We start from the raw sequence: 71,144 nt of genomic DNA on the forward strand, positions 1-71,144 counted from the left end.
TCCTTATCATTTCAACATAGATGAACGTTTTCATTTCCTGAGAATCAAATAAACAAAAAATTGAAAAACCAGCAGACGACACGCACCGTTTTGGGGACGGGCTACCAAGACCCTTGCTTGATGCCGTTGAGCATGCCCTAGGAGGCTAGAGCGCGGAAGACGATTCGAGACATACGGAGATAAAAACCTTGAGAAGAGTTTTCTATGCAAGTTGCTATTGATTCGAAGATGAAAACCTGCATTTTCAAGATCGTTTTAAATATTCGCTACTGAATTTTCATGAAATGGAAGCAAAACCTATGAACGAGATTCAAAATCTGACCAAACTTACCGATTTTTTTGCTGGAAATTAAGATGGGGAGTATGTTGACTATTTCTTGGGTTAGTCTTCGTCGAATTCGACTTCTGCTACTGATCGATTTGATACGGTTTTGTAATAGTAGGGTTTCAGATTTGGGAACGATATTGTTTTAGGGTTTCTGATTTGATAACTACCGTGTATTGGGTATTTTATTCACTCAATGGCATGAGCGTAAATTTTTTATCAAATTGAGCATTTTGGTCATTTTACATTGAAATTGGGAGCTAGACTTGCTTCATTTGGTTTTTTAGGTTTGGGCTCGTGTCCTTATTTGTATAAATCTATTTGAAGGTGAGTTTTTTATTTTTATATCTTTAGTTTGGTGCTACTGTGTAATTTTCTATAGCATAATGTCACTGCAAAACACCACCTATACTATGGTGTGAAACCATGTTATAATTTCCACAGCGTACATGACCTGCCGTGCAAATAATAGAGACGACCTCGTGAAACGTGTGTTGGTCAATTATAGTGCAATCAGATCAGTCAAAATATTAGAAAAGAGGATGGCGTGCACCGTGCACGTAAGTACCTTTTCAAAGAAAACTTTCATAAAATGATGGGAAACCATGTTATAATTTCCACAGCGTACATGACCTGCCGTGCAAATAATAGAGACGACCTCGTCAAACGTGTGGTGGTCAATTATAGTGCAATCAGATCAGTCAAAATATTAGAAAAGAGGATGGCGTGCACGTAAGGACCTTTTCAAAGAAAACTTTCATAAAATGATGGAATAATCAATAATAATGAAGCCAACCGTATGCATTCATCTCTTCATTCAGTGAAGTGTGAGCCCTATTCTATTTGCATTCAAAATGTACAATAAGAACCATTTGTCCAGCACCTTTATTTTCATACTTGTTTAATTCTAAACAAGTTGAGACTCGAGAATTAGTCGTCAAATTACTCATCCACAAAATGGAGCAAAATGGAGCAAATTATTCCCTTCCTTGTATAAATAGGTAGGGAATAAGAGGAAGAAATCTTCTTCCTAAGGAGCAATTGAGGAGAAGCAAAATGGAGGTCCAGTTGCTCCTACTTGATATTAGTCTCATGACCTTGTGGTCTTTGAGCTGTAGTGCAATACTTAGCGTATCATCATCACCCTTGTTAGCAAAGCCTAATTGTCAATCCCATTGTGGAGACGTAGAAATCCCATATCCTTTTGGAATTGGACCGAATTGTAGTCACGGACCGTGGTTCCAAATATTGTGTGACAACTCGACCAACCTTCCCAAACCTTTTTTGAACCTTACCGACGGTCGACCGGAGGTTCTGGAGATATCTCTTGCGGGCACATTAAAAATAAAAAATCCTATCACCTTCTCCGATTGCCCTAACAAGCCAAACCACCGCCAGACACCCAACCTGTTTCCAACCCCTTTTTGGTTCTCCGATAGGAACAAGTTCACTTCAGTGAGTTGCGGGAGGCTTGCATGGCTGGTGTCCCAGTCAACTGCAGGGACAATGACGTCCAAGTCAGCATTAGGGACAGAACCTGCTGTCTGTTTGTCCGTTTGCGATTATCCCAGTAGCATATTAGTAAATAATAGCTGCGGTGGTATCGACTGTTGTCAGACATCCCTTCGTTCATCCATTGGTACAACCTTCAGTATTAGTTTTGGACCGTTGATACTAAATGATACCAGTGAAAGAACTTGCAAGTACGCATTTCTGGTAGACCCAGAATGGTTTACGTCAAATTCAACAAATACTTCTGCCATTGCTGAGATGGACGACGTCCCCATGGTGCTAGATTGGACGACTGCGGGATCTATTGATAATTCTACGGAGGAGAACAGGAATTGCACATCTTCAGTAGGTCCATGTTCCTGCTTAGAGGGCTATCAAGGAAACCCCTATTTGCGTGGTGGATGTCAAGGTAAGCTTCTACAACCCTTATTTGTGGATACACTAAATAAGTTCATTTTTAAACATTGTCGATATAGCTATAATTTTTTTAATTGATATTCAGTCCAGCTTTCTATTTGGTAATTGATCGTTATCAATTCAATTTTAGATATCAATGAATGCGAGGATCCACAACGCTGTGGTTCTGATATTTGTTCCAATTTTAATGGTTCTTTTTATTGCTACAAGCCACTGTCCCCACAACCTCGGCCATTGCAGCCGATTAAATTGGGCATTATAGGTATGCCTCTACATTCTCTAAATCCTAAATTCATACACCTTTGATTACTAACAGGCATTACACCTTTCATACACCTTTGATCAAGTTACTACATTATTCTAATTTTATTGAGCAATTCAGTTCTCTGCAGTGTCTTTGGACTGTTGTTTCATATCATTGGCGCATGGTGGTTGCACAAAGTCATAAAGAAAAGGAAAAACATTAAGCGAAAGCAAAAGTTTTTTAGCCTGAATGGTGGTTTGTTGTTGGAGCAACAGTTATCTTCTGGCGAAGTCAATGTTGAGAAGATTAAGCTGTTCAATGCAAAGGAGTTAGAGAAAGCCACAGACCGGTTTAATGTAAACAGAGTTCTCGGGCAAGGAGGCCAAGGTACTGTTTATAAAGGAATGTTGACAGATGGAAAAATTGTTGCTGTCAAGAAGTCAAAAGTAGTAGATGGAGGAGAAGTGAATCAATTCATTAATGAGATTGTCATTCTTTCACAAATTAACCACAGGAATGTGGTTAAACTCTTGGGATGTTGTTTAGAGAGCGAAGTTCCCCTATTGGTCTATGAATTTTTACCCAACGGAACCCTTTCTCAATACATTCACAGCCGTGATGAGGATTTTCCTCTGACTTGGGAAATGCGATTACGAGTTGGTACCGAAGTTGCTGGAGCCCTTTCCTACTTACATTCATCTGCTTCAATGCCCATTTACCATCGAGATATTAAGTCTTCAAACATACTCCTGGATGATAAATATAGAGCAAAAGTTGCAGACTTTGGGACATCAAGAACTGTTTCCATTGACAAAACACATCTTACCATGACACATGTAAACGGAACATTTGGTTATTTGGACCCTGAGTACTTCCAGTCTAGTCAATTTACAGACAAGAGCGACGTTTATAGCTTCGGAGTAGTCCTTGCCGAACTCTTGACTGGACAAAAACCAGTTTCTGTAACAAGATCGCAGGAAGGGAAACAAGATGGGAGAAGCCTAGCAACACATTTTATTGTGTCCATGGAGGAGAGTTGTTTGTTTGATATTCTTGATGCCGAAGTTATGAAGGGTGGTAAGAAAGAAGAGATAGTGGCGGTTGCTAATCTTGCAAAACGTTGCTTGAATATGAAAGGAAAGAAGCGTCCAACTATGAAAGAAATAGCAGCTGAGTTGGAGGGAATTCTAATGTCAAGTAAATCTTCTGATGTCGAACACATTGCAGAGGTTGAACGTGTCCAGACGGAAATAGCCGAGGTTTGGGATGTTTCTACATCAACAGGCTCTCATATGGACACCGGTTCTTCATTATATGTACAACCACTACTGTCTTTCAGGACTCGCTGAAAATTGTTTGTGAAATTCCGTTGTCTGTTTTTGGTAACAGTTGGTGTTTTTGTCAAATTGTTTGTGATATTTCGTTGTCTGTTTCTGGAACAATTAGTGTTTCTGTAAACTATCACCTTATATGTGTGTAAATTGTGATGCAGTTCACTTCATAGCTTGTTTCTGTTGTAATTGTTAAATTGTTCAGTTTCTGTATGGTTCTAGTCCAACTAATTCATGTTGAGCTGATATATATAGAGCCGGTTAAGTAAGTATACGACTCGAGCTACCTGGTGGTTGCATGATGCACTTGTTTGGCTCCAAAACCAGTTGGCGTGCAAACTGTCTCTTTTGAGCGTGTGCGCGGGCGTGCCAGCACCATGGGGTGCAGTCGTCAGGGGAGTCCCTTGATCTGACTTCTTCTTCAAGCGTTGTGGGCGAGGAGAGCACCAACCTCGCCACAAGGTTCTTCTCTAGCCTTCCGAGAAAGGACTTCTTGCCTTACTGATAAGGACTTTGAATGTGATCTCTTCGCGTCACCGAATCGATACTCAACGTTGTAGGCTGAGCAGAGCAATCACTAGGAAGTTTGGAGAAAGCACAGGCTTTACTAAAGTGTGACTTTAGATTCGCTGGGTTGCGAGGGCGTTACCCTTGCTTCGCTGGTTGAGAGAGTCTCGGTGGTAGTGGTACTGGCAGTCGGCACTTGGAGAGACTAGGATTGGAAGTACGGTCGCCGGGTTTCAAAGAGGTTGAAGGTTTGCTCCGGGGAGGCTTTGTAATCGCTGGGATTGATTGATTTTTGAGAGAGAGGTCCTTTCTTCGTCCTTTAAACCCGGTATTTATACCTAGGGTTTCGACTTTTCTTTGCTATAGAAGGATTATTGATTGGAGTTTCCTATTCAATCTCTGCTACTTGACTCCAATAAGGTTTCATTTTCCTTATGGGTCACGGAATGGGCGAAGCTGTAACCCAAACCCCAGTAGCCTTATTTTTGGGCCGCAGGTATCGGCCCGTTGTGCTAAATCCACTAAAGGATCTTGCCAAAATTACTTTTGGGCTCAAACATTGCCCCCCAGGCCCCAAAATCAGGCCAGCGAAGATGTAACTGATTGAAGGGGGCTAAAACGACACGCCGATTGCTTGAAACGATATCATTAATGAGGGTTTCGTCCTTTCACTTGCGAAAATGCCTTTCTGTCGTATCGTTTCCCTTACAAAATTTCTTATTTAAACCCGCAGCCACTTCAGACCTGTCACATCAGAAACTCTTTTAGTCTCCTAAACTTAGAAACCCTCTTACTGCCAACATCTTCCTCACATAAACCCAGAAATGGCTCCCCCAAAGAAGATAGTCATCGATCAAGAAGAAGAACTAAATGAACAGGTTGCCCACTCTTGGGGAACCAGCATCGGTTCCCGTATTCGTCTCCATACCACTATCCAGAGACCCCTACTCCTCCAGTTCCCAAACCACCATGTCGGACTGGGCCTAGCGCGGCGAGGCTCTATCCCGACCGACGCCATCGCCTTCTATGGCCTGCCTGTTCGTCGGCCCATTCTAGTCCTCCGAAGGACTCCTAGGGATTTCAACAGTTGGGGTGCCTAGAATCATCGAGCAAAAATAGGGCACTAGCCATCCTCTATCAGCGTGGCGGAGCTTTCCTGGTATCGTAAAGCACGAACACGAGATCTGGCTCGCTGGAAAGCGGCAGGTATCGCTCACACTAGCGATCTCTGTTTTTGTCTTTCGCGCGGTGGCAATCGTTCACCGCTCACTGCCTTTCTCTGTTTTTGGAACACCGCCACAAACACCTTTGATTTTCGATTTGGCCAAATGAGTATCACTTTGGTGGATATTCTCACTATCACTGGCCTACCCATTGATGGCGAGCCTTACCTACATGGCCAATTCGACTATGTCACTTTCACTTCAACCATGGCCCAAAACGGTCGCAGCGGTCGCAGCGGCACCTATCCACGGTGGCTGTCTTATTACCGCAGGGAGCACAATGCGACTGGCAGAATTGCTTTCTTAGAGTACTGGCTCTGTAAGTTCATCTTATGTACTTCATCTTGTAAGCCCACTGGTGCTTGGACTCTTCTGGCAACGGCCCTCTACAATGGCCGCCGTGTCGGGCGCGGACAACCTATGTTGGGCGCCCTCTATCGCACTTTGTACCAGGCCACTATGCATCCTTTCGAGACTAGCATCTCTGGCCCTTTTTGGATCCTTGACTTCTGGATTCAAACTTATTTTCCATATTTTCGTCGCGATGACATCCCGCTGCTTCCACTGGCTGACCAACTCTTGGGTTAATGGCTCAACCGCGATGAAAGGTACTCATCTCCTCCTTACTCCGAGTGCTTCACATATATGTACCTTTTGCATGAGATGCCCTACTGCAACTTAGTACTGGGTAGAAGATTCCCAGCTCCGCTTGAAAACTGATTCCTGCCTGGCGCTCCTCGCTACAGTGATCGCGCGCGCTTGGTTTTTCGCCGCGCGATCTCTTGTTCAGACATTTGGATTGCTGCCGAAGAACTTAGTTATGAGCTTTAAGCTCCTAACCATTTCGCTCGCCAATTCGGCCTCGTCCAATTAGTGCCATTCCCATTGTAGGCGTAGAACTACAACACCTATTGGCGTAGATTTGGGCCCCCTTCTGGGCCTTCGCCAGTACAAAGCATGCTTGCATTGGTTAATCTTCCCGATTGGGCTAAGGACATCGATGCCGTGGATGGGACTGAAGAAGCATACGAGGAATGGTGGGCAGAAGTTTCTGTCAATTGCTGGAGACAACGGTATGACAAACTCTTTGCGACCATCTTTGGGGAACTGAGATATCCCTATGCTGCTGACATTGAGCTACTTGCTCACTTTCCTGAAGACGTTGCACAATCTCCGCCTCCTCTTGAGCCGGTTCAGCAACCGGCACGAACCCCTCCCCAGGCCCAGGCTGGTATTGTAATTCATAAGCCCCTCGAGAGGTAAGTATCTTGGTTTATATTTTATTCCTTCTTTCACTCTTCCCTTTTAACTCAACCTTTGCTGCACTAGGGAAATGTGCCACCTTCTGGCAGTCGCGCAGTTAATGCTTCCCCAGCCACTGGCCAGTCTGGGAAGCAAAAAACAGTAATAACGGAGCCTAAAGTCGAAGATTCCTCTTCCAACGATGATAACCCGCAAACGGTAAGAACTTTCTTGTTTTTTTTTTTTTAAAATGCTTTCTTTCCAAGTCAAGTCTAATCCTTTGACTCCGGCAGATCGCCACTATCTTGGCCCGCAAGCGCAGTCATTCTAACCCTGCAACTGATCCATGGGTGGAAGATGAACCAATTGCTGATCGATTGGTAAGAAACTAAAAGTGCATATTGGAATCTTCTTTTCATTCCGGGCGACCATATAACAATCTTTGCTTGCAGGTTCGTCATAGGTCCTCAAGACAAACTGGGGAAGGCCCCTCAGCTGCTGGTGAAGGCACATCTGCTTCACAGGCCCAAGCGCCCATTGGTTCCAATAATCCTCCACCTCCTGCCAGTGTTGCGAGCAATATATAATTGACCCCGATCCTAGTGGAGCAATAATCCTCCACCTCCTCCCAGTGCTCGTCTGAAGTTGAAGAGAGAATGTGTAATGCCCCGTACTTATTAATTACTTTTTACCGTGGTTGACCGAAAAGTGACTTTTCTTTAGTCCGGTAAATTAGGAAATTTCTTTGAGATTATCATAGGATACTAAAAATCGAGTTCGTGGATACGAAGTTTGTTTCGATTGGAGTTTTTACGGGGAAGTTGTGATTAAAGTGTTAAGGTACTTTTCTTTTTTTTAAAAATTATTGGTTTGGTTTAAGAAAAAAAAAAAAAAAGGGAAATAGGATTTTTTTTAAGAGAGAGAGAGAGAGAGTTTAGAATCGGGAGAACCCGATACCGACCTCCCCCCCCCCCCTTTCTCTCTCTTTTTCTTTTTTTTCCCTTCCTGCACACCGGAGCCGAATTCCGGCCGATTTCCCCACCTCCGGAAGTCGTTGAGCTCGCCTCCGGCCACCACAGCCTCCTCTCCTCATCCTCTGTCACCGAAGGTAAGAGTTTTTCGATGGGTAACTTTGTTTGGGGCTATTTCGGGTGGATGGCTGATCGGGGGTTTAGGGATTTCTCCGATGGGGTTTTTGATTTCCGGCTGTTTCGGCTGGAAATCTTCATGGTTTTAGTTCCTGGTGAAGAGTTAGATATGTTTTCAACCTCTTTTCAGCTTGTGGTAGGGAGATTGATGTTGAGGTATGGTGTTGAACAGTAAACACCGAAATTCAATATTTGGTTTTCGATTTCCGGCGGTCTCCGGCCGGAAATCTTGGTGCTTTTGGGGCGCTGGGAAGGATGGAACACCTTATCTGTCTCCTTGTAGTTTGTTTTGGCAGGAGGAGGTGTTGGGGATGATGAACAGTGGCGGTCGGATTTTATTTTCCGATTTGGGTTGAATTTTTGACCCTCTCTGCCTAGTTTCAGATGTTGTTGCAGGATTGAAGAATTGTTGAATTGTTTTTAAGCTAATTAACTGTTTGTGAGGGTTGTTTTTGGTTGGAAATTGTTGACTGTTGCAGGTTTAGAATTGGTTGGGTGTGTTGTGGTGTTGATTTTGGAATAGCTAGGTTGTTTGGTATCGATTTTAATCTCTGAGTTTTGTGTTAAATTTGAAATTGTTGGATATTGAGGTTTTGTTGGATTTGGATTGTTGAACATGGTTGATGGATTTGTCATGTTTGTAGTGTTGGGTGAAAACTCTTGGTATAAGGCTATTATGAATTGTTTGTTAGGAAGTAGAGAGAATTTGAGATTGTTGGAGTTGAATTTGTGAACTTGAAAAGGGGGAAAAATTAAGAAAGAGTGGAAATGTTGGAAAAGGATTTATATTATAAATTGGTGGAAAATTTTGTTAAGTATCGAACGGTCTTTGTGAAGGTTTAGATTAAGCGAGGTTTTGGAATGGTTAAGGAATCGATTGAGCGGTTTTGAGTTAGAGGGCATTGAGTTGTAAGGAATTATAGAATTTAATTTCGAATTGAAGTGTGGAATTTTATAATAATTTGTGATTAATAGACGCTTATTCCAAGGGGAATGGGTTGTTTTGAGAGTATTTCTTTTAATGGGTATTATATCCTGTTCTATTGTGACAGGACGTACTGAGCCCTCGAGCGAGGAGGACACAGGCAGGCAGCAGGGTTAGCTGCGGGATTCACTTGTGAGTGGACCTTTATTTTATTTAAATAATGCATGCAGCATGGTATAAATTTTGAAATGGATTGTTATTTGAGAAAATGTGACTCTATGGAAAGAAAAGATTTAAAAAGGAAACAGTTGACAAGGAGGCCAGTTGGCGCATGCGTATCTTACCTAGTTGGCAGTCCCTTCTAGGTAATAGTCTGGTCGGCAGTCCCGTCCAGACTACAGCTCGGTTGGCAGTCCCATCCGAAGTGTCATCTGGTTGGCAGTCCCTTCCAGATGACTTGATGTAGTTAGTCGGCAGTCCCGTCTACTACTTGTGGCTAGTTGGCAGTCCCAACTAATCACCGCCTCCTATCCGGTTGGCAGTCCCTTCCGATGCGTCCTCGGGTGGCAGTCCCTCCCCGATGGCATGAGATGCCTAGGAAGCAGTCCTTCCTAGTCATCAAATGAGTTTCATGGAAAAGGATTTGAGTTGGAACTTCATAGGATTTGGCTGCATGATGGTTTTGTTAAAAAGAAAAATGGGGAAGCATACCATAAATTTTTTTGATTCTAGTTTCGGTTTTGTCCACTCACTCTAATGGATTTTATATGTTTTCCCCTGGGCCCTTCGTTTCCAAATGCCCAGATTTCAGATTAGCAGAGATTGCGTCCAGGCTCAAGAACTTGGGAATCAGCGCTTCCGTTTTTGTCTGTAGGTTATTACTTAATCTACCTTGTATGATATCGGCTTAGTTTAGTGTTGCTCTGATAAACCTTTTCTTTGAAGTTTGATGGATGTTATTGTGTGAGTTGTTGTTGTTTACAGAGGATTACGTTGGGATTTGAGCTTTTCGGATGTATTTATGTGCATGGATTGTAAATTTGATATTGTAGGTTGAGTAGAAGATATAGTTGAAAACTTGTCCAGGTTTGTGAAATTTTGGGTAGCCCATTTTAGGGGAGGTTCTGCCGAATTTTCGGTAGGATTTCGCTTATAGTGGGCCCCGCAGGCTCGTATCCAGGTAAGTGGGGCGATTCCTGGGTCGGGTCCTGTCAGAATGCCTCTTCCAGATGCACCTCGTGAGGAACCAAACGCCACACCTGTCCTGGCACAGATAGCACCTGACCCAATTCCTAGCGAGGTGGTTCAAGAACCCGTGCCGATAGCAACCCTTCACGAGCCTCCGGCTGTAGAGGTACGTTTCTCTTTAACAAGCATGATGTCCTGACTCTTGTATTATTCTTTGGGCATTCTAATGATTCCTCTTTAAAACCAGAATCTTGGTCCTGTAGGGGAAGTAGCTGTCGCTGTGGAAGTACTTGGCGCCAATCCCGCTGACCCAGCTGGTGAAGATGTAGCTAACCAAGAGCCGGCCCCCCATGCTCCTGAAGCAGGAAAAAGGGTGAATGTCGAGCCGGTGCTGGAAACGGTTCCTGTTGTGGAGCCTCTTGAAGCTCCTGCTGCTGCTGCCCCAAATCCACTGCCTGTGCCTCCTTCCAGACTGGAAAGGCTAGCTCGTGTACTTGATGTGACTCCTCCTGGAGTTATAGATGAAGCTAGGGACGGACTTCACCATCTTTTGAGTCCCGATATCCTGCTGCCTGGCGCATTCGTTAGGGCTCTAGTGTATTTGAGGGTTCTTCGTCGCAAGCAAGCCATCACTGAGAACGAGTTCATTGAGATAGACGAACTGCTACAGAATCTCCCCAAGTGGCTTAATGAAAGAGTGGCCGCGACTGCGCAAGCCAGACAAGCCCAGGCCCACTATCAGGGCCTCGCTAAACAAATGGACTCCACTAGTGACTTTCTAGGAGATAGGGCTACCCTTGTTAGAGACTTGCGGCTCGTGCAAAATCATCTCCAGTCCCAAGTCCAAGTTCTTCAGGCCCAATTGACTGCTGTGACGGCCCGGCTTGAGCATGAGGAGCCCTTGCTGGAGCAACCCCTAGCAGCCTTTGAACTACTGTCTCAGAACCTAGCTCAAGCTCGCGAGGCGGTCAGACAGGCGGAGCGAGCCGCTGCCGATGCCAGTTTTCGCTTGGACGAATATTTACTTCATTTAACGCATGCAGGCCGAAAACTTTAGGCTTCTAGTGTTAGGGCCATTTTGTATGAACAATATTATTATTAATAATTTAATATTTAGCCCACTTTGTTTGGCCCAAATATATGCTCAAATTTTCAAGCAGTTCAGCGTTTAATTTGCCTTTATTGCTATTGAAACTGTTTGAAAAGATAATCTCTAAATGGAGCGGTTACCTCCTTGAAGACTGCCCCGCTTCCCACTCGTTTTCAATTACCTTCATTTCCAAGATCCCAGCATTCAATTCCATTGATACTCTTATTTATGGCGTTGAAAATATTTCAACTGTCCATCGCACGGTTGAGGCTACTGAGATTGGCCCTATAAATACCTGTACTTTGGAGAATTTCACAAAGCAAATATGGCTTTCCCAGAGATAATTTCACAAGCCTTACTTCTGTTCCTTCAATTTCTGAAATCTTCTCCACACGATCTCACCCTTAGCCTCAAATTCCTAGGCCTTATGGCTTAATCTCAAAACCTGGGTAGGTCTTATGGCCTAATCTCAAGACCAGCCGCAAGTCTTTGGTCTCTTAAAATCCGGATGGGATTCCCCGATTTCAGTTAGACTGAAGAACACGCGGCGCTCCTAACGAGGCGGAACCAGATTCTGAAGAATCCCTCTCCTCAGATTTTTCGCGTGGAGTAGGAGCGAGAAGGGCGGAAGGCCACTCGAGGCCTATCGTTCTTCTTCCACAGCCTACCTCCGGGGTCTGACTATTAGGCTTCCATTTTTTCCCCTGGAGGTAGATGTGGCTGTGAGTCGCGCTCTTTCTGAAGACCATCTCCATCCCGAAGGATAACCAACTGGAAGGGTTGCGATGGATTATTTCCTTCCCCCTTCCTCCGGTACAAATGATAGCAGCTGCGACTCATATAAGAGAAGGGATGTGGGTGAAGAGAGGAAGAGCATAAGTAATCATAGCACAGCCCCCTTGTCGCCACAAGATCCAGAAACTCTTAGAAGATCTGCAATCCTTATGATTTTTTAAGCCACTTTTGGCCTTATAATTGCGAATGTAACCATTTCGATTTGTACTGCTTTTGGCCGCAAAGCCACTTTATGAATGAATGTTTCTGAGTATTCCAAAAAAATTGTTATAAAATAAGGCCTCATGTATAGACCATCATGTATATTCTTAACACACATTGTCAAGGAAGTTACAACAAAAAACAAAAGTTGAAATTGTTATAAAATAAGGCTGAAACTAAGGCCTGGATGTATAGAGTGTTGCCCCCTAGTGTTCGTAGGTAAAGCAAATACATGAGACTAAGGCCACAGGAAAAGGCCTGAATATAGATAGATGATGCGAGCCGATGAAGACTATGGTTGCCCCCCTGACTGGGAAGAAGGTTGATCCGGTGGATCCTCGAACTCCCAAACACTAGGGTAATATTTCTTCAGGAACCCCCCGTTGATGGGATTGTGATGGATGTCGCAATCAAAATCTTTGAGGTGAAAAGCCCCGCGCTCCATAATACGGTGGGCAACAAAGGGTCCTTCCCATCGTGGAGTCCATTTACAGCGACCAGTCAATTTCTCGCCAAAGGGAAAAATAGCTTTCCAAACAAGGTCCCCCTCTTTGTAACTACGGCCACGCGTCCTCTTATCATAGGCGCAGGCGATACGCTGTTTTTCTATCACTAAATTCTCCAAAGCTGCTAAGTGTTGCTCACTTAGATCTTCGTGTTCTTTCCACATCGCCTGGACATAATCTTCACCGATCAAGTGATGCTGATTTTGTATGCGTAAGGATTGAACATTGAGTTCCAAGGGTAAAACTGCATCATGGCCAAACATTAGTGCATAGGGCGTTGGAGCGGTGGGATTCCTCTTGGAGGTGCGATAAGCCCATAGTGTCTCATACAACGTGCCGTGCCACTGGCGAGGGTTTTCAACCAGCATCTTCTTTAGCAGGGTAATAATAATCATGTTACTGGCCTCCTCTTGACCGTTGGACTGAGCATAATATGGAGTGTTGTGGATGAACTGGATGCCCAATTCATTGACAAGCTTCTCTACCTCACCTCCTATGAATGCTGCTCCCCTGTCTGAAACAAGCACTTCAGGGATACCAAACCTGCAGATGATGTTATGAAAAATGAATTGGCGAATGGTGGCACCTGAAGCCTCTTTCAAAGGCTCAGCTTCGACCCACTTGGTGAAGAAATCAGTAGCCACGATGATGAACTTGTGTTGGAGAGAGGAGTGGGGGTGAATCATCTCAATCAAGTCCAATGCCCAGCCTCGTGCAGGCCAAGGTTTAATAATAGGTTGCATGGGAATATTGGGGATATGCTGGACTAGACCATGTGCCTGACAGTCTTGGCATCCTTTGGCGAATGTGATACAGTCCTTCAAAATGCTAGGCCAATAATAACCATGTCTCCTGATGAGCCAACGCATCTTAGGTCCCGCTTGATGGGCTCTGCGGACTTCTGTGTGTGCTTCGCTCATTAATCGCTTTGCTTCGTGGCCATAGACACACCAGAAGTCTATGCCATCTTTCCCACATCGTCACCCCTAAGGAAGTAATTTAAGGCAAGAAAACGAATCTTCCTGTCTGCTGTAGAATCTGGTTGTTTGAGGTAATCGATCAATAGAATGCGCCAATTGACGTCAATAAGCTCTAAGACCGCGACGACCGGATCATCAGGCAGGTCAGGCCGCGCGATCCATGAAGGCAGTGTACAGCGCTCGACTTTCAGAATGCGCTCGCGAACCCCATACTTCAATGTAATGCCTGTAGCCAGTTGAGCGAGTTCATTGGCCGCGAAATTGTGCTCGCGAGGGATGTACTCCAAATCCGCGTCATCAAATTGATCCAGAAGCTCAATGGCGCGATTCAAATATGGTACGAGCAAACAGCTTACACACCTGTATTTCTTTGGAAGCTGATTTATCACGACCAGAGAGTCGCCACGTACTTGAACGTTTCTTACTCCCTGTAGATACCTCTACTAGCATGACTAGTTTGCTATCTCACCAAGCATAATTAACACCCTCTTTGGAACACCCACAAGCCATGGTGAGGCCCAACCGCTACTTGCATCTTGTAGCCCTATGTTCAAGCTACGCTACGGTATCCGGAAGTCGCAAATCCGTCGCCGGGAAGCCACCTTTCCGGCCTTGCAAAGTTGCCCTCACAAACATAGCTTTCTACATGTTAAATAGACTAGAATAGTAACTTTGCTTGTCCCACATCGAAGAACAAGTAAATGAGAAGCATTCCTTCATCTATAAGAGGAATGCCTCCTCCCACAACTCAACACATTCATTTCCATCTCAACTCCATTACACACTTTGTAATCATGTTAGGCCGCAAGGCTCGACATACACTAGTATAAGCATTCAAGTGGACGTAGTCTCCCGCTAAGGCGGGAGGTGAACCACTATACTTCGCTTGTGTCACTCACTCTCTCTCTCTCTCTCTCTCTCTCTCTCTCTCTAAAGCTAACTAGAGATCCCACGGATCACTAACGTTAACATTGGCGCCGTCTGTGGGAAGCCGACACACAAAGGCTTCGTTACCTACCACGAGCTTTGGCCTGTCAGCATCCGGTCAACGCCGAGCAAGGCTGATCAATGGTTGGTCAAGGCTGACCATGGTTGGTCAACGCCCAACTCAAAAGTCAACGCTGAACTTAAAAAATAAAAAAAAACTTTGGGGCGGCTATTTACTCTGGACACCCAGAAGGCTTCGCTGGGCACCCATGCCCATTCTTCGATCATCAACACCGGCGGCACACCACCGCTAGCTATGCCCAGCGGTCAGCAATCTCTGCTCCGCTCCGCCAGCCTCACCACCGCTGGTCTTCTCCTCCGCCGACCAAAGTTCCATCAGTGAGGTCCGCTCCGCCGAACTTCTTCTCCGCCGGACTGCACCACCGGGCAGCCTCCGCTGAACTTCACCACTCGAGAGGCTCCGCCGGACTATACACCGCTGACCCCAGGTTCCTCGGTGATGGCAGCTGCAAAATTCCAGTCCGGTCCTCCGCCGGCCTCCGCTGAGTTACAGGACCACCGCTAGACACCTCCGCCGGCAGGCCTCCGCTAGGCTACACCGCCAAACAAGCTCCGCCGAGCATCACCGCTGGCCATGCCCGCTGGACTTCATCACTGAACAGCCTCCAAGTCCCCGAGCTGAGCCTCACCGCTAGCTAGAACTCCGCTACGCTTTACTGCCGGATAGCTTCACATCCGGGCTCCACCGCCGAGAGATTCACCGCTGAGCTTCATCGTGAAGTTTCACCTCGTCAAAGCTCCGCTCCGCTAGACAACAATGCCTGCCTAGCCCAAAGTCATAGCAGTATCCGCCGAACTGTTCCCGCCGAACTGTGCACCACCAAACTATGGCCAGCGGCACCGCTCATCTACTAGCTCTTCAACGCTCCCACAACCGCTGACCAGGCCCCCGCGGCCTTCCAAAACTCTGATAGCCTTCTCAGCTGACGAAACCTACGACACCAGTGTCCGCTCTGCTACGCCAACCAGCAGCAGCAACTCCTCTAGACTTAAAGCTCCACTGACCAAACACCACCGCTAGTTTTCTCCAACGGCAAGTGTCAACGGGCAACCACCAACCGCCATCTACTTTGAGCCAGTCACAGTAGCTCCAACGGCACCGTTACCCTGCTCCAGCGGCAGATATCGGCGAGCACCACCATACCGTGCTCCCCCAAACACTCACCACCAGACCGTACTCCGCTAGGCCCTCCTCCTAATCTAATCGCATCGGCTATCCCTGGGTACCTGTTGAATCTGCCCGCCAGATTTTCAGCCACCAAGCAACGCAAGTCCAATTCTGAGAGCTTGCCCACTGCGGTGACGAGACTCCTGACGAGCCTGTGCTAAATGGGTACTTGGTCACCTCTTCCTCTCTTCAACCACCTTCTGGAGCTCTTTATTAGAGAGCCAATCCACAGCACTGGCAGCAGTCACTAAAAGCTAAGCTCTTGTCCCTTGCATTGTATCTTATTAATATACATGAAAATGAAGACACCACGTGCCTACTCAGTGCCTTTCATCAGTCTTGATACATGAACAGAACAATACACATGTTGTTTTTGTTCTCATATTATCGAGATAACTACTGACATGTGTAGCCTCAGGCCCTCATATGATATCTAGGATGTGTACGCACAAACTTGTCAGCATGGCATTACTTTTTATATGGCTAACTTAATTGACCTCACTGCATGCCATATGAGTGATCTGACAGACACATTGTGCATATATGCATATCTCTAAGGCTATATGACGGACACGTTCTCCATACTACGTATGGAGGCATATTATTATTTATGCCCATGGCATAGCCATGCATGACTATAACTGATTTATGTATTGAGTACGCATGGCCTATCTATGTCTTCTATATGCATGGCCCATAGCACACTCACAGCACACATTCTTAATTGATGAGTTAATCAATTGTACAAGCTAGCTAGCTCTTTTCCACACGTCCAAGAAATGCATACATAATTTCAATTAAACATCACATGTGGCATACTCTGCTTGCTACACATATAATTACAATTCAAAACTGCAATCATGTACATTTTATATATACTTGGCTTACATGTTAGTGGCTACACAATCACGCTATCCATGAGTATATGCCTACTACATGCGTATAATAATCAAAAGCCTACAAGATCATTTCCTATGCTTTAAATAGTCTCTGCCATGCTCTATTATAGTGCCACATATGTGCAACGTCACACACTTATCGGTCCATTAATTGAACTTTGCTTACAAACATATATATGGGCAGTAACGGGTACACACATGTATAGGATGCTATATGCATATATCAAAGTGATTATTTGTGCCATTTGACTAGTGCATTTACATATAAATGATGATGTCAGCGCTATATTCCATCATTGCACGTAATGGGTTTCATTCCCCACAAATTTGACACTCAAGGTTATATGCATGCAAGTCATTTGACATCCACTATTACATTGCTTATAAACTTTGCTTACAATTTTATCAAAGTACATATGCAAATTATGTGTTGACTTTACAAATCCACATATTAATCACCTATTTTTGCTTCAGGGAAATTCAACTATTTCTACCGAGCATTCAACTACTTACAAATATTGGAGCACTTTATCCACTAAAGCAATGGAACGTCATGCTTGAACAACTCCAACATGATTTGGGTACTTATTCCAATTCCAACTCCAACTCGCTCCAAATCGGCATAAGATAAGTACCTATATCTTATCTTTTCCGCTCTTGCAATTAGAGCCTTTGCCATGACTATACATGTCTCCATGACCCTTAAGCATGCCTACAAAATGTTATTAGCATCCACATTACAAGTACATGCTATACACATATGCCATGCTCCTATTTAATGGCAACCCAATTAAATAAGTATGGGTCACTCAAACAAAATTTTATTACTCGCTCTATTTGTTTGTCATGTTTCATACAAGTACAAACTTTACGAGTCTATGGTCACCACCAAGTGGTAAGGCAACGCCTCATAATGACAATGACCGCTACGCGGCATTGCAGTCAAGTTTCTCCTCTGAGAAATAGTAAAGGGACTAGTTAACACAGCCTACGGCAGCCATTGATCCGGCAGTTAACCCCGACGCTTGGGTACCAAAGATTGGGCTCGCTACCCAACACCCTCTGCTCCGCGCAGCTCCCCTCATCAAACAATTTTCCGACCATCCGGAGGTCTATAGCCAGGAGTGGGGGACTCCTCGCAGGGCCTGGCAGGGGCCCACCCGAAAGGGCAAAAGCGTTCGCTCCAACCAATTCTAGATGGACGACGCACTCGCACTAATTATGCTTGATATACGGCACAAAGCTACGCTTTGGTATCAACCCGCAAGAACACCCTCCTTGACTGGGGACTTCGGGGACTTGTACATACAGCCTAGCATAATTAGCAACGGTCACGCTCATGCCTCAGGGCATCACCCACGAGCTTCCGCCCATGCCTCCCCGGCACCACGAGTCACGAGCTTCCGCACACGAGCTTCCCGCTCATGCCTTCCCGGCACCCCGAGCTTCCGCTCATGCCTCCCCGGCACCCACGAGCTTTCCGCTCATGCCTCCCCGGCACCCACGAGCTTCCCGCTCATGCCTTCCCGGCACCCACGAGCTTCCGCTCACGAGCTTTCCGCTCATGCCTCCCCGGCAACCCTTGAGCTTTCCGCTCATGCCTCCCCGGCACCCACGAGCTTCCGCTCACGAGCTTCCCGCTCATGCCTTCCCGGCACCCCGAGCTTCCGCTCACGAGCTTCCCGCTCATACCTTCCCGGCACCCCGAGCTTCCGCTCATGCCTCCCCGGCACCCACGAGCTTCCCGCTCATGCCTTCCCGGCACCCCGAGCTTCCGCTCATGCCTCCCTGGCACCCACAAGCTTCCGCTCATGCCTCCCCGGCACCCACGAGATTCCGCTCACGAGCTTTCCGCTCATGCCTCCCCGGCAACCCTTGAGCTTTCCGCTCATGCCTCCCCGGCACCCACGAGCTTCCGCTCACGAGCTTTCCGCTCATGCCTTCCCGGCAACCCTTGAGCTTTCCGCTCATGCCTCCCCGGCACCCACGAGCTTCCGCTCACAAGCTTCCCGCTCATGCCTTCCCGGCACCCCGAGCTTCAGCTCACGAGCTTCCCGCTCATGCCTTCCCGGCACCCCGAGCTTCCGCTCATGCCTCCCCGGCACCCACGAGCTTCCGCTCACGAGCTTCCCGCTCATGCCTTCCCGGCACCCCGAGCTTCCGCTCATGCCTCCCCGGCACCCACGAGCTTCCGCTCACGAGCTTTCCTCTCATGCCTCCCCGGCAACCCTTGAGCCTTCCGCTCATGCCTTCCCGGCAACCCCGAGTTTCCCGCTCACGAGCTTTCCGCTCATGCCTTTCCGGCAATCCTCGAGCTTTACGCTCATGTCTACTCGACACACCACACGTTAATGGAACATTGAATTCTTCTACCATTTGTCACTTGCGACAAATTGAATTCTTTTCGCGTTCCATTAATACGAGCGAAAACCAAACAGACACAACCGTACGCGCGGTCATGGTTCATGAGTTACAAATGCATACCTCTGCGACGCTCATGCAACTTACATCTCACGAGCGTAACCCCGTCAAACTCGACCTCGTTCGTCTCCTTGCGCGCGTCACACATTTATCATATGCAATCCATATGCTCACACGACCATGTATCACGCACCTCATACATTCGTATATGCCAACGCATATCAATGCAACTCACATTTGTTGCCCAATGCAACGAGCATTCTACATATGCCTGTTTTTTGTCTTTGTTGTGCAGGTTAACGAGTCCCTTCTTGCTTACGGAGTTCGGGGACTTGTAGGGGCTCCGTACCGCCCGGTTGCTTATGCTTGGTGACATTATGTGTATAACTCCCCAACCAAGAAGCTCCTCTTGCTTGCGGACTTCAGGGACTTGTAGATACCTCTACTAGCATGACTAGTTTGCTATCTCACCAAGCATAATTAACACCCTCTTTGGAACACCCACAAGCCATGGTGAGGCCCAACCGCTACTTGCATCTTGTAGCCCTATGTTCAAGCTACGCTACGGTATCCGGAAGTCGCAAATCCGTCGCCGGGAAGCCACCTTTCCGGCCTTGCAAAGTTGCCCTCAAAAACATAACTTTCTACATGTTAAATAGACTAGAATAGTAACTTTGCTTGTCCCACATCGAAGAACAAGTAAATGAGAAGCATTCCTTCATCTATAAGAGGAATGCCTCCTCCCACAACTCAACACATTCATTTCCATCTCAACTCCATTACACACTTTGTAATCATGTTAGGCCGCAAGGCTCGACATACACTAGTATAAGCATTCAAGTGGACGTAGTCTCCCGCTAAGGCGGGAGGTGAACCACTATACTTCGCTTGTGTCACTCTCTCTCTCTCTCTCTCTCTAAAGCTAACTAGAGATCCCACTGATCACTAACGTTAACACTCCCAATTCCAGTAAGACTTCTAGGCCAATAATAAGGGCCTCATACTCTGCTTGGTTGTTCGTACACTTAAACTCCAATTGGAAAGAGTATGAGAAACGATCGCCCGCGGGGTTCTCCAGAACAATCCCTGTCCCTGCTACTGTTTCAGTTCTTGAGCCATCAAAAAATAATACCCATGGTTGCAAGGAGACTGTGGCTTGATACCATATGGCGTACTCTGGAATGCGCACCAAATCTGGTGGAGTTGTAGTTGTGGTCGCTATTTCTAACTCCTTCACTGTCGAGATATCCAACATAGGGTGATGTGCCAGAAAGTCTGTGATGGCCTGTCCATTTACTTCTTTCTGGGGAACGTATTGTAGTGAGAATTCGGACAGGGCTAGTACCCACTTGCCATTGCAGCCTCTCAGAATAGGTCGTGACAACATGTACTTGACCATATCGGTTTGAGCGATGATGCAAGTAGTAAAGGATAACATGTAGTGTCGCAACTTGCATGCTGAGAAATACAATGTAAGACATAGCTTTTCCATAGGAGTATACCTTGTTTCGCAATCCGTAAGTGTCCTACTGAGGTAGAAAATGGCATGCTTGACGCCTTCCTCATCATCCTGGGCAAGTAGGCTGCAAATGGAAGCCTCAGCTGCTGAAATATATAGCTTCAATGGAAATTCATCTCTCGGGAGATCAACCACTGGCGGGCTCGCTAGTTAAGCCTTGATTCTGTTGAAAGCCTCTTGATGTTTAGGCTCCCATACAAACTCATTCTGACCCTGCAGCCTCAGCAATGGAGAGAAGGGCTGGATTTTACCTTGTCTTCAGGGACCTCAATTCCTCTCTAATGGACAATGAATCCCAGAAAATCTCCTACTTGAACTCCAAAAACGCATTTAGCGGGATTCATCCTGAGCTTGTGTTGCCGCATGCGCTCGAATACCTTTCTGAGATCTGTGATGTGGTATCCTCTCTTCTGAGACTTCACAACTATGTCATCGATGTAAACCTCTAAAATCTTTCCCAGGATGTCATGGAAGATCAAGTTCATGGCTCTCTGATACGTTGCTCCAGCATTCTTCAGTCCGAAAGGCATGACCACATAATCAAAAATGCCCGCGAACCAGGGACACCGGAACGCTGTTTTATGTCTGTCTTCTTCTGCAACTGGAATCTGGTGATACCCTGCGGTGCCGTCCATGAAGGACAACAATTCATGTCTTGCTACGGCGTCTACTAACATATCCGCGACCGGCATGGGGTAGACATCTTTAGGTGTAGTGATATTAAGGTCTTTATGGTCTACGCAGACCCTCATCTTGCCATTCTTCTTGCGAACTGGCACTATATTAGATAGCCACTGATTGTATTTGGCTACCTTGATAATGCCTGATTTATGCATTTTTTCGACTTCCTCCTTGACGAGGACTTGGGTTTCTGAATTCATTCTTCGTGGCTCTTATTTAACAGGCCTCTTGTCAGGGAGTGTTGGCAGTTGATGGCAAACCAAGTCTGGTGACAGGTCGGGCATGTCTTCATATTTCTCTACGAAACAGTCTTTGAATTCTAGTAATAAGTCAATGAGCCTCTGTTTCTCGCTAGGTTCTAAGTAAGCGCTGATAGCCACTTCCGTAGGCTCATCTGCTGTTCCAAGATTGACCTTCTCGGTAGGGTCTCTGACCTTAGGAGGTGTATAGTCCAACGCTGCCGGAGCGAGCTGAATATCTACCTCATCTTCTTGTTCCTGATCAGAGAGTTCTTCATTGACGGCCTTTAAGGCCGTGACTCGATCATAGGCCTCTTTTTCCACTAAGTACGATGATAGTCTTTCGTACAGCGAGTGAAGGCCTCTATCCCTTCCTCTGGGAGGTCGTAATCCATTAATCTTTTAAGGGTTTAGGTACAACATGGCCAGGCCTGTCCAAGCCTTCTTTTATAAGCGTAAGCCCCCACTGTGCCAATTCAGAGGCCGTCACCCCTGTGGGGCGGCCTTTGTCATCGATGCCATTGACCTGCAATGGAATGATAGTCTCCAAATAGTACTTGACCTCTACATAATTCGCAGAAACTGGGAATGGACGAGGATCCGCTTTAATCACCTCGGCTTTATCTGTCTCCCTGTTCCACATAATTAGTTCCTAATGGAGAGTTGACGGAACACAGTAACTCCGGTGGATCCAGTCTCTACCTAGAATAGCACTGTAGGCCGCATAACAATCTATCACAAAGAAAGTGTAAACTCCCTCTGTAGGGCCAACCTTGATGCGTAAGAAAAGTAATCCTAGGGTCTTTGTCACAGTCCCCGCGAAGTTTTTGAGCGTGAGGGACGTAGACTGGATTTTCTCTTTCTTGATTCCGAGCAAGTGCATGGTCTTGGTAGTGATGACATTAACGGCAGCTCCGGTATCAACCATGATCTTGCTAACTTTGGTGCCGCCAACTTCTGCTGTGATATATAGAGGTCTCATGTGTTGGACCATAGCAGGTGTTGGCCTGGTGAAGCTCATGAAGAATTCTTTGCTGTGAGCATCCTTCGTTTCAAGAAAGATAGCCTCTTCCACAGGTGTTGTGACTGCCGATGTGATCTGCAAGGGCTGTGCACTACTTTCCTCAGCTTCTACGCAGTCCTGAGCTGTGACCGGTAGCACATACCTCTCGGGGAGCACGTAAACCATGTTGCAAGACGTGTCAGTCATATCTGTCTCCTCCATGTTATCTTCCAGGTTAAGCCTGGGTTCGTTGACAGGGGTGTCAGCGTTGAATTCTTAGCCAAACGGTCCACTAACGACTCTTCTGTAAGGCCTTTTACCTCACACTACTTGTGTTCCTGTATCAGGGGAGCCTGCTTAGGGGAGTCTGACTTCGGTTCCCTTGCTATGCTTACTTCTAGGGGAGCGACTACTACACTCTGGACCTTTTTTGGTCTCCACTGTAAAGTATCGGTAGTCTTGTCCTTGCCCTCCAATCTCTCAAAAACCGAAGATTTAGCTTATGGTTCTTAGCTAAACAACCTGCACCTGACATGTGGTCGCCTAAACCCTAAACCCTTCTTTAAAGACATAACTTCGGCAGCCTGGTCGTCCGAGAAGTTCATAGCAGCTGCCATCTGTCTCTCAATTTCCCTCTTCTTAAATCCCTGTATCTTCTTTAACCTGAAGAAGTCCTCCCTTTCCAGCTTATCCAACTCCCCCTTGATATAAGTTATTGTATTCTCGAACCTAAGCTTCACCTGTAGAATATTCTATAAATATTTACTTTCCTTGTAGGTGTAGATTACGTTTTCTGTATAATTGTAGGAGATGTTTTCCTATTAGGACTACTCTTATATCTCAGGAGGTATTTTAGAGATGAACAATACAATCAAAAACATTCAAAACACATTGAATTCTTATTTTCTACTTGATATCAGAGTCAGGTTCAATCCCTGCACTGTGTTCCTTTGAAACCTGAAACCCAAAACTTGAATCTCGAAGTATTTCACGAACCACCCGGTCAAATTTATTTTTCCATCTCCCAAAGCTATCTTAAAATTGCCATAGCCGACCTTGAAAAATTGCAGCATAGCAAATCATAAAAAAAAGTAGCAGCAGCATAGCATCATATCGTGGGACCATAGCATTGCATAATTGTTTAAGCCTAAAACCCTACTACAGTACATCACGTGGGATTCTTCTTTCCATCTGCTACAACACATTCACGTTGGTCATCCTGCACAATTGTTTAGGCCTAGCTCGGGTCCCACGCAAACAAGCTCTACTGCTCTAGTCTGCAATTCTGCTGCAGCCGACAAAGCCAAAACCCAAAAGTCGTTGCTTTCAGCTCAATGGATCCATTCTCGGGCTTCTCAACTCCTCCACCACGCTGTGCTCCAGGTGAAATAAATCCATATGCAAATACAAAGTGTCCACTCTGTGGAAATTTGGGTCATAGCAAGCAAGTTATGAAATAATTGGCTACCCTGATTGGTGGGATTTCACCAAGAAACCTCGAAAAAACCTTGGAAAAGCTGCCTTGGCTACTGCAGAGGAAATGCACCTAGACATACCTCCGCTAATATAGGGCAATCAGGTGTGAAGGGTAAAGTTTTTTTTAATAGTACATGGATAATTGATACAGGTGCATCTGACCATATGACCAATGACCCTAGTCTTGTGAAGAACTTTAGACATTCCCCTCAAAATATTGTCTCTACTGCTGATGGTACTCCAACTCCTGTCACTGGAGAAGGTTATATTTCCTTATCTGATACCTTAACCCTTGAATCTGTCTTAGTTGTTCCATCACTAGCTTATAATCTCCTGTTTGTTAGTCAAATTATTTTAGCTCTTGCATGTATTGTCACCTTCTATCCTTCTTTCTATGTGTTTCAGGACATTTTGACTTGACGAATTCTTGGTTATGGGGTTAGAAGGGGGATATTATACTACATGGACCTGACAGAGACTGGAGAGAAACAGAAGCATCTTTTGGGACAAGCTAATCAGATCAACGGGGTAGAAAATGCGAAGGAAGCTATATGGTTATGGCATCACCGTTTAGGTCATCTATCTTTTAGTTATCTTAAGAAGTTGCAACCTTATTTGTTTTTAGCTGTCAGTGATCTGGATTTCCATTGTAACATTTGTGAACTGGCCAAGAGCCACCGTATTTCATATTCATCAAGTCTTCATAAAAGTCATGTTCCTTTTATGAAAATTCACTTTGATGTCTGGGGTCCTGCGAAAATTCCTTCTTTTTCTGGAGCTCAATATTTTGTAACATTTATTGATGATTGCACTCGCATGACATGGGTGTCATTATTGAAGAATAAGAGTGATGTATTTGGGATGTTTACTGAATTTCACAAAATGGTGACAACTCAATATCAACAATCCATCAGAGTGTTTCAGTCTGACAATGGTGGAGAGTTTGTGAATGGCCCTGTGATTGAGTTTTTCCGGTCACATGGAATTCATCACCAAACCTTTTATTCTTATACTCCACAACAAAATGGTTTAGCAGAACGGAAGAACAGGCAGTTGATGGAAGTTGTTCGTGCTTCCTTGTTTGGCATGAATGTACCTCGGTCCTATTAGGGAGAAGCAGTGAAATCAGCAGCATATCTTGTCAACCGTACTCCTTCACGGGTGATTGAGTTTCACAATCCTCATCAGAAGCTTCATACACTTCTGACCACCCCTTCTATGCCAAATTTAGAGCCCCGAGTGTTTGGATGCACAACTTATGTTCATATTCCCGAACCTCAGCACAGCAAGCTTGATCCCCGTGCCCGCAAGTGTATATTTGTTGGTTATACTGAATTCAAAAAGGGTTATCGATGTTATGATCCTCTTATTGGCACTATGTATGTTTCTCTTGATGTTGCGTTTCGTGAATCTGAGCCTTATTATTCAAGGGGAGTTTCCGAGTCTTCCCTTCAGGGGGAGAGATATTGTGAAGGAAATTCTCAGGATTTATTAGCATTTGGCTAATTCGAAGAATTAGAAGCTGTTTGAGCCCAAAAGTAATTTTGGCAAGATCCTTTAGTGGATTTAGCACAGCAGGCCGATACTTGCGGCCCAAAAATAAGCCTACTTGGGTTTGGGATATAGCTTTACCCATTCGGTGATCCATAAGGAGAACGAAACCTTATTGGAGATCGAGTAACATAAATTGAATAGGAAACTTCAATTAGTAATCCTTCTAAGGCAACGAGCAGTCGAAACCCTAGGTGTATAAATACAGGGTTAAGCGGCAAAGTTAAGGACCTCTCTCGAATCAATCAATCCCAGCGATTACAAAGCCTCCCCGGAGCAAACCTTCAACGTTGTTGAAACCTGGTGATCGTACTCTCAGTCCTAGTCTCTCCGAGCCGACTGTCAGTGCTACTGCCACATATACTACCAGCGAAGCAAGGGTAACACCCTCGCAACCTAGCGAAGCTAAAGATACGCTTTAGCAAACCTCGTGCTTTCTCAGAACTCCCCAGTGATTGCTCTGCTCAACCTACAACGTTGAGTATCGATTTGGTGACCGAAGAGATCACACCCAAAGTCCTTACCCGTAAGGCAAAAGTCCTTTCCCGAAAGGCTAGAGAAGAATCCTGTGGCGAGGTTGGTGCTCTCCTCGCCCACAATGCTTGAAGAAGTAGTTAGGTCAAGGGACTACCCCGATGACTGCACCCCACGGTGCTGGCACTCCTGCGCAATCACACGCTCAAAAGTGATAGTTTGCACACCAACTGGTTTTGGAGCCAAACATTTTGGCACGCCCAGTGGGATAACATAGTGTCTCTTCGTGAACGTAGCCATTGGGAAGTCTAGCGAAAATCCTTACCAAAGGGTTTACGCTAACTGCTCAAAGCATAAGACCTCCAGTTATAGACCGTACTCTCGCACGGACTGTCGTGGCCTTTCTGAACAACAATTGACTCAAAGGTTCTCTCTTCAGACCCAATCAACCAACATGTCAGCTGAACAAGAAGAGAATCACCCAGCCGCTGCTGAGGGCCTGAGTGTCAATACCAATCAGGTCAGCGAGCCTGTTATCCCCACCACTGTCATCACTACCGTGGTGAGCGGAGAAAGAGAGGCTTTCGTTCCGAAGCCTATTCCAGAAGGAGCAACCTCCAAGGTAAGGTTTGCGATCATTTTGGAGAACATTGAAAATCACCGCAAGAAGATAGCCGCTGATTTTGAAAGAGAAACCGCGAAGACTGATAAGCTCATCCGCGAACTAGATTAGCGAATTACTCGACATGCAGCAGGTACCCAGCAACAGATCACATAATCAGAAAGTGTAGTAAGGGCTCATGTCACGGGTGTCGCTAGCGAGCAGAATCGGTGCCAAAAAGAAATCATGGAGGCTATCGCGAACCAAACCAAGCAGACCGCGTAAGATATGGCAGGTCTTCGAAAGGATAGTGCTAACCTAGCAACTGAGGTGGCCATGCAGAGAGCAGAATTGAACCAAGCGAGAGAAGTATTGAATAAAGCTTTAGGGGATCCTAATGCTATCCTTGGTTCTCTTGGCCAACCATCTGGTTCAGGCAAATACGTACCGCCAAACCAACGTGAGAAGACTAGCAGCAATGCTGCTTCTCCTTCAGCTACTGTTGCTACTACACCGCTAAGGAATAAAGAGCAAGTGTTGGTTATTAGCGGTAGCAAGGAAAAGTCTACCTCGTCAAGTGGACAGGCCCACAGACAAAAGCAACAGGCTTCGAAAGTTGTAGGGACTTCATCCAACTCCACTACGTTCATTCAATACGACAGCGACGGGGCAGAAAATGTGTATCAGGAATTGCCAGGAAGTTATTACGGGATAGACCAAGCCGGCACCCCGATCAAGATAACAGCCGTATCAAAGGAAACGCTTACGCAGGCAGTGACCCTTCAGCAGTAGGCTACTACCCGCGTTGTACACGTCGGAGAGGGGTCTGCAACTGTGAACCAGGCAATACCTGTGCAGGCTGCTCGCCAGACTGTGGCGATACCACCTCTTCCGGGGTCCAGAATATGTAAGACGTGACGAGGTGGAGGAGATGATCAGGCTGGCCAATCCTAGGGCCCAGCCGGATGGGGTCTATGAGGGACCTTTTCAACCACATATCATGCTCGCACCTTTTCCCAGAGGATATAAGAATATCATGTTTTCTACTTTTTCAGGGGAAGACACCGAGGATGCAGCGACCCATCTGGCCAGGTTTAGGGTACAATGTGGCCAGTATTAGAATGATGATATCCTCAAATGCAGGATCTTTGGTACTTCTTTTTCAGGAGATGCTTTCAGGTGGTTTTCCAAGCTTCGACCGGGAACAGTGGCGGATTGGCCTGCAATGGAGCTGCTTTTCCTAGAAACTTTTGAAACGATCGAGCCCGAAGTAGACTTGGCTTCTCTTACCCAGATGGCCCGGTAGCCCACAGAATTAGCGATGGCCTACTTTCAGCGCTTTCAAATCCAGAAAGCCAAGTTGAACGTCATCTTGCCGGAGAAAGAACTAGTTAAGTTGGCAGTCAAGGGCTTGGAACCACGTCAACGAAAGAAGCAGCATGGCAGCATGATTCAGTCGATGGGAGAACTCATCACAGAAGTAGGCAGCTTCGAGCATCTCCTCAGAGAAACAGATGCGAGGAAGAATGCATCTAGAGTAACGTACGTGCCGGGAAAACATCATACCGTAGCGGCCTTGAGCTACCAGCCGGCTACCTACGACCCTTACTACCATCATAACACTGAAGAAATGGTCCAGGATGACGAAGAGGAAGAGGAGAATGATATAGCTGCCTACGAGCTGACTGGGAAAAAGAATCCATCCTTGAAACAGCTGAAAATTTCCAAGGAACCCATTAAGCTCAAATCGGTGGCCTTTACCAAACCTGAGTTCGCGACATATACATATGATGCCAACAAGGCCCATGAGATTCTCGACAAAATGATCGCTACGAAGATGGTGAAGACTGACTTTGGACCTTTTTCTCGACCAGAACAGCTGAAAGGGAAGAAGTACTGCAAATTCCACAACCTGTGGAATCACAATACTGCGGACTGTGTGAAGCTCAAAGACTAGATTCAAGTATGGCTTAATAATGGCAGTTTACAGGTGGAAGCTCCGGTCACAGCAACAACACTAGTAGATCTAGACCCCTTCCCTGATACTGGAATTAACATGGTCGACGAGAACTGGGCCAAGCAAAACCGAAGGAAACCAACCTTGGATTTGAGTACCAAGGGGCGAGAAGGGAAGCCTGCAGAGGAGAAGACCCCTGGTAAGCAAAAAGATAAAACAGTAGGGAAAGCCTCACCCGTGGTGCTATGCTCGCGATGCAAAGAAGAGTGTGGCATCCAAGTGTCACATGAAGAGGTCGAGCAGACCTTTCGTTTTGGCTCTCTCCCGCCCATTAAATGGGCCTCGCCTTCGCGGAACTATCAGCCTTCCAGCCGAAGAGAAAAAGAGAAAACGGAGTCGCCACCATCCCCCAAGGACTCCAACTTATCCAGGAAACTGAAAGCAGCCGCGAGCAATCAGAAACAGGAGGAGAAGGCCAAGAGTGAGTGCAAGAATATTCTGACCAAGCCCTACATCCCACCTGCTCCAGCTACTACCATTAAGGAGCGGAAATGGTACACCAGGGAAAAGAGGAAGGCCGTGGAGATAAGCTCTTCCAAAAAGAGGAAGCTGCAGCGCAGGTTTGGGGAAGCCAAGCGCCCGCTAGAGGCTCTGGACCAGGGCCTGATTAAACCTTCACAACTGGTCAAGTCACTTGAGCAGTATCAGAGAGAGATGGAGGCATTAGCTGCTAAACCGTTGAGACCTCCCCGCAGCTTTAACAAGCAAGTGGATTCACTGACAGGGGCATCAAAGCCCAGTGTATTTTGCAGGATTACTAAGGAGCGATCACCTTTGATTGTGCAGAAGGAAAGCTCGCTGACTCGACGACCGCATGTTAGGCGCAAGTTATTTCGTGAAGAATCAGAAGTTAAAACTTCAGTCTTTAAGAGACTGGGGGGCAAGGACAGGACTACTGACGTTTTACAGTGGAGACCCAAGAAAGTCCAAAGTATAATCGTTGCTACTTCAGATGCGCGCATGGAACCGAAAATTCCTAAACAAGCCACTGTGGCACAAGAGCTTGTGCAGTGTGAGGTAAAGGGCTTTACAGAAGGATCGCTGGTAGATTGTTTGGCTAAGCAGTTGTAGGCCTATATCCCTATCGAGGAACCAAAGCTTAACCTGGAAGATGACATGGAGGAGACAGATATGGCCGACGTCTCTTGCAATATGGTTTATGTGCTCCCCGCAAGATATGCATTACCAGTCGCTGCTCAGGACTGTGTGGGGGCCGAAGAAGAGAGTGTTCAGCCATTGCAGGTTACGTCAACAGCCGCGACACCTGTGGAAGAGATTGCCCCTCATGAAATGGAGGAGGCTCCAAACAAAGGGCCATTCATGAACTTCTCCAAACCAACACCAGCTATGGTCTAACACATGAGACCACTATATATCACAGCAGAGGTTGGCGGTACCAAAGTTAGTAAGATCATGATTGATACCGGAGCAGCTATTAATGTCGTCACCACCAGAACCATGCATTTACTCGGAATCAAGAGGGAGAAGATCCAGTCTAAGTCCCTTACGCTCAAGAATTTCACGGGAACCGTAACGAAGACCTTAGGATTGCTGTTCTTACTCATTAAGGTCGGCCCAGCGGAGGGGGTGTATGCTTTCTTTGTAACAGACTGCTATGCGGCCTACAGTGCTATTTTAGGTAGAGATTGGATCCACAGGAGTTACTGTGTACCACCAACACTTCATCAGGAGCTGATTATGTGGAACAGAGAGACAGACACCGCTGAGGTGATTAAAGCGGACCCTCGTCCATTCCCAGTCTCCGCGAACTATGTAGATGCCAGGTACTATTTGGAACCTATCACTCTATTGCAGGTTAGTGGCATCGATGATAAAGGCCGCCCTACAGGGGTGACGGCTTCTGAATTGGCACAGTGGGGTCTCACGCTTGCAAAAGAAGGCTTAGAAAGGCCTGGCCACGCTGTGCCCAAACCCTTAAACGATTAATGGATTACAACCTTCCAGAGGAAGGGATAGAGGCCTTCTAATCGCTATATGAAAGGCTATCATCATACTTAGTGGAAAAAGAGGCCTACGATCGGATCGCGACCTTAGAGGTCGTTCACGAAGAGCTCTCTGATCAAAAATAGGAGGAGGAGGTCGATATTCAGCTCGCCCCGGCAGCATTGGATGATACCCCTCCTAAAGTCAGAGACCCTACTGAAAAGATCAATCTTAGAACAGCTGATAAACCTATGGAAGTGGCTATCAACACTTATTTAGAGCCTAGCGAGAAACAGAGGCTTGTTGACTTATTGTCAAAGTTCAAAGACTACTTCGCGGAGAAGTATGAAGACATGCCTGGCCTGTCACGGACTTGGTTTGCCATCAACTGCCAACACTCCCTAACAAGAGGCTTGTGAAACAAGAGCCACGAAGAATGAACTCAGAAACCTAAGTCCTCATCAAAGAGGAGGTCGAAAAAATGCATAAGTCAGGCATTATCAGAGTAGCCAAGTACAATAAGTGGCTATCTAATATAGTGCCCGTTCGCAAGAAGAATGGCAAGATAAGGGTCTACGTTGACTATAGAGACCTTAATCTCGCTACACCTAAAGATGTTTATCCCATGCCGGTCGCGGATATGTTAGTAGACGCTGTCACGGGACATGAATTGTTGTCCTTCATGGATGGCACTGCAGGATATCACCATATTCAGTTCGCTGAAGAGGACAGACACAAAACCACATTCCGGTGCCCTGTATTCGTGGGCGTTTTTGAATATGTGGTCATGCCTTTTGGACTAAAAAATGCCTGAGCAACATATCAGAAAGCCATGAACCTGATCTTCCACGACATACTGGGGAAGATTTTAGAGGTTTACATCGATGACGTAGTGGTAAAGTCTCAGAAGAAAGGTGACCATATCACTAATCTCATAAAGGTATTCGAGCGCATGCGACAACACAGGCTCAAGATGAATCCCGCTAAATGCGTGTTTGGGATCCAAGCGGGTGATTTTCTGGGATTCATTGTCCATCAGAGAGGGATTGAGGTCCCTGAAGATAAGGTGAGCGCAGTCATCAATCCAACTACCCCGCGAACGAAGGACTTACAGCGTTTGTTGGGTAAGATCAACTTTCTGAGACGTTTTATCTCTAACTCTGCAGGCAAAATCCAGCTCTTCTCTCCATTGCTGAAGCTGCAAGGTCAGGCTGAGTTCGTATGGGAGCCTAAACATCAAGAGGCTTTTGACAGGATCAAGGCCTACCTCGCGAGTCCGCCAGTGCTGGTTCCTCCGAGGACTGGATTCCCATTGAAGTTATATATATCAGCAGTAGAGGCTTCCATTGGCAGCCTTCTTTCCCAGGATGACGAGGAAGGCGTTGAGCACGCTATTTTCTACCTCAGCAGGACACTTACAGACTGCGAGACCCGGTATACCCTAATGGAAAAGCTGTGCCTTACATTGTACTTCTCCGCATGCAAGTTGCAGAACTACATGTTATCTTTCACTACTTGCATCATCGCTCAAACCGACCTGGTCAAGTACATGCTATCGCGACCCATCTTGAGAGGCCACATTGGCAAATGGGTATTGGCCTTGTCCGAGTTCTCGCTACAATACGTTCCCCAGAAAGCAGTGAAAGGACAGGCCATCGCAGACTTTCTGGCACATCACCCTACCTTGGATATTCCGACGGTGAGAGAGTTAGAGATAGCGACCCTAACTACCACCCGACCAGCATCTGTGAGTACGCAGTATGGTATCAAGCCACGGTTTCCTTACAGCCCTGGGTATTATTTTTTGATGGTTCAAGAACTGAAACATTAGCAGGAGCATGAATTATTCTGGAAACCCTAGTAGGCGATCGTTTCTCTTACTCTTTCCAACTGGAGTTTGAGTGTACAAACAACCAAGCTGAATATGAGGCCTTAATTATCGGCCTAGAGATGTTCAGATCCGCGGCGATTCCCAGCTTGTGATAAATCAGCTTCAGGAAAAATACAGATGTGTCAGCTGGTTGCTCGTACCGTACTTGAACTGAGTGGTTGAGTTGCTGGATCAGTTTGATGACGTGGGCTTGGAGTACATCCCTCGCGAGCGCAACTTCGCGGCCAATGAGCTCGCTCAACTGGCCACAGGTGTTACATTGAAGTATGGAGTTCACGAGCGCATTCTTAAAGTTGAGCGTCGCACGCTACCTTCATGGCTCGTACTGCCCGATCCTCCTGATGATCCAGTCGTCGCTGTCCTCGGGCCTATTGATGTTGATTGGCGCATTCCATTGATCAATTACCTCAAACAACCAGACCAAATAGCTGATAAGAGGACTCGTTTTATTGCCTTAAATTACTTCCTCAGGGTTGACGAGCTGCGTCGACGAGGGGAGGATGGCATAGACTTTCGCTGTGTGTATGGCCACGAAGCATAACGACTAATGCGTGAAGCACACACTGACACACAGGGATATGCGGCCCCCATCAAGAGGGACCCAAGATGCGATGGCTCATCAAAAGACATGGGTATTATTGGCCTAGCATTTTGAAGGACTGTATCGCTTTTGCTAAAGGTTGCCAAGATTGTCAAGCACACGATCCAGTCCAGCACATTCCTAATATTCCCATGCAACCTATCATTAAACCTTGGCCTGCACGAGGCTGGGCATTGGACTTGATTGGGATGATTTACCCCCATTCTTCTCCCCAACATAAGTTCATAACTGTGGCTACTGACTTCTTTACCAAGTGGGTTGAAGCTGAACCTTTGAAGGAGACTTCTGTTGCCACCATCTGCCAGCTCATCTTTCGTAACATTATTTGCAGGTTTGGTATCCCCGAAGTGCTCGTTTCAGACCGAGGGGCAGCATTCATGTGAGGTCCTGTCGAGCAACTTGTCACTGATTTCGGCATCCAGTTTATCCACAGCACTCCATATATATTATGCTCAGTCCAACGGTCAAGCGGAAGCCAGCAACAAGATTATTATTACCCTGTTAAAGAAGATGCTGGTAGAAAAACCTCGACAGTGGCATGATACTTTGTATGAGACAGTCTGGGCTTACCGCACCTCCAAGAGGAATCCCACAGCTACTATACCCTATGCACTAATGTTTGGTCACGATGCAGTTCTACCCTTGGAAATCAATGTTCATTCCTTACGTGTGCAAAATTAGCACCACTTGATAGGTGAAGATTATGTCCAGGCGATGTGGCAAGAACACGAAGACTTAAGCGAGCAGTACTTAATGGCTTTGGATAATTTAGTAATGGAAAAATAGTGCATCGCCCGCGCCTATGATAAGCGTACACATGGTCGTAGTTACAAAGAAGGAGATTTGGTCTGGAAAGCTGTTTTTCCCTTTGGCGAGAAATTGACAGGTCGCGGTTAGTGGACTCCTCGCTGGGAAGGACCCTTTATTATCCACCTTATTTTGGAACGTGGGGCTTTTCATCTCAGAGACGTCGATGGCGACATCCATCGCAACCCCACCAACGGGCGTTTTCTGAAGAAATACTATCCTAGTGTGTGGGAGTTGAGGATCCACTTGAACAACCTTCTGGCCCGGCAGGGGGGCAACCATAATCTTCATCGGATCGCATCAACTTTCGATATTCCTTCAGGCCTTCTTCTTTTGGCCTTCATCTCAGGTATTTGCTTCTCCGATGAACATTGGGGGGCAACTCTATATTCAGGCTTATACATCAGGCCATAGTTATGCGATAGCCTATATATGAGGCTTTATTATTGTATTCATCAAGTATTAAGAATAAATTCATATTTGTTTATCCTTGACAAATTGTGTTAAGAATGTACATGATGGCCTATACATGAGGCCTTATTTATTATCCAGGACGACAAATTTTTTTATATGGGGCTTTATTATTGTATTCATCAAGTATTAAGAATAAATTCATATTTGTTTATCCTTGACAAATTGTGTTAAGAATGTACATGATGGCCTATAAATGATGGCTTATTTATTATCCAGGACGACAAATTTTTTTGCAATTGTTACATTGTGCTCAAAGAAACATTTATTCATAAAGTGGCTTTGTGGCCAAAGGCATACAAGAAAACAGATCTACACGGTTACACTTGTAATTATAAGGCCAAACGTGGCTTTGGAAAACATTTTGAAGGGGAACAAATTTCAAAAGTGGCTGAATCTGGTGGCGGCAAGGAGGATCTGGGTAGTACCGCCGGTGCTCTTCCTCTCTTCTCCCAGATCCTCCTCCGATCTGAGTCGCAGCTGCTATCGTCTGTACCAAAGGAAGAGGGAAGGGAATAATCCATCCCAACCCTTCTAGTTGAATATCCTCAGGGATGGATATGGTCTCCAGAGCGAGCGCGACTCACAACCACATCTACCTCCAAGGGAAAAACAGAAACCTCGTGATCGGGCCTAGGAGGTAGACCGTGGAAGCAGAATAGTAGGCCTCAAAGTGGCCTTCTGCCCTTCTTCCCCCTGCTACACGCGGGCATTCTGAGAAGAAGGACCCCTCAGAATCTCATTCCGCCGCGTTAGGAGCGTGGCGTGTTCTTCGTTTTAACTGAGACTGGCAAGTTCATCCAGATTTTCAGAAACCAAAGACATGCCACTGGACCTGAGATTAGGCCATGAGGCCTATCCAGGTCTTGAGATTAAGCCATGAAGCCTAAGGGCTTAGGATTGAGGATGAGATTTTGGGAAGAAGATTTCAGAAAGTGGAGAAAGAGAAGTAAGGTTTGCAAACTATCTCTGGGAAAACCATATTTGCTGGTGCTTATCTCTTCCCCAAAGTGTTGGTATTTATAGAGCCAATCTCAGTGGCCTCAATCGTGCGATGGATGGTTGAAGTAGTTTCGACGCCATCAATGAGAGTATCAATGGAATTGAATGCAAAGATCTCGGAAATGAAGGCACTTGAAAACGCGTGGGAAGCGGGACATTCTTCAAGGAGATAACCACTCTGTTTCGAGGTTATTTTGTCAAACCAACTTCAATAGCAATAAAGGTAAACATTGAACTAATTCAAAAGTTGAGCGTATATTTGGGCCAAGCAAAGTGGGCTAAATATAATAGATAAATAATAATAGTGTTCATACAAACTGGGCCTAATAGTAATAGAGGCCTAAAGTTTTCGGCCCGCATGGGTCAAGCGAAGTAGGTGTTCATCCAGACGAAAGCTGGCATCTGCAGCAGCTCATTTCACTTTCCGGGCCGCTTCGGGAGCTTGAGCAAGGTTTTGAGACAATACTTCAAAGGCTGCTAAAGGCTGTTCCAGCAAGGGTTCTTCATGCTCAAGCCGGGCCGTCACCGCAGTCAATTGGGCTTGCAGTTCCTGGATTTGGGTCCGAAGATGATTTTACGTAATCCGCAAGTCTCTAACAAGGATAGCCCTATCTCCCAAGAAGTCTCGCGAGGTATCTGTTTGCTCCTGAGCTTGCCTAGCTTGCGTAGTTGTGGTCGCTCGCTCATTAATCCGCTCAGGAAGGTTCTGTAGTAGCTCGTATATCTCGGTGAACTCGGCCTCAGTGATGGTTCGCTCACGGCGAAGAACCATCAGGTATTCCTGAGCACTGGTAGACGTGTCTGGCAGTACGATGTCAGGGCTCAGGAGTCGCTGCAGCCCATCCCTCGCTTCATCTATAACTCCTGGAGGGGCTACTTCGAGAACGCGAACAAGCCTTTCCAATCTAGAAGGAGGCTCAGGCAATGAATCTGGAACAGCGGCAACAGCGGGGGCTTCCTGAGGCTCTATAATAAGGACCACTTCTGGCTTTGGTTCGGCATTCACCCCTTCTCCTACTTCAGGAACGTGGGGGGCAGGTTCTTGAATCGTCAGGCCTTCACCAACTGGTTCAGCGGGGTCAGCGACAGGTACTTCCGCAGCGATAGTCACTTCCTCAGCAGGACCAAGACTCTGTGGTTATGGAACAATTATTAGAGGTGCATAGAAAATAAAACAAGGACTAAGACATTGTGCTCAGGAGAAAGTATACCTCTGCGGCCGGGGACTAGTGCAGGATTGCTGTTGATGCAGGCCCTTGAACTACTTCACCGAGAGTTGGATCAGGCGCTATTTGCGTTAGGGGTTGTGCGGTAATCGATTCCTCAGGCGGTGTGTCCGAAGGGGTTATTCCTTCTTCCAATTCGGGTGAACTGTCGTCTATGACCTGCACCGGAATTGAGGTCAATGGCACATCACTCGCGGTGCTGGCAGGAGGTTGTAGATTACTAGAGTTCATGGGCGCTTGGGCCTGCGAGACAGAGGTCCCTTCACCAGCGGCCGAAGAACCTTCCCCAGCGTGTCCGGAGGATCGGTGATGAACCTGGGAGTGAAACAGTTATAGGGATTAGGATAGAAGGCGAATGCTAATGTGAGTTTCTCGTCTCTTACCAGTCGATCAGCGATTGGCTCATCCTCTTCCCATGGGTCAGTGCGAGGGTCCGAGCGGCTGCGCTTGCTAGCCAAAGCAGCAGCAACCTGCCTTGATCAGGGGTTAAACTTAGCTCACAGAGAAGGCGCAATCCTGAGAGTGAAAGGGTGCTTACTGTTTGCGGATTATCATCATCAGAGGATGAATCTTCGACTTCGGGCTCTGCGATCACCGTCTTTTGCTTTCCAGACTGGTCAACTGCCAGGGAAGCACGGATTGTACAGCTGCCAGAACGTGGCGCATTTCCCTGATGCAATGAAGGGTGAGTGGAAAGGAGTAATGAAGAAAGACATATAAAGTAGAACTAAGATACTTACCTCCAGAGGAGGTTCGCAGATTACGATTCCAGCTTAAGCTTGCTGAGGGTTCGCACCGGTTGTGTTGCGATGATCGGAGAAGCGAGCAAGCATTTTAACATCGGCAGGATAGGGGTTTTTCAGTTCTCCAAAGAGTGTTGCAAAGAGTTCGTTGTCCCACTGAGTCTAGCAATTGACAGAGACTTCTGCCCACCAGTCTTCATATCCTTCCTCAGTCTCGTCCACGGCTTCGATAACCTGAGCCCAGTCAGGAAGATCAACAAGTGCGAGCATATTATTTGATAAATAGAACTCCAAGCAAAGCACCAAGACCCCTTATGAACTGTGGAAGAATAAAAAGCCTAGTATGAATCACATTCATGTTTAGGGATGCAGAGCTGAAGTTAGACCTTATAACCCTCATATTGGAAAACTAGATCCAAAAACAGTTTCAGTCTATTTTATTGGTTATCCAGAAAGATCTTTTAGTTACAGATTTTATTGTCCTAATCATAGTACTAGAATCATCGAGACAAATAGAACTGTTTTTCTTAATGAAATTAACCATTCTCATGCTTATGAAGACCTTGAACTTGAGTTTCAAGAATTGCCTGACGATAAAACTGAAATGTCAACCACACCACTTGACTTCAATATCCCTGCTTAACCTGTTCTGCAACCTCAACTTGTAGTTGTGCAACAAGTGCAACAACCAGCTCAAAATGTTGAACTGCCAAATCCAATAGAAATTGAAGTAGAACCTCAAGTTGGTGTTGTGGGGGACGGACAAAATGAAAACGTAGTTGCAGGAGAAGCTCAAAATGAGCTTGCTGCTGATAACCAGATTTTAAGAAGATCAACAAGGGTTAGAAGACCAACAATTAATACTGCAGAATATGAAGTGTACCTGCAAGAGGCAGATTTGGAGTTTTCTGATGATACCGACCCTTTAAGCTATAAGCAGGCCATTGAAAGTGATCAACGTTTAAAATGGGAGGAAGCAATGAAAGCTGAAATGAAATCAATGGATGATAATCAAGTCTGGGAATTGGTGGAACCTATGAAGAATCATAAAGCAATTGGCTGCAAGTGGGTTTACAAAACCAAGAGATGTGTAGATGGCTCCATTGAGAGATATAAGGCTAGGCTAGTAGCCAAAGGGTTTACTCAGCAGATAGATTTTAATGAGACTTTTTCACCCATTTCCACAAAAGATGCATTCAGAATTATTATGGCTTTAGTGGCACATTTCGACATGGAATTGCACCAAATGGATGTGAAGACTGCCTTCTTGAATGGAGACTTAGATAAGGAGATATACATGAGACAGCCTGAAGGTTTTATTGAGCTTGGAAATGAACACTTAGTTTGTAAACTCGATCAATAAACCAATTTATGGTTTGAAACAAGCCTCACGACAGTGGTACGTTAAGTTTGATGCAGTTGTGTGTTCTTTTGGCTTAGTAGAAAATTTGGTTGATGAATGTGTGTTTATGAAAACCAGTGGCAGGAATTTTATTTTTTTTGTGCTTTATGTGGATGATATTTTATTGGCATGCACTGATAAAGGGCTGCTGCAGGAGACCAAGTCTTTTCTTTCAAGTAATTTTGATATGAAAGACTTGGGAGAGACTTCCTATGTTCTGGGAATAGAAATCACTAGAGATAGAACCAAGCACTTGCTAGGACTATCCCAGCAAAATTACATTTCAAAGATATTGAAGAGATTTGAAATGCATAATTGTTCTCCAGGACAAGTGCCTATGTCTAAGGGTGATAAACTGAACAAGAGTCAATGCCCCAAAAAATGATATTGAGAAAGAAGACATGAAGAGCAAACCATATTCTAGGCTTGTGGGGAGCTTGATGTATGCTCAGGTCTATACTAGACCTGATTTGGCTTTCGCAGTAAGTGTGTTAGCTAGGTTTCAGTCCAATCCAGGACATGACCACTGGATAGCTGGGAAGAAAATCTTAAGGTACTTGCAGAAAACCAAAAGTTATAGCTTGGTTTACCGAATAGTGAGTGAGCTTGAAGTTGAAGGCTTTTTAGATGCAGACTTTGCAGGGGAATATTCTGATTCTAGAAAGTCAACTTCCGGCTATGTATTCATGCTTACTGGAGGAGCCATAGCTTGGAAGAGTGTAAAGCAAACGCAAATTGCAACCTCCACTGTGATGGCAGAGTACATTGCCATCTATGAAGCAATGTGTCAAGGATTGTGGTTGAAGAACTTCTTGCAGCAGACCAAGTTAGTGAGCTCCATTATTTCCAAACCATTGAAAGTACACTGTGACAACTTAGCTGCAGTTTACTTTACCAAGAACAATAAAAGATCAACCAACTCCAAGCATATATATTGACTTGAAATATTATAGTGTTAGAGAAAGGGTGAAGCATAAGGAGCTCGATATTGTGAAGATTAGTACCCAGAACCAGCTAGCTGATCCATTCACCAAACCCTTAACTGTTGCATCTTTTCAAAATCATACTCGATGTATTGGCATTCGACCTGCTTTGGATACTGAAGCTTAGTGGGAGAATAGCCAAGTTCAGTGGGAGTTCTGTTTTGTTTTGAGCTGATTTTTAAGTTTTCTGATTAATGTTTCAGTTTTATATTTTGAGTTTTAAAAACTTATCAAGTTGTATTTGACATTTGAATTTTAAAAGTCAATAAAATTCAGTTTATCCATGGTTTTAAGTTATATATATTGTTTTGCTGCAGCATTTTCTTTTTATTTCTATTTTGATCCGTTTTTGAATTTTACCATATATGTATACATTCAGCAATTGGTTATTGTGGATCGAAATTTTTATAACACGTTATGATCAGTTATATTCTTTAGCTGAGTGTTGATGTTCTTGCACATTGAACCATTAAGAGGACCATGTACAGATGCATCAAGATTTTAAATTCACATTCATTGGCACTGTACATATTGAGTGATGATATCTCTAGTGTCTCATGTGATGTATGATCATGGGGTTTTGTAATTGCAGAGGGATCAATTTTTACAACTTTGAATCTTTTCTGTGGTTCTTCAACATGGTTGTACATTGACAGAGATTTGGTTAGATTAAGGTACTCATTTTATCTCTGTGCACACTTTAGTTGATTACTATGTCTATACTGAGCAATATTCTTATTACATGGATTCACTAGATGTTCAAGTGGGAGATTGTAAGACTTGATATGAACATCTAATGAATGCATATTAAGTGTAATAACTATTGTTACCTAAAGAGAAAGTAATCTGAGATAATATGAGAACCTATTCCATGATATTCATATTTATTTGTGAATCTAATATTTACGATTGGGAATCTAAATGGCTTGGTAACCAAGCAAGAATATATCGGATATATTTTGTTAGATATAGTAATAATGATATTAAGTAACCTGTTATGGGCAGGTATTCATTGTTCTGTACAATATAAATACAAGGTCCCTGTGACCTCTTCATAATACGCAAGCATACAGTTCTAGCCCCATAGATAGTAGCTTCTAAGTTGAGAGGATCACAGAAGACCTTGTTGCAAGATCAATGGCCTTCTCCACCACTGCTGGTATGATTCATGTTCATAAGCAATTCTGTTGTTTATCTTGCTATGCTATGCTATATATATGATCTTCATCTTGTGTTTATTATTTTTGCAACTTCATGTGTAGTTTATTTTTCCGCTTACATCATTTAGCTTAGAACAGTCTGAGAAGTGAATATATGTGTGTGGAAATATGCACATGCTTTCAAAGGCTTTCCTGTAATTTTCGTTTGTGCCCACCAGATTGTTAAAAGCCTGTCTCCTTGATTTTTAGGCCACCAATGTGGAAGATACATTTATCTTCTCCTTTAGGCATGACTTGATTGTTTGTTTCAGCTATGCTGCATGTCTAGTTTAAGATGCAGGGAGGCTGATTGGTTATTTATAATTTATTGTTTCCAGTTCCAAGTCACAATTTTATGGAAATGTATATATAGTGTGTTAGTGGTTTTATACTTTTATATGAAAAACAAATGGGGTAGGTACTGCAAGCAGATCTCGTTCAAGAAGAGCTTGTGTTGAACTGTTGATAGAAGACTGGTATAAATGCAGTGCTTTTGTAATACGTGCTTTTGCTTTAGTTAGTTTGTTACTGCATTTTCTCATTTTCTGTTTCATCTCTTTTTGAAAATGCTTTTTAGTTCTTAAGTAGGATTGTTGATTGGCTTCAATATCTCCTGAAATTAGTCTTACCTTTTACAAATTGTATTGATGCTCATTCTGGTGCAACTCTAGTTGTATTGCAATAAACATGCTATATATGGACTACCTTTGTCTTGATTGTATAACATTTTTTTTCTCTTGATTTTGCTACTCTTTTTACAGAATGCCAAATGTGCTGCAGCACTACAAACCAAATCTGTTACACACCAGGCTCCAACTATCACAAGTCTTCCTCGTAAGGCAGATACTTATTGGTTTTTTTTTTTTTTTAAACATGAGCAAATACTACTTGTTAATTGCATATCTGGAGGCATTGAAAAAAAAACTGGTTTTCTAAACGTTGAAAAGAATGTATTTATTGTCTTCTTTATTCTGTAGTATATAGTCCTTTCCAATAAATTTCCTTTAGTGCAAGAAGCATGCATATTCTGTGAATCTATAGTTTTTATATCCTCATATATTATTTGTGCATTAGTCCCAGAAGCGTCCATACTCTGTGAAACCATAGTGATTATTTCTAGCCAAGTAAGTTGACTTGCCCATTTGCCGCTTGCAGGGGAAAGATCATTTTGCAGTTCAGTGATAGACCAAGAGATGATATATTGGGCATGTTTACTTACTTGGAATGGAAGGGAATGATTATGGAGTAAAAATATTCTTGTGTTTACTAACACATAAAAGAATCGGAATGATTCCGAGTAAAAGTATTCATGCGTTTACTAACACATGAAAAAATCGGAATTGTTGTAGGTCTGGTTGGTATACATATACCTCCCAGGCACAAGTACCGGAAGCACAAGGCTCATCTAGCCATCACAAAGTAAGGAAATAGCTCCCAGCTAGGGATCCCGATACCCCTTGGGCTATATCAGGAACCCCAAACGTCCCACACCGAAGGAAATGAAAGCAAACTCCCACGAATCCACTACATGAAGGTCATCTCCAACGACTGAAAGAGGTAACTGTTACTATCGCTATCCATTATCATTATCTTACAACGATATTGTAATAACCTCGATTTTCAATCAAGCAAAACTTGGTGGCAGTTTTAATTAGTGAAATAATCATTTCGATTTGGTGAAGGACATGATGATGTCAAATCTTAATTGTTTAAACATGCAGTAAGGAGACAAAGGCTTTAAACTTGGAGCCTTCAAATATATATATATAATTGACATGATTGTAAATTGCATACGGTGGTCCATTAGAAGTGATGAACAAGAAGACAAAAGGAATAAAGTTTGATTGTTCAATTATGTATGTGTGCAGCAACATGCCATACCAAACGGAGAGCAAAGAATAATCAAATTGCCACTTACTAAAAAGTATAATCAAATTGCCTTATTTTATTTTCTGGAATTGGCACAAAGAGTGGTGGCGAATACTTGGAATCAAATTAGTGGGGTGTTCCGTGTTTCGAGCAGCAGTGGGAAGTAGTGTTACAGCTTTGCTTTTTTTTTTTTAGATTGTACATGAAATGGTGAAACGGTGATATGCTAGCCTCAAACAATTTCTCTCTCTCTCTCTCTCTCTCTCTCTCTCTCTCTCGCATCAGAGCCCAGAAAAAAAAAAAAAAAAAAAAAAAAAAAAACAGAGCAAGCTTTGCCAACCGAGCTCTCCCTCTTCCGGCCATTTCGCAAAGCCATACGACTTCCCTCATGCTCGTCTCGACCTTGCGCAGTTTCCAATGCTAGCCTTGTGCCGCGGCACGACTGGAAGCAACGGCGGAAAGCCTATTTCGTTTTTAGGCCGATTTGAAGTTGATCCTAATATCTCAAGCTACCGACCACCAAAACTCGAGATTCTTAGCTCATTAAACTCACCTCAACTTGCTGAACAAGCACCAAGAAGTACCAAACCTGGGTAGATCTATTTCACGTTCGTCGGAGCTCGCCCCGATTTGGATCGAAAACAACCTTTCAATCCCGATATCTCGAGCTACAGGCCATCATTTCTTGTGATTCTTGGCTTGGTGAACTCGCCTTGAGTTGCTGAACAAGTTTCACGAAGGGATCAAGTCTAGTGGTGGAGTTTTTTACGTCGAACTGGAGCTCGCCGGTTTCTAGAAAAATTCCGGCCACCGTGACTGATTTCGGTAATTTTCGACCTCTTCTTGATGTTTTCTGATAGCATGCCTTTAGAGTTTTTTGTTAAGCTTGATGAGATGAAGAACATCAGCCCGGCCCTAACACCATTGGCGGTGGTCGGCGGCGGCTCTGCCACTAATTCCAGTGGCCCTTTCCGGCCTCCTCCGGGGGTCACAAGAGCAGTTTCTGTGCATTTTTAGATTCTATATTTCAATACGATCATTTCGATATATTAGACGCAATTTTTTGGATATCATATGATTAAGTTATGAATTTTTACATTTCGATCGTTCGATTTGTGATCTGTGAAGATAGGACCGTCCGATGGACTTGTAGTTTTGATATGATGATCATATGACCGTCCTAGTGACTTTATGTGGTCAGGGATGAAGATCCGACTGTTGGATCTTCGTATATTTGTAAAAAGGTGATTCGGAAGGTGATTTGTGAGAATCCGACAGTCGGATTTTCGTATAAATTTGTGGAGATGTTAGTAAGGATGATTCAGGAAGATCCGACCGTCAGATCTCCATGATGATTTTTGGAGTATGATCTTAAAGGTGATCCGTGAGGATCCGATCGTTGGATCATCATTTAATTTCAATCCGACCGTTGGATTGTCGTTTGAGTATGTTTTTGAGTTATTGGCTAAGTTAAGGTCATGTTTGATTAGGTGATTGACGGTCTTACTTAGGTGAGCAAGTTCGGTTGTGAATTGTGTTAAATTGAAGACGCAGCAGGAATATCGAGGTCGGTAAATCTTACATGGTTTATTTACGAACTGAAATTTCTTTATTTATATCGTAATGGATTGAAAATGTTTTATGGAAATGAATATTTGTTTTAAACTACATGGACTTTTTCTTCTACAGTCCATAGGTAAGTAAAACGTATTTAAACTATAAAAATGAATTTCTCGATTTTCACCATGTGTGGACTATAGTTGGTATTAGTAGTCATTCCTGAGTGAATGATTACGTATATATATATATATATATATATATATTTACGTGGAATATATTTATTGAATGACGTGACATTGAGTGATGAAATGATTGAGAATGGATTGTTATTATCCAAGCTATTATTCCGCATTTAATTGTTGAATAATGAATTGTAGATCATATGGTGTGAAAGCTATTCCGTATGTTCGATTTTGGATTAGGATCGACGTAGTGACCGGTATGAGGGAATCGGATGATCTAATCCTAGGTGGATGACGGGCTACGATTGGTTGAGTATAATAGATGCCACGACCCTTATCGGGTGACGGGCTAAGTTGAGTATGCATATCGGATGTTCTAAACTATGTTGATGGACTACGATATTGACAATCATGTCAGATGCCATAACCTAGGCCAGGTGATGGGCTACGATACAGTTAGAGCTCTAGTCAGTCAGTCACCGTATTTGTATAAATATGACTTCGGGGTTTTGAGAAGAAAGATGTGAGCTTAGATCCCGTATTAATTCTTGGTGATTTAGAGTTGATGGTTTTAGTGACTGATTTTTGAGATTGTGGTTTTTCTTTGTGGATGTTGAGCTGTTGGTTGTTACTTGAGTTAAAAGAATTGTGATTTAATAAATCAACCGTTCATTCTTGTTTACTCATACGAGCTTTCAGAAAGCTTACTGGGTTTTGTGTTGTTGGAATCCTGGTACACTATTCAAACGGTGTAGCGGATAATCCTGCAGGTCAGGATACTCAGGGTAGAGACTAAGCTGGTTAATAGTTGCAGCATTTACTTTATTTTCCTTTTATTGTGAGGTTTGTTATGCTAATCTGAACTTGCATTTATATTTGGAGAGAGTGTGCTGTAATAAATAAACTCCTTGAGGATTTGGTTATGTAATATTGAGTTGTGAGGTGTGTGGTGTGTGGTTATGAAAAAAATTCTAGATGATATTTAAGTAAGTTATTTAATTCACGTTTCGGATTTGAATTTGTTATGCAAAATTCGGGGAGTGACAGATACTGACTTAGGCATCAGAGCGTTGAAGGCTGGCATACTCGGTTTTTCCTCTAACCTTTGTTTGTCTTACAGATAAGTGAGACCGATAGGGATAGTGGCAGGACGAGACACCGCGTGATTTAGCTGGATTCAACCCCTCTCGAGACAGTTGAAACAGGTCATACTCTTTATAAGGAATCAATTCCTAAATACTCAGAAATTTGATTACGAATGGGAGAGATGGGTTTAGGAATCAAATCCTCTAGAATTAATGCCGATTCATCTCTTCTCCAATTCCAATTGTCTTCGATTCATAATTATTTTCCTAATTGTTCTTTCAGATGAAATAAAAGTCTCATGTAGAGTTTTTTAGAATAATTTGTATTTTAATTTTTTTTTAAATGGAATACATGTAGTCACCAAAGATTGTAATAGTGGGTATGAAGTCTCTGTGGGACTCATAATGGCAGACACTAAAAAGTGTTTCTTTTTTTTTAAGAGGAAAAGAAAATTACAACACAAAGCCTTAACTACACAAAAACTAAATTGGTCTACAGTAAAAGACTAAATGCCAAGCAAGCTGAAAGAGGAAGTTTATCTTGCCATATAATCGCATCTGAAGATTCCCTTGGACATCAGGCAATTGCATCCGCCACAAAATTTATTTCACGAGGAATATGAGAGAATGAAATTTCCTCAAACATACTAGAGATACATTGGATGTTACGAACAAGAGAACGAATTTTCCATAGAAGGTCACTAATCTTGTTAACACAGTCGATCACCAAAAAGTTGATGGTGAGTTCCTTGGGTCTTTGTCACGAGATGCAGATCCTCTCCTTGGCTACTTATGGTCCTTGAGTATCCTAAGCTTTTTATTTCATCCGTTGATGACAGATCCAACAGTTAATAAATTAACCATGTCAGCAAAATCTTACATTAAATACAAACTTTTAAATAATAGGGGTCATCATTTGGCCCGCGGGCCTAAAAGCCGATGGGCGCCCGCCCGGCTCAGTGGGCAAAAGCCCGGCCCGGCCCGCAGAAAAGCCCATCTCAGCCCTGCCCATTGGGCATGAGGCAGGGCTAGGGCGGAGGGTTCAAAGCCGCGGCCCGGCCCGTTATATGCCCATTAAAGCCCGCCCGGCCCGACCTTATAAGCCCGCCCAAAAGCCCATTCAATTTTTATATTAATATATTTTTATGTAGTTATATTGAACTAATTATTGCATTAGGCCATATGTTTTTTTAATTTTGTATTTTATTTTGTTCAATAATTAACATATCATCATTTTTTCATAGGTTTTTGTATTTTTTTAACAAAATAATATGACATATAAATATAATGGGCTCGGCCCTACCCATCCAAAAAAGCCCGGCCCGGCCCTAAAAAGCCCGTAACCCCCTGGGCCCATGGGCGGCCCTGGGCCTTGATTTTTAAGAGAAGCCCGGCCCTGCCCGGCCCGAAAAATAAAAAAAAATTATTTTGGCCCGGCCCGAGCCCATTAATTTTGGGCAGGGCTGCCCATTGACGACCCCTACTTTTAATATTCTCTTGTTAGTCAGCCTTAACGCCATCAATATTTTTTTTCTTTTGCGTGTTTGGCTTTTTGCCTCTCGACCTGCACTTGAAACGAAACGTCCTTAAATGGATGTGTTCACCTTGTCCTGCACTTTCTATGGCTTAAATATCATTCAACCCCATTTCATAAACTAAGAATTGTCAAATTCAATATGAGATATCCAAAATTTCTAGAAGAAGTCATAAGATATCTAAATTCCCACGACTCATGAAATAATTAATCCCCACAATGAAAATCAAGCTCGTCGCGAAGAAAATGTTAAGAAATTGTAAAAATTATGGGAAACCATGATGGGTAAAAAATGGAACAAGCGATAGATTTAGGGTAGAGGAAGGAAAACCCAATTGTTAAATTGGATACAAATTGCTCAAAGAAGTTGAAGATAAACCCAGATCAAATTGAAAGAGAGAGAAAACCCAGTTATTTAATTGGATAGAAATTGCTATAATAAGATGAATACAGATCAAATTAAGAGAGAGAGAGAGAGAGAGAGAGAGAGAGAGAGAGAGAGTTGTGAACGGGCATGAGGATAAAGAAAAAACAATACAAAAATTGAGTCCAGACTCCAGAGGGAAGAAGTTTGTTTTGAAGCTTTGATCAACTACAAAATAGAAGGGAGACGGGAGAAGAAAAGAAGACACGGCCATGTCCGCCATCAAAGAAAAGAAGCTCTTATCTCCAATCCGAAATAGTCCCCATCATCGATCTCCACGCCTTCTCTACCCCGACCAGAAACCCAACCCCAGAGAGCCCATCGAGTTTGGATCAGATACAAAAAGTAGGCCTGGGCTCGGGTCGGGCCGAGCTCGAAAATCAGTAAAACCGAGATCGAGACCGAGAATATCGGTTTGGACCGGTTCAGGCTTTTTTCGAAATGAAAACCGACAGAAACCGACAGAAATCGAACCAGTTCAAGAATGTTTGCCAGTTTTCCCTGTTCAAGATCAACAAACTTTACCTCTTGGCATTCCCATAGGCTGCGTAACCTCATTTCCCTTTCACTCTCTCTCTCTTACTCTCTCTCTCTCTCTCTCTACTTTCTCTCTCTAGATCTTACTTACTCTGAGCTCTCTCTCTCTCTCTCTCGGAGCAGTCGCCATGGTGGCTCATCGATCTCTGCTCGTTCTCCTTCCCCTACTCTCTCTCTTCCTACGTAATGCGGCCGCGATTACGCTCTCGTCGCGCCTCACACACCGCTTCTCCGACGAGGCCAAGGCTCTCAAGGCCTCCCTCAGCACCGGCGACGCCAAATGGCTCGGTCAGTGGCTAGGGAGAAACTCCATGGACTACTATCACCTCCTCGCCAACACCGACTTCCAGCGCCAGAAGATGAAGCTCGGCACCTCTCGTCATCAGTTCCAGTTCCTCTTCCCCTTCGAAGGCAGCAACACGGCGTCGTTTGGCAATGACTTCGGCTGGAGATCGAGATCGAGACTGGAGAGAGATTGAGACTGAGATTTGGGGCTAACCGACTGAGACTGAATAGAGATTTGGGGCTGAGAATTTGAGATTGAGAATCTGAGATGGTATCGATGGCATCGATGGTATCGGCTGAGAGAGGGAGGCTGAGGTCAAGTACTCTCTACTCTCTAGGGCTGGACTAAAATGAGTAAAGTCTAAAATCTAAAGGAGTAATCCGAGTAAAGGCCCTTTACCTTTAGTAATATTTTTTTTTAATATTTAACTTATTATTATAACACCCAATCATGGACTGACATGTGGCAACTGCTACGGTATTCGGGTCAGTTCAAGCTTTCGGGCCCTGAAAATATAGAACCCGAGACCGAACCGATTACATGAATTCGGGTCGGGCTTTAGACAGAACCGAAAAACTCTATTCTAAAACCGAACCGAATTGGGCTTTTTTCCTCGGTTCGGGTCGGGCCCTCTGTCGTTCGGGTCCGACGCCCAGCCCTAACAAAAAGTAGAGAAGGTAGAAGGGAGGAAGAAAGCACTTGCTGAGGTGGATTGATGCTGGCCTTCAGATTTTTAATGAATAGCTGAGATTAAAAGCCAAGGAAGCTAATTAAGGAGAGAATTTAGCCAAAGAGATCATCACACCAGCAAATGAAACTATTTGTCAATAATGGTGGCTGGCCGTGACTATTGGTGTTACACGCCAATTGGTCCACTTCCCAATGACTTTTTTTTCTTTGTTTTTTTTAGAAGAGTCATTGGTCCCCAGTGACTACTTGCAATTAAACAACCAACTGGAAAGCAATAGTCATGTTTGATGTTTCTAGTTCCTAATCCTCCAAAGGAAACTATTGTCAATAATGGTTATTGGGTCTCCGTCTGGCCAGCGAAGGAAACTATTATCAATAATGGGTGGCTGGGCGTCGCTATGGGCGTTACACACCAATGATCGGTCCCCAATGACCCAAAAGACACCATTTCTCACAATTAATTAAGGTTTTAAATTTCTCAGAAATTTCCATCGAAATTTCCGTAATTTTGAAGTATTGAAATGAAATTCATATGCTATATCATTTCCATCAGGAGTTTCCCGAACTTTCCCGTACATTTCCGCGAAATTCTTAGGGGAGTGTATTGTATTTGGATTTGTGCAGACTTTTTTAAATGACAGACTTTTTTAAAAGTCCACGGACTCTTTAAAAAGTTGATAGACTGTTATGGATTTCTTAAAACCATTGATTTTAGCAATAAACTTTTATTGATTGATGAAAATTTATATACTTTATTATGAATGACTTCCACAGATTTTCTAGGATGTACAAAATAAAAAAAATATAAAAAATTAAAGCAAATGTAACCCAAACACAAAACAAAATAATTACTTGTTGTCTCTTCAATGCTCCAGTATCTTCTAATAAAAATTGACTCAAATAAATGATTGTTAGTCTGTCTAGCGAGTTTGTTCTCATTCCTAATCTCCCAACAACATAAATATACAATATAGATCACTTGATGTTTATGGTTAATTATTCTCATCAATTTTGTTTTCTCTGATTAACATATATTGTAGCAATATCGGTCAATGTCTTGATCTATAGTCAATCAATTGAAATTCAATTGTTCAACCTTTTTTGAACCATAATATAAATTCAAATTAATGAGAATAATTAATTAATAAAATAAAATTTAGTATGGTTCAAGGTCTTAGGGTTAGACCACAATATTTGAGTTTTAGAGTTTCATAAATCATTTTTATTGCTATTAGGGTTCAAAGTATCACAATTGAAAAAAAAAAAAAAAAATCACATTCAACAACTACAATGAACATGTTGGGTATCAAAAAAGGTTGATATCATAAAATATTAGAGAAAAGACAAAAAATTAAGAAAGAGAGATGATGAAGGACAATCTTCTTTGTGCATAGAGAGAAGAACTTTGATAGACCTTTTTTTTTTTTTGAAGACGAAACTTTGATAGACTTTTTGAAATCTTTGGTCTGGAGACTGGAAAATTATTGGAGTTTGCTATGTATAGGTAACACTACAAAATCCATGATTAGCAATGATTTTCTAATTCCATAAGTATGAATGATATTTTGAATACCTCTGTACTTTTATTCATTTTTAAAAGTCCTAATTGAGTACCCCTAGATTTTGGTGGAATTCATGAAGTCTTTAAAAATCCTAATTGAATACCTCAAGACTTTTATGGACTGTTAAAAGTCTATATTGAATACACCCAGACTTTTAAATTCCATAGATTTCTTTAAAAGTTCCACTAATTCCATACACAATACACCCCCCTTAATTTCTGAAATATCTACACACAAAATATATTTAAAAATTCACATCAAAATTTTGTCTGAAATTTGTATGTCACCAACAATGAATTTTTTACTTCATACTTTCATAGAGAAAATATGAAATTTTGATTTTTTTTTTTTTTTTTTTTTTGCAATCAAGTTGAATACAACAAAAAACCTTTTTGATTTTATCTTCTACAAAGTTGAATGCTCCAACCATAACATAATTCCCTTTTTGCTTCATCTCAAATGTCGTATGCTTTTTTTTTTTCTTCTTCTTTTCTTCTTTTAAAAGAGGATAAAAGGATTTTACTCCCACTCCCATAGTGACTCGAACACATAACCTCGATATTAAGTAGTGACTCAAATGCCGTATGCTTCATACAATGAAACATCATATTGAGTAATTCCACAATATCCGATATATGAATTACATGTGGGAAGAGATCAACACACATATCATACCCATATGATGAAGTACCAAAATCATTTCCAAAATTCATGTATTTGAGAGCAGTATTGTATGATACTAAATGGAAGCAGTTCAAGATCGAACCACATCGTAGTAGCTTTTATATTCCCCCCCCTGCCTCGTCCCGTCCCGCTGTAATTTTCTAATTATACGTGAAAAGTGGGTGATGGCCAAGCCTCCCACTAGGATCTAGCCATAAAAAAATATATAAAATAAAAATAAAAAATCACATTCACATTATCAATATACAACACATTTATAATTACACATAAATAAAACACTAGTTTAGCAACCTACTACAGTACTAGTTAATTACTCATACATATTAAATATCACAATTCTATTATGATGTATAATTTTAGAGAGGTTACATTGTAAATAGGTTTATTATAGATTACTTCAGTCTATGTAAAAGTTTTATTCAAAAATATCATTTTATAAATGCAATTAATGTGATTTATTTATTTTTAACCTAAATTTCCACAGAAATCGAAACTTTCTCAGAAATTTCCTTAAATTTGAAGTACCGAAATCGAAACAGAAACCGAAACCGAAACTGAAATTTAAATCCTTACAATTAATGCAAAAACAGCCAACTGGAAACCTGTAGTCATGTTTCTAATCCTCCAATCTACCTACAAAAGATTTATACCATTTGATCTCTTTATCATTATCAGCTAAAAATATAAAAAAATGCATCATGGAACGCTTTTACCATGAATCCATCGTGGATTATTACCACCCCTTGCCGCTTTACTCAGCACGGAACCGAGGGTCATTTTTTACTGTTGGTGTGTGAAGGCCAAATTTGTGGTGGTGAAGCCAGCTTTATATCCATCATCAAGAGTATCAAAACATCAACAAATTATTTAGTTAAGGAATCCTTATTCTTCTCTTAAAAGCACATTGTCCTCCTTTTCTGTACTTTGAATTATCTAAAATTTTGGGTCAAGTTTTCACCACATTTTATAGCAATCTACGTGCGTGTAACATACAAACTACGAACCATACCTGCAAAGCAAGCACGTGATTACAATTATGTACATCGAAAAGTGATTCGCAGAGCAATGTTATACTATAATAAACGAAAGACAATCCATGCAACTTAAAACCTTGAATTTGTAATACCCCGAAAAATCCAAATTAAATTCCGTGGATTTTTAGAATTGATTTCGCTGTATTAGGAGCAAGTACGAAGCTTGGAGAAGTTGTGAAAGTAGTTCGAACGATTTTATTTTCGAAAACGAACGTTATTTAGGGGGTCTCAAAAAGTGACTTTTTATACGTATGGAATTTGGGAAAATGTCCTTCATAAAAGTTGTAGAGCTCGTCGATACGATCGCGTGCATATGTGGAACGCAATATTCGGAGTTCGTATGAATAAGTTATGAATATTTGAAATTTGGGAATTTTCTATAAATATCGAAATAATCCGAATTATTTCATTTAAGGACGAAAAAATTGAGTTTTTGCGGAATAGTTCCCGAAACTCTCCGTTCTCTCTCCTCTCCCACGCGGCCGAACCGCGCCCTCCGGCCTCCTCCGGCCCCGGACCCGGGCTCCCCTTGGATCGCCGTCCCACGCAGAGCCTCCCTCCGGTGTCGCCTTGCCCCGCCGCCGCCCACAGAGCTGGATCGAAGCCCCTCCCCGAAGCTAAAACCCGACCCGGCCAGAAAACCACTTTTCCGGCGATTCATGGGCTGATCCTTCCCATTTTCATGATCTCCTCCTCCCCCTGATCATCCTCATATCCTCCTTGCATGACGATTTTGAGTGTGGAGTGAAAGATCACGAGTTGAAGATTTCGACGTCCCTGATTCAATCTGGAATCTGATCAGACGCACCAGATTAATCCAAACTTCAAATCTTGATCTAGGACGATCTAGGCTGAACCAGACTTAGCTCCAGGTATGAAAGTTCATCAACCCTTCATTTTGAAGAAGTTTGTAGTTGACGACTTTTACATCGGAGGTGGTTGACCGCCGTGTTGACCACCCACTGACCACCGCTTGTGGCAGCACGTCGGACCATATTTTGAGTTTATATTATCTAGGCGATGATCTACGCATCCATACGAGCGTTTTGATATATCACAGGGTTATTTTAGAAAAATTTGATAAATAGTGGATTTACGTTTTGACGTTACTATTTAACGTTTTTACGTTTTATCTTCGGTTTACGATCTGTGAAGATCAGACCATTGGTTTTACTTCAAATTTTAATATGTTGATCGTATGACTGTCCCGATGACTTTGTGAGGTCACGGGCGAAGATCCGACAGTTGGATCTTCGTATAATTGTGAAATAGTGATTCGGAAGGCGATTCGTGAGAATCTGACCGTCGGATTTTCGTATAATTTTGAGGAGATGTTTGTTAGAGTGATTCAGGAAGATCCGATCGTTGGATCTTCGTGATAATTTTGGAGGATGATCCTAAGGGCGATCCGTGAGGATCCGACCGTTGGATCATCATATAATTTCGATCCGACCGTTGGATCGTCTTTATTTTTGAATCCGACTGTTGGATCGTCTTTATTTTAGAATCCGACCGTTGGATTGTCTTCATTTTAGAATCTGACCCTTGGATCGTCGGTTAAGTTTATTTCGTGTTTCGTTTACTAAGCAAAGACCGTACATGATTAGGTACTTGACGGTTTGAGATGACGAGCGTTTGGAATATTGTTATATTGGATTTTTTAGGAGACGCAGCTGGATTAGAGGTGAGTAAACCTCACGTGGTTCATATTACGAACTGAATAAATTTAATTACTTTATTTTTGTCGTAATTGTGTAAAAATATTTGTGGGATAAATATTTGTTTTAAATCATATGGACTTGATCAACTACGGTCCATAGGTAAGTAAAATGATTTTATTATACAAATGAATTTCACGGTTTTTATGCTTGAATTATAGTTGGTATTAGTGGTCATTCCTGAGCGGATGATTACGTATATATATATTTACGTGGAATATATATTTTGGTTGACGTGTGATTGGAATGATGAATTGATTGAGAATGGATTTGATATTATTCAAGCTATTAATCTCCCATTTAATTGTTGAATAATGAAATGTTGATCATGTGGTGTGAAAGCTATTTTATATGCCAATTGTGAATATGTGGAAATTATTTTAAGTGTAAAGATCTGTCTTGAAATAATATGTCTCTTTATGTGGGTGTACATATACATATATACGATCTATAATTTATAAAGATTGTATGTTGTGAATTTGATTATGTCTGAAAAGTACAATTGTGAAGCCGGGTGATTACAAAACCCAGTGCTTAAGTGAATTACTGGTAAATGTGTTTTGGCCGATGTTTAAGCTGTGGGCTTTAGTCCCTTCATATAGTGCAGCACTATTATATTCTTAGGAAGGGTGCTTACTTTGAGTATACATACTTTGGTGTGTCCTTGGTATGCTGCGGTTTTTCCCGTGTTTTGGGTATAGTACGTCGGACCCTAACGCGTGGATTTGTGATTTGTTACCAGTTAATCTAAAAATTCACTAAAAAGAAAATCAAGCATGTGTTGCTTTAATGATCAAACATGTGTTGCTTTAATGATCAAGCATGTGTTGCTTTAATGTTTAATGATCAAGCATTTGTTGCTTTAATGATCAAGCATGTGTTGCTTTAATCTTTAATGATCAAGCATGTGTTGCTTTAATGATCAAGCATGTGTTGCTTTAATGTTATTTCACATATTAATGATGCAATATTTGTTGGTTGTGATCAGTCAGAGTTCTAGTATTTCTGTCAAATGTTGAGTTTTAAAAGAGAGTATCAAAAAAATACATACTTTTATGTTACTGTGATTTTTGGAGTTACCTTGTGAGTGTATTGATTGTTTACTTGAGTTATAATAATTGTAATTTAATCAATCAACAGTTCTTTCTTGTTTACTCATACGGGCTGTCAAAAGCTTACCGGGTTTTGTGTTGTTGCAATTCCCGGTACACTATTCAACTGTGTAGCGGATAATCTCACAGGTCAGGAGAATCAGGGCAGTGATCGTGCGGTTTAGAGTATTAGTATTTGATTTACAGCATTTGTTTTGTGAGGAGAATTATACTCATTTGAGTTTTACAATTTGATTTGGTGAGAGTGTGCTGTAATACTTGAGGATTTGGTTTATGTAATATCCAGAGGTGTAACTAGTGGTTGTTCCTGAGAGAAAAATTCAAAACGTTATTTGTATTGTTATTAGTCATGTTCCGGATTTGAATCTTTATTTCAAAATTCGGGGCGTGACAGAACTGATGTAAGTTTTGTGACAAATAATACAGAATAAGTAGAAACATGCATGAGGGAGATGGAGCTTCTAAGCCCTGTATCTTCTTTAACCCGAGATAAGTTATCATATTCTCCAACCTAGGCTTCACCACATTCTCCAGAGCATTATTGTGCTCTTGATTGCTTCATCAAGGGTTAAAAACGATGTTTGAAGTGAAGCAAGCTCCACAAGAACCTCAGTTGCTTTCACATAAGCAGCCTCGATCTTGCAGAGTTGGACCTGTTGTACGTCCTTCTCTGGCCAATCCAGTGAGGTCGTTCTTGGTCTCACACCAGCAACATTCTCTTGACACAATCTTTCTAGATCGAAGCTGACGAAATTTCACAGTGAGAGACCAAGAGCATAACTCTTCTTCACAAGGAGATCGAGCATCACCTCTACCAACAAGAGGAAGAGCTTTTATATGTAATTCCAAGTATTGTAACAGTCACATTCAGGGCTGGCTTTGGCCCGGCCGGACATGTTTTCAAAGAAGTAAAAACAGAATTATTATCTGAAGAAAGAAGAAAAAAAATTAGTCCCCAGGGAGATGTCCCATACCCAAATCTAAGGAAACACTAGAAGAATATAATCAAGGGAGAATTCCACAAATGATCACTCAACTATGACTCATTCGACATTTTGTTCACTCAAGTTTCAAATATATCACTTTGGTCACTTAACTATTACTCTGTCTATCACTTTAGTCACCCAAGTGACATTTTATCTCACTTTAATCACTTCTCCGAATCATTCTAACACAAATTTCTCAATTTTTCACTATTAATTGAACGAAAATATAATTAATATTATGGAAAATAATTTTTTTTTAATGAAAAAAATTAAAGAAGTGAACAATAGAGTTAAAGTTGAGTGACCAAAGTGATATATTTAAAAGGTGAGTGACCAAAATATCAAATAGATAAAAGTTGAGTGATCATTTGTGATATTCTCCCTATAATCAATATAAAGAATTCTGTGGATCCTATTCATATTAGTTCTTAAAATTGCTTTCCTATTTTTGATGCAACTGAATACTGTAAAGATACCTCGAGTACTTTATGATATAACAGCTAAATATATAGTTCTCATAAAGTGTTGCTCCGCCCCATGTAGAGACATACATAATGATTATATTGGAGAGAATAATAAAAGAGCTTGTTTATATCAACCTTTGTTTAAGAGATGGCCTAACAGTACAAGGTATTTATCTTACTTTTGTATAATTGATTACATCTATGTATTTCTATGTTTATGTTTTTGTGCTTGGTGATCCTTGATACAGTTTTACAGAACTTACCATCATTAGTATACCTTGAAATTGTAGCGTTTTCCACTTTTCCTCAACTCTTACGTACAGTGTTGACCTAGACTTGTTCAAGTATCACCCAAAATTTCTTGGTTTCACTTGTATATGTATACCTCCATCTCGGATATTCCTCAAATTGATTAAACATAAAAGTCATATGTAACTCTATCTAGCTTTTTCTTCCAGAAGGAAGAAGATCAATTATAATAAAACTTACAAAATACGAGAAATTATTCTGTGGTCCTAGAGTCGAGACAAATATGAACTAATCGAGTCAATCAATTGTAGGTTATAATTTTCCACAACGTACATGACCGGCCGTAATAAGAACAGACAAATATGAACTAATCGAGTCAATCAATTGTAGGTTATAATTTTCCACAACGTACATGACTGGCCTTAATAAGAACAATCGAGTCAATCAATTGTAGGTTATAATTTTCCACAACGTATATGACCGGGCGTAATAAGAACAGACAAATATGGACTGATCGAGTCAGTCAATTGTAGGGTAATCAGATCAGTTAGAAAAGAGGATGGCATGCAGACAAGTACTTTTCAAAAGAAAACTTTCATAAACTAATAGAATAATCAATAATAATGAAGCCAACTGTATGCATTAATCTTGCGTCAGTCAATTATAGAGTAATCAGACCGGTCAAAATATTAGAAACTTCACCCTATTTGCTTTCAAAATGTACAATAAGAACCATTTGTACAGCACCTTTACTTTCATACTAGTCTAATTCTAAACAAGTGAGACTTGAGAATTAGTCGCTAATTTCATCATTTCCAAGATTCCTTGTATGAATAGGTAGGGAATAAGAGGGAGAAGATATCAAGGAGCAATTGAGGAGAAGCAAAATGGAGGTCCAGTTGCTCCTACTTGAGATTACTCTCATGACCTTGTTGTCTTTGAGCTGTAGTGCAATACTTGGCGTAGCATCATCACCCTCGTTAGCAAAGCGTGATTGTCAATCCCGTTGTGGAGGCATAGAAATCCCATATCCTTTTGGGATTGGACCGAATTGTCACCTGCTGAAGAACGACAGTTTTTACGACAAATATACCCGTCTGTTCCAAATATTGTGTGACAACTCCACCAACCCTCCCAAACCTTTCTTGAACCTTACCGACGGTCGACGGGAGATTCTGGAGATATCTCTTGCGGGCACATTAAAAATAAAAAATCCTATCACCTTCTCCGATTGCCCTAGCAAGCCAAACCGCAGCCGGATACCCAACCTAAGTCCAACCCCTTTCTGGTTCTCCGATAGGAACATGTTCACTGCAGTGAGTTGCGGGAGGCTTGCATCTCTGACGTACCTTGGAGGTGGAGCGACAGAAATGGCTGTCTGTTTGTCTATTTGCGATTACAGCAGCATATTAGTAAATAATAGCTGCCGTGGTATCAACTGTTGTCAGACACCCCTTCCTTTTAACATTGGTGCAAACTTCACTACTAGTTTTGGACCGTTGATAATAAATGGTACAAATGGTACCAGTGGAAGAACTATATTAAATGGTACCAGTGGAAGAACTTGTAAATATGCATTCCTCGTAGACCCAGAGTGGTTTACGTCAAATTCAACAAATATTTATGACATTGCTGAGCTGGACGACGTCCCCGTAGTGCTAAATTGGAGGATTCTTGGAGGAATAGATAATTCTACCAAGGATAACGTGAACAGGAATTGCGAATCTGCTGCTGGTCCATGTTCCTGCTTAGAGGGCTATCAAGGAAACCCCTATCTTCGTGGTGGATGTCAAGGTAAGCTTCTACAACCCTTATTTGTGGATACACTAAATAAGCTCATTTTTAAACATTGTCGATATAGCTATAATTTTTTTAATTGATATTCAGTCCAGCTTTCAATTTGGTAATTCATCGTTATCAATTCAATTTTAGATATCAATGAATGCGAGGATCCAAATCGCCCTAATATATGTGGTTCCGACAAGATTTGTTCCAATTTTAATGGGACCTTTGTGTGCTACACCCCACTGTCCCCGCAACCTCGGCCATTGCAGCCGATTAAACTGGGCATTATAGGTTTGCCTCTACATTCTCTAAATCCTAAATTCATACCCCTTTTGATTACTAACAGGTCTATGTTTAGGGAAAAAAAAAAAGTTATATGAAACAAATACTTGTTAGCTTCTTGATCAAGTTACTACATTATTTTAATTTTATTGAGCAATTCAGTTCTCTGCAGTGTCTTTGGACTGTTGTTTCATATCATTGGCGCATGGTGGTTGCACAAAGTCATAAAGAAAAGGAAAAACATTAAGCGAAAGCAAAAGTTTTTTAGACAGAATGGTGGTTTGTTGTTGGAGCAACAATTATCTTCTGGCGAAGTCAATGTTGAGAAGATTAAGCTGTTTAATGCAAAGGAGTTAGAGAAAGCCACAGACCGATTTAATGTACACAGAATTCTTGGTCAAGGAGGCCAAGGTACTGTTTATAAAGGAATGTTGACAGATGGAAGAAATGTTGCTGTCAAGAAGTCAAAAGCAGTAGATGGAGGAGAAGTGAGTCAATTCATTAATGAGATTGTCATTCTTTCACAAATTAACCACAGGAATGTGGTTAAACTCTTGGGATGTTGTTTAGAGAGCGAAGTTCCCCTATTGGTCTATGAATTTTTACCCAACGGAACCCTTTCTCAATACATTCACAGCCGTGATGAGGATTTTCCTCTCACTTGGGAAATGCGATTACGAGTTGGTACCGAAGTTGCTGGAGCCCTTTCCTACTTACATTCATCTGCTTCAATGCCCATTTACCATCGAGACATTAAGTCTTCAAACATACTCTTGGATGATAAATATAGAGCAAAAGTTGCAGACTTTGGGACATCAAGAACTGTTTCCATTGACAAAACACATCTTACCATGACACATGTAAACGGAACATTTGGTTATTTGGACCCTGAGTACTTCCAGTCTAGCCAATTTACAGACAAGAGCGACGTTTACAGCTTCGGAGTAGTCCTTGCCGAACTCTTGACTGGACAAAAACCAGTTTCTGTAACAAGATCGCAGGAAGGGAAACAAGATGGGAGAAGCCTAGCAACACATTTTATTGTGTCCATGGAGGAGAGTTGTTTGTTTGATATTCTTGATGCTGAAGTTATGAAGGGAGGTAAGAAAGAAGAGATAGTGGCGGTTGCTAATCTTGCAAAACGTTGCTTGAATATGAAAGGAAAGAAGCGTCCAGCTATGAAAGAAATAGCAGTTAAGTTGGAGGAAATTCTAATGTCAAGTAAATCTTCTGATGTCAAACACATTGCAAAGGTTGAACATGTCCAGACGGAAATAGCCGAGGTTTGGGATGTTTCTACATCAACAGGCTCTCATATGGACACCGGTTCTTCATTAGATGGACAACCACTGCTGTCTTTCAAGTCTCGCTGAAAATTGTTTGTGAAATTCCGTTGTCTGCTTTTGGAACAATTAGTATTTTTGTAAAATTGTTTGTGATATTCCATTGTCTGTTTTTGGAACAATTAGTGTTTCTGTAAACTATCACCTTATATGTGTGTAAATTGTGATGCAGTTCACTGCATATACTACTAAAAAAAATTGCTTTTGCGACGCCTATTTTGCGACAGCAAATTGGGCTTTTGCGACGGAAAAAACTTTTCGCGACGGAAAATTGAGCCTTTTGCGACGGAAATGTTGGCGTTGCAATAGGTGGCATCACAAAATCCATTTGCGACGGTAAAATGCCGTTGCAAAAAGTATTTACGACGGAAAACTGTTGCCGTCGCAATGGTTAAACTATTTGCGACGGGTACTTTGCCGTCGCAAAATGATATTTCATTTAAAAAAAAAATGGGGTGAATTGGTTGCGACGGATACTTTGCCGTCGCAAAAGAATATTTCATTTTTAAAAAAAATGGTGTGAAATGCACAACAAAGCTAGTACCATCTATAGCAATTATTATGAACCGAAAAATATCAAATTACAATATGAAACCCATCATCTATAACCAAGCAGCAATCAAGAGTAAGCCAAAACAAACGCACTGCAGCACCTTCACTTCTAAAAGATGGCCAGACTATCAACCACAGCTGCTGCCTAAGCATACTTTCAAATTTATATTAGGATCCACACCAGAACACTTTTAGCTGGAGCAGCCCCATTCTAATCCTCCTGCATAATATGTATATATCAACTTTCAAATACAAGAAAATGGAAGTAAATGTTTGCATATACAACACGTCCTTATCTGACAACCTACACCAATCAAGCAAACGTACTTATTAAGAGTAGCCTCTGCACTTTCAACGGTAACTTTATCATCAGTGGTATCATGGTGAGGAAGACCAAGGTCAAAGTACTTAATGTCCAAATCCAAAAAGGAGAGAATAAGCTGCAGATGTAACACGATGAGAAGAGAAAACATGAGTGATCAAAATCTTGACCAGAAAATCTAAACTAGAAAAAAGAATATATTATAACACACACATATTGATGGAGAAATAAGAGTTAGATCAACACACCGTCATCTCATCTCCTGTAACACATACCAAAAGACTCATAGTATGAGAAAAAGGAATGTAAAATCTCTTCAACCCATGTAAGTACAATGTGTATTAAGTCTGCAAGTGTGCCAATCTTACTGTATTGGAGAGCACACCATCATTTACCACATAACTAGTCATGAATCCCGCGTGATGCTGTGGATTTATTTTCTACCTCATTTTTATGTGTAAAGCAGCTATTCGAAAAATGATGGGTAAGAACGGGGCAGCACTAAGATTAAGTAGGAATATAGAGAGCCTGCATTGTTGAACTCAAGCTAGGGAACAGAACATACAGACCCAACAAAAGGATTAGTTAGTTTCATTGAAATTTAACTCGATGAAAATTAATAGATATCAACATATCAGCTGAATGGAATCCAAAAAAACAAAAATGAGTTTAATATGTAACTGGTTTGACAAAAAGCCATCAGATAATTAGTAAACAGACATATAAACTCAATGAACAAGGAAATACTTAGATTCTGAAGGAATAGAGAAAGCTTGCATTGTTTAACTGGAGCCAGGGAATAGTTCATACAGACCCAACAAAAGCATTGATTAATTATGAAGCTTACCTTATATACACAATTTGAAAAGTCACTGCTTCTTCTGTAAATAGACAAAAATAAAAGTGTCACCGACTTGAAATGTTTACAACAATTAAGGTAGACTGCTCAATGCTTATTAAATTGAAGATGAATAGATACCTTCTTAGAGAGGCCAAGTATTCTTTTAAGGTTAAGTATTCAGACACCGGAAATTTTTTAGAAGTTGATGTTCCCCAGTACTTGAGTGCTGCCAAATCATATGCTCTTGCTACGGATTCTTCTTCACCATGAGCCCCTACATATACATTTTGTGTTAGATGATTCAAGATATGTTTATATGACAATTAAGTGGTTCTGAGCAGTATAGTTAGTAATTAAGTACTTACCCAGATAAACTTGCTTTCCCTTATTCCCTTATGTTGGATGCCAAGACCCTTTGTCCCATAAATGAACTTCATATCTCCCTGTCCGTCAATGCCTGCATTTCTTACCATTAGGCTTCTTCAACATTTAAACTTACTCGAAGAGTAAAAAAATAAAAATGTAACAAACTTGCTGACTCCACGAAATATGCATTCATAAATTTCAAATGAACAAAGCTTTTTTCTGCCCTTTATTCTTAGTTCAAGGTCAGACTTCTATAAATGAGAAAGGAGGATGCAATACAATCATAATAAATGTTATGTCGTTTTAAACTTGAGGGCTATTATTGGTGAAAGACCAAGAGAATAAGCTCAAGCAACCGTAAATAACACATTATTATATAATCAAAATAAGATTCAAGGAAAGCAGTATTACCCCAGTCCTCCATATTGCAATTCCTTTCTGTTCTCACAGACAACTATCTGCATATTAAGACATCCATCATCAGAAATCCAAAAACCCACAAACAAATTGGATAAAAGTGGACTAAGACCCCACTACAAAACTAAAATACTTGCAATGCCAAGAAGTGGACTAAGAAAATATAGAGGTTCCCCTTACAAGTATCTAGCAATTGGATATGTCCAACAATTCGACGCCTGCCTCCAATGCCAATACTAACTGCTTAGGTTCAAATAATATGGTAACCAGATAAATCTTTCAAAAGAGAATACAACATATGAATTAAGAAAGAAAAAGTGGCAATACATGCCATCTAATCATGGCTAATGCCTGGACAACAATTTTCAAAAAGCTGGCTTCTCTCCCTATACAAAGTTAGTAGTGCAGCAGAAAACCATAGAACTGAACAAATTAATCAGGCAAATGAGACTTCCATCAGTAATCAGTGAAGTTCATATTTGTAAACTAACCTGTGTGCATAAAAGTATGTACCGTTGCAATGCAATGGCATGGAAAAGCGGCTTCATTTCTACACTTCTGTTGATAAAATCATATCCAATATCATTGTAATTCACTGGAAAGGGAACCTTCAACCCTGCATAAAATAAAAGGGAAAACTAATATTAAACCTCATAGCAGGTAAAACTAGAAACATATAAACAAACATATGGCTATAAAAACCAATTTGTTACAGTATCAAACATATATAGGCAAATAGCCAAACATCTAAAACTTGTGTAACTCAGCCTACCTTCCAGGCTAAAACCTCTGGTGTCATCAACCTGAGATGAAGTACCTTTAGAACTGTTGTCCACTTCAGATATACGAGATGTTGTAGAAGTGTGTGAGGTATCCAAATTGCAGTGTCCCACATCTGGTAGCACAATTTGCTCCTCACTAACTGAAGGTATTCTTTGTAATAATGCAAATGCACTTCCCTGGTCACTTATCTTAGTTAACTCAACTATGATGCAGAAAATCCATAGGTTCAAGAATTAAAAAGAAAAAAGAAAAGAAAATAATAAAGAAAATCACCTGCCAGAAAGAGTAGCAACCATCAACTAACTTATTAGTCCTCCCCTGAAATCCACATTCCTTCCCTTGTCGAAATACCAACCAATCCTAATACAAGAAAAAAGTTAAATTTAAGAAATTACAGAGCATGTTCATAGAAACCATCACAAGAGGAATGCAACAGTGAAATTATACACAGCAGAGTAAAAACAAATTAAAAAAATTACTTGAACAGATTTTTATATCTATATGTATATTATACAGTTAGTTATTATCCAATCTGAACCACACAAAGAAAAGAAAAAATCTTACAATTAGTCTAGGCAAGTCCAAACAATTGACCTCATTGATCAGAATCATTGTTGCCAGCCCACAAAAGGTGTACCTGATGAAAATATTGTCAGATCTATGTAAATGCATTGCTACAGGAATCCACAATGGGCACACATGACAGGTGAGCAGATGGGGGAAGGAAGCCAAAATACATTTCTCTCAAAGGCCACAAAGATAATTCATAATTGACCTTAGTAAGTATTTCATTTTGCATATAGAATCTTCTCAACTAATTTTCCAAAGACTTGAAAAAAGGTAGAAGACAATTTGACATGTGAGTGAATGGAAGACAGGAAGCCAACAAGACATAGATATTCAACTTTGTCAGAGGATACCACCCTAAGAGTTTACAAAGATAATTCTATTAGTAAGTGTTTTTTCATGATAAGGTACATCTAATGTCGCATTATTACTTAGGAACAATAATGCTCAAGGGCTTTTAAACTAGTTCAAACAGAAGAACCATTACTAACCTTGTATAAGGCTCTGGCCTGCACGCTGCATTGATTGTGATGACTCTACTAAGTTAACTTTCTCCAAGGAATTCGGCCAGACTTCTCATAGTGCCCTACAACATTTGATTTACATTATATCAAAATCACATTACATATAAACAGTAATCCCAAATCTTCACGTCATTCACAATCAAAAGATAACCAGATGAACTTCTCACCAGAAAGCCAAACCCATGCCAGCACCAAAATCCAACACTTCAGCGGGTGAAAAACCCGGCAACCTTCTACAAACCTGTCAAACAACAACTACGCAAACACACTGCTGAACATCAAAGATCAAAACTTCATCAAACTCTCAATCGATACACACCCGAAAAGAACAATAATTTTGCACTCAATTAAAAGCCTGATACTAAAATCAATCTAAGCACTTCATTTCTAGCATACAAAAACACATTTATCAAATTCACAACATAAATCCTTGAATCCATACCTCCTTGAGTACTCTGTGACAAGCAGGCAAGACAACTGGCATTCTGGAGGATTGTATCGATGTCTAAGAGAAAGATATCCATCTATTTACTAAACATGAAGATTATCCAGGAGGATTGGCCACTAGTGCTCAAATTTGAAAGAAAGCCCAATTAGTTTCATATCAAAATTGAACTCCCAATCTAAATATTGACCTCTCATATACAATAAACTGTTTCTCTAGAATTAACGAGAGACAAATGGAAAGAACAATGGAATTTACCTTATAGATTCGTAAAGAAATTGATCTGTTGTGTCTGGGTAAAGGAGGAGCTGGTGTTACAGTTTACTTGGTGAAGGAGGAGCTGTTCTACTTAAAGGAGGAGCTCGTCGACCTCGGTGGAAGGTTCCGGTGCACGGAGCTCGTCACGTCGGCGGAGGAGCTCGTTGGTGTTGGCGGTAGGTTGTGGTGCAGACCTCGTCGAGCTCGTCGGTTCCAGTTCTAGGGCGAGAGAAAGAGAGAGAGAGAGAGAGAGAGAGAGAGAGAGAGAGAGGGGGGGTGATGTTTGGGAAAAAAAAGGGAAAAAGAACTAGGGCTGTTTGTTATTACGCAATTTGGCCAAAAAAAACAAAAGGAAAAAAAAAGGGAAAAATATTTGGGTTAGCGCCAAGAGCCCAAGAGTAATATGTGTTGCCACAGTTTTTTTTTTATATATATAAAGTACATATACAAATAAGCTTTGCGACGGCAAGAGTAAAAAGCGTCACAATTGAGTATAAAATTACGACGGCAGAGATTTTCCGTCGCAAATGATAAGGCTTAATCGCAACGGAACATTTTCCGTAGCGATAGGGTATCAATTGCGACGGCAACTGTTGCCGAAGTAAAAAGGGAAAGCAATTGCAATTTTTTTTAGTAGTGATAGCTTGTTTCTGTTATAATTGTTAAATTGTTCAATTTCTGTATGGTTCTAGTACAATTAATTCATGTTGAGCTGATATATATATATATATATATATATATATATATATATATACACACACGACTCGAGCTAGCTGGTGGCTGCATGATGCACTAATTAAGGAATCTTCAATTACCTGAGTAATGAAAACCAGGATAGAAAAGGGATCGACAGAAAAAAAAAATTTGAATAAATGTTGTAGGAGAATGGAATTGTGTATCTATTATTGATAATAGGAGCCCTTTAAATAGATAGTTACAAGGTACCCAAAAAGGTAATAGGATCTTATTACAATTAAATACCTAGAACACATTCTTATTACTACTCTAAACCCTAGTTTGTAGAGGCACACATTATGTCGATATCCTTCAACACTCCCCCTTTTGCCGCTCAAACTTGGTGATGACGCTTTGATTGTTGCCTCGTTAAAAACCTTGTCAGTTAACAAAAACCTTGTAGGACAAAAATAACCCTAGTCAAAGGACAAAAAGAGCACAACACGTCCTTCACTCTTCGAGATCGAACATGTAGACATCATGCCTCCCCCTGATGTCAATATCTCCCCCTGATTGCTACAATCATGGAGTTCGGATAACTTTCTCAATCCGATGCTCTTCACATGTTTCTTGAAGGTGGATTTTGGTAACGACTTAGTAAATAAGTCCGTTACATTATCCTCTTATCGGATTTGGTTCACTTCAGTCTTTAGAAGTACTTGTTGTCATTTTGATGGAGGGGAGGAGGAGCACGGAAGGTGGCATTTTTCCTTGTGGGGTCCGATCCCACACTTCCGTCATCTCTTTTCTCTGTAGGGATAGAACAAGCTCATATCAATCGAACCTCTCAAAATCGAAAGATTGTCTTTATACCAATCTAATGGCGTTGCGTTGGCGCGGGGCTATGTCTAGCCAACAAGTTCATGATAATTGAGGTGTCCGGTCTTGTATTGTGCTAAGTACAATAATGCGCCTATTGTACATAAGTGAGCACTTCTGCTATTAACACGTCTTCGTCATCATCCCTGGGACGAAATGGGTCACTTTTAGAGCCAAGACTATAGACGACCATGGGAGTGCATTTTTGACTTTATCAAAATGCCTAAGCATTTATTGACACGGTATACAAGTTCTGAATCTAGACAAAACCGTGTTCTCCCAAGGTCCTTCCTCTCAAACTCGAATTTCAGGTGTTTAGCGGTTTCCCTTAACTCTCAAGGGTTCCAATTATGTTTATCAACATAAACCGCGAAGATTGTAAATCCGGAACTTGTCATGGAAACGCGTGGGTATAGTTCATCATATCCCTTCCCAATCAAGTAGTCATTTTAGTGAGCATTTCAACCTTGTTGCAAATACGCTCTGTGGTCTAGAGCCACTTGACTTGGGTAAATGAAGTCCACAAGAACCTTCATTATATTCCTTATCTAGATCCTCATAGAGATACGTAGTGACCACATTCGTAAGCTGCATGTTCAGTTATTTGGAAACTACCAAACTGACAAGGTAGTGGAGTGCAATGACATCCATTATGAGAGAATATGTCTTCTTGTAGTTTTTCTAGGGCATTGTGAGAAACCTTGCGCCATAAGGCGAGATTACCATCTCTTTTTCTCATCACGCTATCTAACGAAGACCTATTAATGTCAATAGGTTTTATGTTAGGAGGTGTTGGCATCTCAGGCCCGAAATCCTTCCTCTTCGTTAGTGAATCCAATTCAACCTGGATCGCATCTTTCCATTTAGGCCAATTTTCTCTACGTTGGCATTCTTCAATGGAGTAAGGTTCGATGTCATTGGTCTCAATAATTCCATGTCCTCATGGACACTAGTGTAGTTCGTAGAGATCTCTATATTCTCAGGAATTGGTTCTAACATTGAGGCGTCCCCCAACGATGTCTCTTGGACATAATCACAATCCAAAATATTCTCATGAGACGGATTTTGAGTATCAATGATCAATAGATCAAGTTGTGCCAAACTCGCTCTCTTCTTAGGGCGAGAATCCATCGAACCTATGGGTCCTATGACGCCATTATGCCACCTTTGTGGTGTCACCATACCACCATCCATGGTAGTGGTGCAGTATCCATCTTCTCTGGGTGGCACCATGTCCTCTTGTGGGGACATCAATCCTTACAAGCATGTTTGCAGCAAGTATATGTGATCTCGTCACTTTTAGGGGATCAAGATGAGACATAGTGGGGACAAACCACGACATTTCCTGTCATTCCTGTTGAACATTGACGTTCTAATCTCCCCCTAACGACGAGAAGACTATCTCATCAAAGTGACAATTCACAAATCCAGCGAAATAGAGATCGTCTGTCAATGGTTCTACATAGCGAACTTATAGTTGGAGACTCATGTCCAACAAATATATATATATATATATATATATATATATATGCATTCGTTGCAATGACTCATGTTGCTGCGTTGTGGCGGCACAATTGGCACATGAACCGCACACTCAAATATGCATAAATACGAGATATTAGACTCGAACTCAGTCACTAGCTGTAACGCAAATAAAAGTTTAGTGGCTGCTATGAGTCGTAAACGAATTAGCATAGTTGCATGCGATATTGCATAACCCAAGCAGAAATATTGGTGCGCATTACCAATGTCCAGGCTACCATCGAAGTCGTTTAATGGTGGCTTTTCCGCGAGACCAATTGGGTGTGTACATGGGAATATGATACTTGATATCAATACCCAATGATATGCAATAGTCATCGAAAATTGTCGATGTAAACTCTCTTGCATTATCAAGTCAAATTGACTGAATGGGATGATCTGGGTAGTGAGCCCGTAGCCATATGTTATGTGCTAGTAGTGTAGTATACGCAGCATTACGAGTGGATAATGGCACAACACGTGACAAGCATGTTTGCGTATCAACCAACACCATAAAACATCTATACGGTCCGCAAGTTGGTTGATCAAATCCATAGAATTCCCTTAGATTCTTTGTAAGAATGGAATTATTTCCTCAATCTTCTTTGCATAGGATGGTCTCAATCCTAAATAACAGGCTTTACAGAACGAAACATGGGCTTTATAATCAACCAATGAGGCTTTTGGTTAAGCCATAATGTCACAATAGACTTGAGAAGTAGAGAGAGGAGTTTATGGCTTCAATGCCATATATTTGCAGCAGGGGGTAGGTGGCGCCGGCCATGTATGGCCGGTCTTTGCACAATCATGGCACCATGAGGCGCATGTGCAGCTCCTCGAACCAATTCTTGGTTCTTACTTTTCTTCGTTCTAAAAATGGATGTCCGTGTAAAGTCTTTAATACACGGATCATCATGTCAAAGCTTATATGTGTCAAAATCCCATAAGTCATCTCTCATGACATGGTTGGATTCAATAACTCAAATAGTGGTTGCACATAACCCACTAGAGCGACACATAAGTTTCTCTAATACTCATTTATGTCTGTAGTCATTAGAGGTAATGCAAAGGAACTCTGTCCATTCTCATAATGTGTTTCCACATGAAAATCATTGGCTCTTATATAATAAAGTTCGAATTAAGGTATCTCCAAGACATTAAGTAAAAGAATTGACACTTTATTAATAGCCAATGATTACATCAAAGTTTCCAAAATCTAATCCAAAATAAAATCAAAGTAAGACACATTGTAGTCACTCTATCCGTTTGGTAACTCCAATCAAATATGAACAGGAAAGTAGAGAGAGACGTTGGTGGAGCGAGGCTCTCTTAAGTACCAATAATCTCAATGACTTTTCTAGACATCACATTTTATTGGGTCCGCCACATAAGAAAGAGTTAATACAATTGTCATTAATTGACTAAGGCAAATTGCCATTACAAAAGTTCTTGGAAAAATAAAAGGACTAATCTAATCAAAGTCTGCTGCATCCTTATGCACTTTATCCTCAGTTTTGAAGTCCTCTATGGTAAGATTAATTGACATCTCCACCATCTTCTTCTTCTTCTGCAAGTTACACTTCTTGCTCTCTTAGGTCCCTGTATGCCCTATATCTTTCAGCTAGTTCCTCGCTTGCCTTGCATTACTTGAACCAATGCTCAATTGATCCACATCGATGACACTCATCATTGTGGTTGCCTCCCTTTAATTGAGGTGCACGTTGTGCACGTTGCGGGTGTTCCCTAGGAGGGTTGGTGCCACCACCACAACCCATGGTGCCACCATTACGGCTAGGAATACCACGACCCCCTCTCCCACGTGTGGCATTACCAGCACATGTATCCACACCAAACTTGCTGTTTCCTTCCTGATTAGGGCGGTTGTATGGGCCCATACGTCCCTCATGTCCCCCATTCTTAGTGTACCGCTTCTTGCGCCCTCCTTTGGGTGCATTATAATTCGCCTCATGAACAGGGTTTTAATAAGGAAATAACGCAAGAAATGTAGGGAAAAGCAAGTAAAATGTCGCATTAAAATGCTCATATCAAATTCCCCCACACTTAGCTTTTGCTAGTCCCTTAGCAAAATCACACTAAGACACACACTAAGACTCAACGAAAATTAAAGACTCTACAAAAACAATGACTCTATTGCCCTTCAACTTTTTGTCTCAGAAATCTCCTACTTTCACAACATCAAGATTAGCACTCAACCAAGAATCAATATGTAGATATTCAAGAGTTAATTAAAACATATAATCCACACATACACAAGTAGGACTTGGTTGTGACAATGGTGATGGTTTCTGTTAAGCATGCTTCGAACAAGTATGATTCATATCCTCACAAGGTATATCCACTCTTTCTTCTCTCAGAATTCAAGACAATGCTTAAAAGCTTATAATCACTCAATTATATGTGAGAGAAAATATTTTGAGGCAATCAAATAGCTCACATATATAAGAAACGAAAAGCACTTTGTGAATATAATTTTTTGAAAAGATCTCATGAATGATATCAACTACTTGCACGGATGGACCCAAGCCATAGGTTCAACTCTTGTAACTCATCTCCACAATTCAAAGGCTGTCCCATCTTAAGGATCAAGAATGTCTTATTAAGGGTTGTAATGGGGCCAAGGCTCAAGG

At 42.2% G+C, this 71,144-nt stretch overlaps 5 protein-coding genes and 2 long non-coding RNA genes across 10 annotated transcripts; 4 read left to right on the top strand and 3 right to left on the bottom strand.

The window, feature by feature from the left end:
* Positions 1-1,133: 1,133 nt before the first annotated feature.
* On the top strand, positions 1,134-4,098 carry LOC112188631 (wall-associated receptor kinase-like 1). 2 transcript variants are annotated; one of them, XM_024327782.2, is made up of 3 exons: positions 1,134-2,246; positions 2,385-2,516; positions 2,637-4,098. In XM_024327782.2, the coding sequence occupies exons 1-3, from the start codon at positions 1,382-1,384 to the stop codon at positions 3,845-3,847; spliced, it is 2,208 nt and encodes a 735-aa protein (XP_024183550.1). In that variant the 5' UTR covers positions 1,134-1,381; the 3' UTR covers positions 3,848-4,098. The 2 variants fall into 2 exon arrangements, with proteins under 2 accessions (XP_024183550.1, XP_040369600.1); XM_040513666.1 differs by lacking the exon at positions 2,385-2,516.
* A 5,802-nt stretch (positions 4,099-9,900) lies between these two features.
* LOC121051325 lies at positions 9,901-11,119 on the top strand. The gene is made up of 2 exons (XM_040513554.1): positions 9,901-10,228; positions 10,310-11,119. Exons 1-2 carry the CDS (start codon positions 10,091-10,093, stop codon positions 11,117-11,119), a joined length of 948 nt encoding a protein of 315 aa, XP_040369488.1. The 5' UTR covers positions 9,901-10,090.
* A 1,321-nt stretch (positions 11,120-12,440) lies between these two features.
* LOC112184846 lies at positions 12,441-20,529 on the bottom strand. The gene is made up of 2 exons (XM_024323075.1): positions 20,294-20,529; positions 12,441-13,197 (listed from the first exon to the last, which is right to left on the bottom strand). Exons 1-2 carry the CDS (start codon positions 20,527-20,529, stop codon positions 12,441-12,443), a joined length of 993 nt encoding a protein of 330 aa, XP_024178843.1.
* An 18,650-nt stretch (positions 20,530-39,179) lies between these two features.
* On the top strand, positions 39,180-39,716 carry LOC121051326 (secreted RxLR effector protein 161-like). The gene has a single exon (XM_040513555.1). It carries the CDS (start codon positions 39,180-39,182, stop codon positions 39,714-39,716), a length of 537 nt encoding a protein of 178 aa, XP_040369489.1.
* A 17,974-nt stretch (positions 39,717-57,690) lies between these two features.
* On the top strand, positions 57,691-60,524 carry LOC112188768 (wall-associated receptor kinase-like 1). Its single transcript, XM_024327973.2, has 3 exons — positions 57,691-58,730; positions 58,869-59,012; positions 59,166-60,524. The coding sequence occupies exons 1-3, from the start codon at positions 57,824-57,826 to the stop codon at positions 60,374-60,376; spliced, it is 2,262 nt and encodes a 753-aa protein (XP_024183741.2). The 5' UTR covers positions 57,691-57,823; the 3' UTR covers positions 60,377-60,524.
* Positions 60,525-60,866: 342 nt separating this feature from the next.
* Positions 60,867-61,642, bottom strand: LOC112189669. The gene is made up of 2 exons (XR_002932038.2): positions 61,226-61,642; positions 60,867-61,118 (listed from the first exon to the last, which is right to left on the bottom strand). It is a non-coding gene; the product is annotated as an uncharacterized LOC112189669 (long non-coding RNA).
* An 814-nt stretch (positions 61,643-62,456) lies between these two features.
* LOC112189668 lies at positions 62,457-65,486 on the bottom strand. 3 transcript variants are annotated; one of them, XR_002932033.2, is made up of 9 exons: positions 65,422-65,486; positions 65,161-65,288; positions 64,886-64,959; positions 64,686-64,780; positions 64,192-64,264; positions 63,901-63,987; positions 63,336-63,460; positions 62,839-62,885; positions 62,457-62,518 (listed from the first exon to the last, which is right to left on the bottom strand). It is a non-coding gene; the product is annotated as an uncharacterized LOC112189668 (long non-coding RNA). The 3 variants fall into 3 exon arrangements; XR_002932034.2 differs by having other exon boundaries at positions 65,161-65,282; positions 65,422-65,457; XR_002932037.2 differs by lacking the exons at positions 62,457-62,518; positions 62,839-62,885; positions 63,336-63,460 and adding an exon at positions 63,667-63,803.
* Between the last annotated feature and the right edge of the window lie 5,658 nt (positions 65,487-71,144).

Source organism: Rosa chinensis, chromosome 2 (assembly GCF_002994745.2).
Source record: "Rosa chinensis cultivar Old Blush chromosome 2, RchiOBHm-V2, whole genome shotgun sequence".
Lineage (NCBI taxonomy): Eukaryota > Viridiplantae > Streptophyta > Magnoliopsida > Rosales > Rosaceae > Rosa > Rosa chinensis.

Excerpts from the sequence above, each read along its gene's own strand:
- LOC112188631 (XM_024327782.2), top strand. The coding sequence starts at position 1,382 with ATGGAGGTCCAGTTGCTCCTACTTGATATTAGTCTCATGACCTTGTGG. Across the intron at positions 2,247-2,384 it reads TTTGCGTGGTGGATGTCAAG|ATATCAATGAATGCGAGGAT; the intron begins GTAAGCTTCTAC and ends ATTCAATTTTAG. Across the intron at positions 2,517-2,636 it reads GATTAAATTGGGCATTATAG|TTCTCTGCAGTGTCTTTGGA; the intron begins GTATGCCTCTAC and ends TGAGCAATTCAG.
- LOC121051325 (XM_040513554.1), top strand. The coding sequence starts at position 10,091 with ATGCCTCTTCCAGATGCACCTCGTGAGGAACCAAACGCCACACCTGTC. Across the intron at positions 10,229-10,309 it reads ACGAGCCTCCGGCTGTAGAG|AATCTTGGTCCTGTAGGGGA; the intron begins GTACGTTTCTCT and ends CTTTAAAACCAG.
- LOC112184846 (XM_024323075.1), bottom strand. The coding sequence starts at position 20,529 with ATGGTCAAGTACATGTTGTCACGACCTATTCTGAGAGGCTGCAATGGC. Across the intron at positions 13,198-20,293 it reads ATTCCAGAGTACGCCATATG|GTTTGGTATCCCTGAAGTGC; the intron begins GTATCAAGCCAC and ends CATCATCTGCAG.
- LOC121051326 (XM_040513555.1), top strand. The coding sequence starts at position 39,180 with ATGAAGAGCAAACCATATTCTAGGCTTGTGGGGAGCTTGATGTATGCT.
- LOC112188768 (XM_024327973.2), top strand. The coding sequence starts at position 57,824 with ATGGAGGTCCAGTTGCTCCTACTTGAGATTACTCTCATGACCTTGTTG. Across the intron at positions 58,731-58,868 it reads TCTTCGTGGTGGATGTCAAG|ATATCAATGAATGCGAGGAT; the intron begins GTAAGCTTCTAC and ends ATTCAATTTTAG. Across the intron at positions 59,013-59,165 it reads GATTAAACTGGGCATTATAG|TTCTCTGCAGTGTCTTTGGA; the intron begins GTTTGCCTCTAC and ends TGAGCAATTCAG.